This window comes from Alosa alosa, chromosome 19 (genome assembly GCF_017589495.1).
Source record: "Alosa alosa isolate M-15738 ecotype Scorff River chromosome 19, AALO_Geno_1.1, whole genome shotgun sequence".
Taxonomy (NCBI): domain Eukaryota; kingdom Metazoa; phylum Chordata; class Actinopteri; order Clupeiformes; family Clupeidae; genus Alosa; species Alosa alosa.
In genome coordinates this window covers 20,270,611-20,342,699 of record NC_063207.1, presented here as the reverse complement: position 1 = coordinate 20,342,699, position 72,089 = coordinate 20,270,611, and the positions used below count along the sequence as shown (strand labels likewise).

At 40.4% G+C, this 72,089-nt stretch overlaps 1 protein-coding gene across 5 annotated transcripts; it reads right to left on the bottom strand.

Moving 5' to 3' along the window:
- Window positions 1-22,273: 22,273 nt before the first annotated feature.
- Window positions 22,274-30,004, bottom strand: nkx2.2a (NK2 homeobox 2a). Of its 5 annotated transcripts, none has more exons than XM_048227977.1 (3): window positions 29,754-30,004; window positions 24,080-24,338; window positions 22,274-23,483 (listed from the first exon to the last, which is right to left on the bottom strand). In XM_048227977.1, exons 2-3 carry the CDS (start codon window positions 24,333-24,335, stop codon window positions 22,879-22,881), a joined length of 861 nt encoding a protein of 286 aa, XP_048083934.1. In that variant the 5' UTR covers window positions 24,336-24,338; window positions 29,754-30,004; the 3' UTR covers window positions 22,274-22,878. The 5 variants fall into 5 exon arrangements, with proteins under 5 accessions (XP_048083934.1, XP_048083931.1, XP_048083932.1 ...); XM_048227974.1 differs by having other exon boundaries at window positions 24,080-24,385; window positions 29,754-30,003; XM_048227975.1 differs by lacking the exon at window positions 29,754-30,004 and adding an exon at window positions 28,800-28,818 and having other exon boundaries at window positions 24,080-24,385.
- Between the last annotated feature and the right edge of the window lie 42,085 nt (window positions 30,005-72,089).

The following is a 72,089-nucleotide window of genomic DNA, read 5'->3' as shown; positions in this document are numbered from 1 at the left end:
TCTCGGTCAGGGAAAACCACTTCACACAGTGTATCGTGTCGCGCTAGGCAAAGCGATCGAGCTTTCCCGAAGCGCTGCCACACCCCGTCCACCACCTGTGGGTGAAGATGCCACTCCCAATGTCATAGGGTAGCCTGGTCCTACCAAACTCTCGTACATATTTGCTGTATTGTCTGACCTCACCAATATATCACGCCCTGCGATTAGCTGCCGAAAATGCTATGCTATGTTAAAAGTTCCAGCACATTTATGTCCCTCGGACTGCTCGCCCCTCACACACCACTTCCCAACCCATCTTGGCTGCTGCTGCTGCTGCGGGCGATGCCTGCGCCTCTGTCTCTGCTGATGTACCGCCATCGGAGCTAGTGGGGGGGGGATGGGAGATCACCTCCCGCCGGGGCAGGAATGTCTTGTGCGCCATGGCGCTATTCTGTGGCACCTCAAAAAGCTCCCTCGTACTCTCCATCGTCGGCCCGAACAATCCGGAGGGGGAGATAGGTGCATCCAGCAATGAAGTCTTCTCCCTGTCGGGTAGCTAGGACAGCGTGAGCCACAGATGGCGTACCAGCCCCACCAAATGGCCCATTGCACTTCGAGCCCCACAAGGCCAGGTCCAGTGCTCTCCTCCATTCAGGGAGTGGAGTCAGGGCTTTTTGTCATCCTCCACAGCCAGCCTCATGCTCTCCCCGGTGTAGAACTACAGTCCATCAAACGTGTGCCTGCATTTCGTTGAGTGGCAGCCTAAATGATAATCTGCCATTCACATGCCTTTTGTGTGCTCCTGCAAACTAGTCAAATACTGTATGTGTCTATTGCATTTACGTAAGGAGCTTGGAATAAAGTTGGGTTTTCTCTTTTCTCTAGCTAGGCATTTTTCATTCTCAACAAATATCGGGTTCAGCAGTGGTCATGAGAAGGCTATCAATGAACAGAAAACCGACCGTGTTGGCTAACAATTTATTAAATCCTCTTATTGTCATCAATGACATCGTTGTACTGCCTTTTCAGCTCCTTCTGCTTATGATGATTTGGTCTTTTGAATTCCTTTGGCCTTGCGATGCAGTTGTAGGCCTACATCAACGTGTCTCTTGCCGTTCCCTTCATGTATTCTATCACGACGCTGTCTGCCCTCATGTAGCTCCGTGATGTCTTCGTCTTTCCAGGTCAGTTTTTTTCTGGACAGCATTATGCCACTCCATCATGGTCATGACCCTGGCATTTAAGTGCTCCCGCCACATGGACGCACGAAAGAAATGTCATTGACACGTCCTCACGTGGTGTGAGGTGGTGCCCAACCGTTTAACATCTGCAGAACCTCCAGTCTTACACGTATGTCTGAAAGCCCTTAAAGAGTGTTTGCCATTGGCCGTGCCGGCTAATTTATAGCAGAGCCGTTTCGCGCCAATAGAACCTATTAGAGGACTTCAGTGGTGATCGAGGAGTGTATTCCCACTGATTAAAGCTCAGTAGTTTGACTGATAGAGAACCATTAATTTTCATGTGAAGCACCAGGGCCAGTGTTTGTGGCCCTGCCCTGAGGCTTTTTAAGTTTCAGGTTTGACCCTGGTCTGGTCTCAACCCTTCATGGACAAGAAGTTTTGTTCATGCACCAGTTTTGGCCTCACACAAACAAGCATACATTTGTCACTGTCAAACCCAGGCAACAGATGCAGATCAAATAGAAGTGGTCAGACAGTGCTGACAGGACCAGCAATAGCAAAATAAACTTCAAAATCACAAAGCCCAGAAGATGGTTGAGTATAAATTAAAGTCAGAGTCCAATAGCAAAGGAAACCTCAGAGGTTGGCTTTCTTCGAAAAAACGCCATGCCTGATATAAAGCTGAAAATCACCACCTCAGAATGAGATAATATAGGTAAATTATACATTTTCTGAATCCTTAGAGTCATGCCAGTATTGTAGTGTTTGTATTTTGTATCTATGATTCTGCCTGATGCCACAGGATTAAAAGAAAAAAGATGATTTAGGCGGAAATGGTAGGAAAATGTGTGTGATTAAAAGTTTGAAGAGCTCCAGGGTCGGCTGTTTTTGTCCAAAGTGTTCACAAAAGGACTTGAATGAAAGCTCAGATCCGAGATAGCAATTTCCTTTGGGCCGGATCCGCATAAAAGCCTTTAGATCCGCCTGTAGCGGACATACGGTATCTGACTGTGGGCCAGGTCTGCTCCTGATACAGGTTTCAGCTCTGCTAGCAATGCTGTTTTATCACCGGTTTACAGATTTGTCCCAGGTCCAATTTCCGCAACTCAACTGGAAGTCAGGAGATGCGTTTAAAATACAAAACACTGATTTGGCCCAAACCTGTGATACGGATATGAGCCGAAGGACCATTTTTTCACAGCAGACCCAGGTGGAAATGATATTAATTAAGGTGCTGATTCTGCTAAATTGACTGTCCTTTCCCTACTTCATTGTCAACTGGCTGCTAAAGAAAAAAAAGGTATTTTGGAATGGCACACATTTAGAAACCATGGGGGTGCACTATGTTCCCATGGCCACTTCATTTTTACAGTAAGGGTGGAAAAGAAGATATAGTTGGCTCAGTATTGATCAAATGCTTGTTTCATTTTTTTTTTATTACCCAGCAGTGGTAAAAGTAGTCAATTGTTGTTTGTGTCAGATCTAACAGTGCTATGAGACAACCCCATATTTTTGCCACGCATGCAGAAGTCCAAGCAGTAACGTTAATCAAGGATCTTTGGTTTGCTCAATCTTTTGACATGATTTGCCAGCCTGGGTTTGGACTAGGACAGCCCAACTTTTCAAAGTAGGCTATCTGCTTTTTATCTCTGTTGGTTTATTCAGAGACAACAACAAGCAACCGAGCGATTGATAACTTTACTGTAAGGTTATACTATTATTTTCCAGCAATATGGGCTACTAGCTTAGCTTAAGCAAAACAGCCATCACAATAACTATTTTGGAAAAAACAGTGATAACGCTAACAGGAAAAACAAGTGCAATTGTGACTATTTTCAAAAAGGAATAAATGGCTATGTTTATTTTGTGTGGAGATGACGGAGGAAGACAGCCTGAATATCGATGGGAACAGTGGAATTAACACGACTTAAACTTTGTCTGGGATTGCACTTCTACAGCCAGTTTGTTGAATAAAAGATAATAAGACACTTATGTGTAAAGTTTTTTTACCCCCCTCTTGTGTTTGTAGCCTAGCCTATGTTTATCAGTTGAGCTGTTGGGAAAACGTTACGAACTTTAGCCTGGGTGAATAACGAACCTGTTAGCAAATGTGTAGCAAACAGATTTTTCAGGTTAATTAATTACCAATCACATTTCACATGTCAAATAAAGCCAGCTGATGTCTGATAAACGGGTCCGTACCACACACAATAAGCGGACCCGTATTGCATATGATAAGCAGATCTGGAACACGTCAGTAACACAGACTACCATATGGAACTGGGCCAGTCTTAGCCCTTATTGGTACCAGATCCGTCAAAAGGATCCAGACCAATTTTGGACCGATGTGCGTTTGGTCGCCGGATCAGGTCCATTATGCGGATCCGTGCCGGACGTTGTGGTAGGTGTGGCCCAGTTCCGTCCCAGTGTATGTTTGCTATCTGGGATTGTCAGATTAATACCAAACATAATAAAATCAAATATGCAAATATGTCTTTAACAAAGGCAAGATAGGCACCTGCATCAAAAATGTGTTTTTTCAATGGGGGAGAGTAACTTTAACAGCTGATAACACTAATTTAGCTGTGACTCCAGAAGGGTATTACAAGGGTACATACAACTACAGACATGTATCTTTTCAAAAAGTATAAGCAACCTTTGCCATCTTGAGTGGTACCGACATCTCATCTGGCCCATGGACTATGAATGCATTTATTTATGTTGTAAGACATGTGAAAGAAATGAATGACACCGGCACTACGCACAAATTCATTTAAACTTACACCGCATGTGGTGGTTTTCTATGACTTAAAAGATGCATGTATGGTTTTTATAAACTTTAATATTACTGCAGTTATTATGAGACTTCAAGGACTGTACACATCTTGAACAGACCAGACCAGCAGTCAAGCAGTGGGGTGCAGGAGGATACAGTAGACACTAGGCCTTTCATATGATGGCCAGTATCAGAGGATGATGCCCTGCTTACTTACACCCAACTGGATAGAACCAGAAAGACCCAGAACCAGACAGTTTTGCATATATTTTTATGCATGATGGGATAACGGTTTCCACCAATATTCGTAAACCTGGTAGATGCTGATTGGCCAACAGGTGTCTTTCGAGAATGGCGAGAGGAGAGGGCCCAAGGTTAAGGAGTATAAAATATCTCATCGGGGGGGGGCGCCAGCTGATGACGTCTCACCTCACCCTATTGCTTGACACCTGGTCTGGACATTGTTTAGTCTGGACTATCACTGCAATACGGTGAATAAAGATCAACAGTCTTCAGAGATCTCCTGTCTGCATTGTCTCCTTTGGACGCCTTGTTCCAGAGTGCTAATTAGTCAATAGTTAAGTGATTAATTGCTAATTGGATTCAGGAAGTGGACCAGATTTTCCACAACATGCACTTCCCTAATTACTTCTGACTAGCTCTCTCGCGTCAGTCACTGACAGTAGCTAGAATACATCGAGAAAACACTTAGGAAAAAAAACTGTTCACCAAGTAATACATACAGCTGGGGGCGGCCCTGCAGGACTGTGTCCCATGTGTGGGATAGTTGGTAGGCTCCTTCATCCCGGTTTACAGTCTTTGGGGCCCGCTTCCTGATTTCAACTGTCTCTTTGATCCACCGATGGAATTTGTTGCTTTCCGATGACCTTGGCTGCATCCCAGTTCAATAGATGGTTTTCCCTGTATGAAAAACCACCAGACAGCAGAGGAGCCCCTTAATGTTTGTATATGAAACAGTTTGTATGGATTATTATTAAAATTCCCAGTTAATTCCTGTGAATTCCCATTAATTCCCATCATTTCCTTTAATTCCATGAAAGTTTCCAAATTGGAATATTTCCAAAATTCCCCAGCATAACTTCCAATGGTAAGTTTCCGGAAATTTACCGGAAATGTTCCGCCACTTTGCAACCCTAGGTACAATACAATTTACCTTATTGGCCTTTACAGAGAAACAGTGTAAATAGTGATGCAGTGAAGTTGCAAGCATTAGGAGGTCTTTCATGAGATCACTTCAAGAGCTATCCTCTTAGAATTCTGTGCTGAATGTAAGAGAGGTGGCAAGGAGCCATTACTAGTTTCCGTACATGTGCTGGCAACAGGATCTTTCCAGAAGGAACTGGCAGACTGATGTGCCAGTCGTCTTTGAGCCACGCCATGCCAGCTGTATGGAATGGGATCATCCACATGTCAGCCGTGTACATAATATTCCTATACGATGCAGTTGATCAGGCAAGCATTAAAGCCCAGTTTTGCCGTGATGGCCAGTTTTCCTAATATAATAGGAGTGATCGATTACACGCACATTGCTATCAAGGTGTTGTCTTAACGTGCAAACTAGAAATGCAATTCCAAGAAATCACCAATGCATTAAAATGCAAAGACAGTGATATAAAAGATCATGTATAGTCAAAGCAGATAATGCAGAGATGGTTACTAAGATGTTGCTATAGACATGGTGGTTGCATAGTTCAGTGGTTCTCCACTGGTGTGCCGTGGAATTTTGAGGAACCCAATACATTTATGCAGACTCATGAAATAGGCTAGAGGACTATTTTAAATACATAAATGACAGCTTCTTGAATAAAAAGCTCAATCAACATCATGTGAGAATATGCATTGCTGTGGTCTCAGCTCATGGACACACTGTATAGAGAAACATGGGCATGAGAATGAACACTCCTGTTATTGCTAGGTTTTGGGGATGCTGGAGAGACACGTAATGTTCGTAATTTTATGTAATGTCATGTTCATTTTTTGTATTGATTTGTTTAGTTAAATGTATTCTCTTTTTATTTATGTTATTTTTGATAGTTGTCGTGTTATTCTTAGTCCCTTTTACTGCTACCAAGTCGGCTGATGTTAACGTTGGTCCATTGGGAGCTTGCTATGGCTAACTTTTGCCCTGGACTGACATCCTTCCATCCATCCATCCGTGAGCGGTGCTGCACTTCACTGTCTGGTCGAGGGGATTTCTCGGGACAGCTGGACCTAGGTTAGCCTCTGCAAAAGATCTACTGCGGCCGAGCTGCTGCTGACCTGCGAGCTGTCATCTGCCATGCCAACTGCCTGGAGTCTGGACTGAGCAGTCTAATGTTAGAAGCTACCGTTACCATTGAAGAACTCTGCAATCTCTCGGAGCATCAAACTGTCGCTGTCAAAAGTCCACTGAGTTGCTGATCTGCAAGATCGCCCATGACTTCAGACGGTTATGCTTCCAGTGATCTCTAGACTGCAGTCTACAAGTACTACTGTTACTAAGTTACTGAAGGCTTCTACGTTAACGTTATATCCTCCGGGTTGGTCTGAAGACACAGCTGTACGCCATTATTATTGCCATTGGACTGAGTTGGACTAAGTTAACACAGACTTTTCTTTATTTTAATTTCTTATTTATTTATTTTATTACTTGTTAATTTTTGTTTGCTGTCTGTCTTGTATGTCTACCGTTAGGTGTCTCGGGTATGCTGGCGATTACGCCACTCCGTCCGGCATCTTTTGTTATTTTGTAAATTTGTTTGTTTGTCTTGGTGTCGCGGGAACGCTGGCGACTACGCCACTCTGTTCGGCATCTTTTGTCTTATGTGTAAATGTCTAGTGTGTGCTTTTTTTTATTATTGTGTTTACTCTGTAAAGCAACCTTGGGTGCTTTGAAAGGCACTATGTAACAAATAAAATGTATTATTATTATTATTATTGGCTACATAATAATATGTGACATATTTTATAATCAGAAACCATGTGCTAGTGAGTCTAGTGTCTAGTGAGTGAGGCATTTTGGTTTGATCTTTGGTGTGCCTTAGCAAAAGGTTAAGAACCTCTGGCCTAGTTTAATGAGTGTTGATAGTTTAAAAGTAGATAGTTTAAAAGTTGTATGTAAAGTTGTTGATAGACAGATAATGGATGCCCCCTCTGGTGGAACGGAAATAGACCATCTTGCCCCTATAAGGAGATCCAGTATTTTGAGATTTCTCCTATGGTAAAATAACATGGGGATTTTTAATTATTGCACCTGTTAAACTCTTGTGGGGACAAAGAAATCAGAAATGCAAATGTTTTGCTCTATACACTTTTGTCCTCTGCCTTCGAGTGGATACTGTGATCTCCGGTACATTAAGACAGCGGTCTTTGATTTTTGCTACCCCAGAGCTAACTTGCAGTGCAACTTTCCAAAAGTAGTTAGCTTCAATTATCTGATCTCCTTATATGGGCAAAGATGGCAGTTTTGGGTCCTTTTTGTAGGTGAACTTCAGAGGTCTATACACTCTTAAAGCAAATGTGTTGTCCCTATCTGGACATAGAGATGTGTTAAAAACAATGCAAGTTGTGTTGTTTTCAACACATTTGTTTTAAGAGTGTAGTTATTCTAACAGCTGCCACTTGATAGGACCAGGGGAATGCTGTTATACTGCTCTGACAAGGTGTGCCACATTGTGCATGTGGTGTCCTGCACAGGTACGTCATACAACTGCATGAGGTGGTCAGTCCACCGGATGACCCAGACCAATGACCAATGAATGTGCAGTACAATCCAGGTTCCATTAAGCCCCGTAATAGCATGTAATAGCAGCAATCTAAATGGTAAACCGAGACAATTATTTTGACATCAAGATGATTATTTAATGATTGGCTTATGTCTGTGGGTGCGTCAGTGATATTTTTAAGGTGGCTGATAACAATTTGTTCTCTGGACAAACCATGGTATAGCACGCGTCAAGACAGCCAGTCGGAACAGTCCTCAGCACAGGAGGAGCCACTGGAGACGCAATTCAGGAAGGACCGACTCAGAGTTTGTGCCACTGGATTTTCATGCTGCTGCACCTTCTAAATGAAAATAAGATCACAGTAAAGAACACATGCCTATTCATTATAAATGGGGATGCTCCTTTGGCATAATTGCATATAAAAATGTAAAAAAATGTCTGGTGTACGAATTGCATGAAGCTTATAAAGATTAGTATAGGCTAGTAGGTTATAGGAAAGTTATACAAATAAATGGGAATTATTTACCTTCATTGCAATCCTTTCTATTATAAAACCCAAGTGTCCCTCACAGATAATATCTTGCCCTCACACACAGTGAGGAAGATGGTAGAGGCAAAAAACTCAGTAAGAATCACTGTTGGAGTTATAGAATCACTGTTGGAATGTTATAGAAAACAGTATCATCTTGGGGTCACCAGGCCTCCAAAATATTATTAAAAACTGACCTCAGTGCTAATCACTTATTTAGAGTACATGGCAGGTATTAGCCTTTCCTGTCATTTAATTACAAATGTAAATGGCAGGAGTTACTGAATGCTACAGTGATTTGGTCTACAATCTTGGTCTGTTGTCAGATAAAATGAAAATGAGCAAGAAACACTAGAAAGTCTGATGTTGGGGGGCTGTTTTTATTCCAAAGGCTCTGAGAACCTCATTACGGTGCATGCATATCATGAACTCCAAGAAAATATTCAATGAAAATCTGTCATCTCTGCCAAGACAGGTCAGTGAACCAAAACACATGTCCAGATCAAAACAAAAATAGCTTACTAAACACAAAATCAAGCTTGTCATCTCAGTCCGCTAATCTAATCTCCATAGAAAAACAGTGGGGCAACTCAAAGCTTGTCTTTGTATTTGTTAAAAATATGTATTTCTTTATGATATATTTTGTTTCTCAGAATAAACTTCCCTTCAAGGTTGGATTTTTCTTCATTGTTTTTAATGTGAGATTATGATAAATCACCAAAAGATGTTTTTTTATACCTCTTTACCAGGGGTGCCAATCATTGTGGAGATCAATGTACATCAATGACCATTTCCTATCACCGGCCATGTCATTTTCTCTTTACAAAAAAGTGCAGTCAATGTGGGCTGCACTTGGTGAAAGCAAAACCACATGGAAATGTCCAAGAACTATTCTGATGAGCTAGATAGAATGGCAAAAGCATTAAAGACTGAAGTTGACAACAGCTGGACTGAGTGTGACTCTACAAACTACCAGCTGGCTCATAGAAAAATTAACCGACTAAATGACCGAATGCATTGCCCATAGGAAGTGCCCAAAGTGTTGAGAATTCCCTTTTCTATACTTTCCCATGAAATTTTTATATACTGCATGTTTTGGTGCAAAATAGGGACATTTGGCCCTATCTATACATAGATTTGCAATAGATTAAAGATTTAAAAGCCGAAAGATCTGCTAAATTGCAACTTACAGAAGGTGGCAAGCAAGGCCAAAATAAATGCACAGAAGAGAGGGGGGAAAAAAAATCAGTAAAGTTAACCTGTGCTAAAACAAAAAGGCAACACAACCTCAGAAGACCTCTTTTTCTCCCTAATCCTAAACAAATGGTTCCAGAGTTTTCCTACAGCTTCCTTAGCAACAAAAAGACAGTGTGATTTACAAGTATACAGAAAACGTTAACACACCATGAGTGCGTTTTCCAAAACCAAAGTTGCTAACCTATTAGCAAATTAGTTGGTTGGCAATGGGAAATTGCATTGCACCCAACAAAGTTGTGGTTTTGGGAAACGCGCCCCTGCACAGGATTAATAAGGAGCACCAGAGCCGCGGGAGAAGCTAGAGAGGCTACAGAGCAATATTACTTGAAGTTCAAGCACAAAGGCATCTGGGATTGGGAGAGTGCACCCTTGAAAATAGCATTCCTTGCCATGTTGTCCCAGGAAGGTGTAAGTATACCAGCCGTGAAGGCAAATGCCAAGTCCATAACGTGGTGTGGTACCAGTCACAAACTGTCTGATTGGAGAGGGGTGACCGAGCAAAAGAAAATGATGTCATGAACACACACCACATATTCACACAGAGAGGCAGACACCCAGAAATGGCAGTGCTCACTTTGGAGTAATACGCTAGCCTGGAAGTCAGCCCGAAATGTATCCCGCCCACAAAATTTTAGAGCAGGAAATTTGGTCTGGAGTCACTCCATTGAGAAATCTCAAGTTGCCAGAAATGCCAGTTTGTTTGGGCGGCTTTATACAATGATGGTAAGATGACCAACAGAGTACTGTAGCAGTCATCCATCCATCCACAAATGGCAGCCACTGGTGAAGAGAGATGATTAGATTCCTCTATCGCGGCCATTATACAAGATATTGACAGCAAAATAACTTTACAAGACAAAAAGAAAACAGCAATTCACCTGTCGCTAAGCCCCGCCCCCCATTGTTACCGTGTGAAAACTCGGACAAACAAACCAGACTTGATTAGAAATACATTGTGGATAATGACAGCTGACAGTATATGAAAGCTGGCTTTGAGGATGTTTTGATAGATAAGAGGATTTACTTTCCTCCAGAAGCTATCCAAAGAGACTTAATTATGCTATGGACGGGTGTATTCAAAACTTTAGAATACATACAAGGTGACAAGCAGTTGTGGCGAGTAGCCGTGCAACCTGTAAAAACCAGGTTGAGTTAATAAACTCCATAAATAACCATTAATTTGTCATTTTATGCCTGCTCCCTGTTGTTTCCTATGGAGTTGTCCGAGCTGATGTCCGAGTCCCATTGAGGCTGGACTGTCATTGGCTCATCAGCGTTGTAAGGGTGGCGCTTAGCGACAGGTCATTTAAGGCATTTGACATCCTCAAATTATGTGGGCGGGGTAAATTCGGGCTAGCTTTCAGGCTATGTTGAAACTAGCCCCATAATCAAATCCAAATTGTGTGTTACCAGACTCAAATTCTGATGAGAATTTAGTCTGGCCATGCCAGGCTAGAAATATGCCATACATAACAAAAAAAATGCTGCGCACAATCCTGGCCCTGGGAGACAAAGTGGACCAGAACAAAGCTTTGCTTCAGGGGCATTGAAGGGAGGGAAAACTTGATTTGCTATATAGTTGAAATATTTATAAATATATAGTTATATTTAACTATATATAGTTTCATCAGACTGCAGGACTACACCATTAAGCTTCTGAATAATTAATTGGTTGATTGAAATTCTTTATTGACAATGTACAAATGACATATCCAATGTACACTATTGTCAACCGGACAGAACACAATACAGCCCTTAGGGCCTATTCAGACCATAAGCGTGGCGACTGCATGTCAGCTGCGTTACCTGTCCGTTTTCATTTCGGCACCCATGTTAACAGGTTAGAGCATACACACTACCTACGTCTCATGCGCAGATCGAGCCGTGCTGAAAACGCGTGCATGCTAGAAATTGGACCGGCGCCTATTTTTCATGCGACACGCAAGTGTATTGGAAGGGTTTCCATTCAAAAGAGACAGTGAAGAGATGTTATAATAGGCAGACTGGCCGCATCAGACACGTTTCTGTTATGAATGCACATATAAAACTTGACACAGCAGCCATGGAACAAACATGCAATACACATGCCACGTTTGCGGCCCTTAGGCGTATTTTCATTGTGGTCCTTTTGAAGATGTAAGCTGTGGTAAGTCTAGGCCAATCAGTGTTTGAGGATGTATATATGTCTCTGTGTGTGTGTGTGTGTGTGTGTGTGTGTATGTGTATGAGAGAGAGGGGGAATATACAGAATACAACCTATCGATACAATCCAAGCTTGGGCCACTGTAGTTACAATATACATAAATTAGTAATTAAGCCTCAAGCTTTGGTGTGCAACTAGAAGCACAATACAAAAGTAAGCTTTTGTTTTGTTATGTTTTCCATCATACTCACTTCCATGCTGTGATTTTACCAGTGTTTGCAACACAAGACTGTTTTGACCAAAATGTTTCAAATGCCAATTAGAGTTTTCATTTTTTTTTACAGTATTCACTTTTGAAAGTAGCGGAAGAGAATAAATCAAAATTGAATGAGATTGCTACATTGAGAATTTGGACAGGAACTAAACAGAACTGGGTTCAGGATTCTACATAACGAGTCTAACTGTGCTTTGTACAACACCACCACATAGCACCTCATGACTTACACCTAGCATGGATGTTTTTGAGACAACGATGTTTGACAGACTTTGCCCACCCATTTGGCGTAACAGTTCGAAACGGATTAAAAAAAATAATTGTATGTGTGTGTGTAGTGTGGCATGGTCTAACAACTGAAGTCAAATAAAAGGGCTGTGCAACATCTGACCTTGTCCGACCAACAATGTGTGTGATACCACTTGTTGCAGGTAAGCCTATACACCAGCATCCGCTTAAAAGGGGTATTTCAATGGTAAAAGATAGAACTCAAACCCAATTCAAACTCTTTAAGTGCAGTAGTGATTCATAACGAATCTATGACCGGATGATGTGGTGCAAGGTCTGTCTATGGCTGATGACTGTACAGGCTCACCTCAAACCATTAATGCTGTACTGGATGTCTGCATACATTTACCATACAAGAGGCCAATACTAGCAAATACATTAATCATGAGGTTTTTGTGATATTGGAATGCATTGTATTGTGGTATTCATTCTGGATAAGGACAATCATAGGTAATAATAAGTCAATTGCGATTGCAATTGCGTCCTACAGGAGTTACTGCACAACTGTTCAATTGATAGGGCTATGATCTAATATTTGGTCACTAGCACCTTCAGAGGACGGCCAAGGTCATACTGTCAAATGAAGCTCAATACAGTTCATAGCAGGATTTTCTCCTTCTTAGTACATCAGTCACTCATGAATTCTCATGGATACTATTAGTAGAGCGGCTACAGGAAAAATCGTGCAAATTATGATACAAGCGTGGAATTCGGCAGGTATGTGCTCAAGACCAATACAATCAAATCTACCTGATTGGCCACTTGAAATGGCGGCCATTTTCCAAGATGGCCACCAAAAAAGACCCCAGAAATTGATTTATTGCATAGAATTGACCTAGCAAATTATGATACAAGCACAAAACTCAACATGTATGTGCTCAAGAGCAATACAATGAAATCTACCTGATTGGCCACTTGAAATGGTGGCCATTTTCCAAGATGGCCGCCAAAAAAGACCCCAGAAATTGATTTATTGCTCAGAATTGACCAAAGATATTATGATACAAGCATGAAATTAGGCATGTATGTGCTCAAGACCAATACAATAAAATCTGCCTGATTTGCCATTTTTAAATGGTGGACATTTTCCAAAATGGCCACCATGGAAAAACTCTAAAAATTGATTTGTTGTACAGAATTGACAAAGGAAATTATGATACAATCATGAAATTTGGCAGGTATGACCAACACAATACATTCTAAATGATTTTCCAGTTTAAATGACGGCCATTTTCCAAGATGGCCGCCAAAAAATACCATAGAAATGGATTTGTTGCACAGAATTGATCAAGCAAGTTATTATACAAGCATGAATTTTGGCATGAATGTGCTAAAAAAACAATACAATCAAATCTACCTGACTCGCCACTTGAAATGGAAGCCATTTTACAATATGACCGCCAAAAGACTGAATTTAGTCCAGAAGTGAGCAAGAAAATGATGATACAAGTATGTAATTTTGTGTGTTTGTGCTAAAGAGCAATATAATCAAATCCACCTCATTTGCAACTTGACAATGTAATATGGCAGCCATTTTTAAAGATGGCCACCAAATAAGACACTAGAACTTCATTAATTGCAATTTAGCAGATGTGGCCCAAATCAATGTTAACATTCACTACATTTCTGTTTCCTTCTATGATGAAGTCATTGGAAATTCAATCAAGCAAAAATCAAGCAAAAGGCACATAACTGAGATTCAGTGTTTCACAAATGAACTATGTACAAAGACTACAAACCCTGGAAGGGCTAAATTAATCTTAGAAATCTCTGAGGGACAATAGAGAGCGTATGCAACAGCATCAGGACTGACAGAGCCGTGCACCAACTTGCCTATCTAAAATACGACTGTACAACCAGAGCAGGCGATAACAGAGCATGTTTTTTTTTTTTGGTAACTGTAACAAGGCAAAGAACTCGGATGCCAAGAAGAACAATATGGCAGTAAGTATCTCAGCATGGAAAAATAACAGTCCATTTCACAGCAAATGTGAGCAATTTTTCAATTGTGTTTTTAAGAAAACACCATCAACATTTCACCCTTTGGAATTAATTGAGTCACTGTAACAGTGCTCTACATCTACTATTCACATGTGCAACCACATAGTACTGTGCACAAAAGCCCCAAACGGAAGCACTTGCATCTATGGGTGCAACCTTTTTTGAATGAACACTTCCTGACAGCTGGCTGCAATTGGAGGCAAAGTTGTCCAACAAACCTGCCATGTATCATCTCCTTTCATCCAACCCCATTCAGCAGGATTCCCAATATCTGGCCTGGCGATTGTAGTCTGGCCCCAGATGATTCCAGCCTGATAGGCAGCACGTTTCGCATGCTCTCTCAAGGCTGCTCGTGTTGGTGGAATCGAGTTGTATGACCTGTCCTTGCGAGCGAACAGGTCCAATCTCGCCTCGTCCACCGTGCAGGCTGAACTTGATCGGTCATACATCAGGATGACAATTTTTTTCCAGATTTGCCATGTCAGCATCAGTCACAGATGCTGGAACATACTTAGTAGAGCAAAGGTTTCTGCAATCTCTGTAAAAATGTTCCATGTCTCACATGCAGTTCTTTTGCCTTTGCCTCGGAACGACGACACATCACAGCCAGTAAATGGTTACACAGAACACTTATATGCTAGTATGCCTCATATATAATATTCCTGTCTGTTCTTACTGCCCTACTTTGTAGCCTACTCTCTTACTACAAATTATACTGTATATGCCGTTTTACATTTGAGTATATGTACTGTATATCACTCTCGATATCCTTACAATATTTAGACCAAAACTATCTGAATTAAACCAGCCACTGAGGTTATTTGGAATTAATTTTAGCCACTTACAGAGACATTGGACCACTGCTGAATGATTCACTCTGGTCGCCTTGTTTTCTAACTCTGGGGTAATTGTGGGGACAGTCGCAGAGAGCACAAATTATAGTGAGCGGCACATTATTACCATATTATTACCGTTAGTACCATTAGCACGTTATTAGTGTTTTTAAACGCCCATATCGAGAAAATCATAAATTACCGTTATTAGCATATTATTACCACAATGGTATCGCATCACGCACCACCCTCCATTGACATCAAGAATTGTCATTATTAGCATGTTATCACCATGTTATCAGTGTGTTACAAGGGGCTTATTTGTCGTTAATAACTGTTACCGCTGTTATTTGCATGTAAAACCAAAAGCAACCTATGCAACCGGAAAGACGGAAGTCATTATTTGTCTATGGAGGGTCGGCGAATAAAGCGACCAAAGTGAATTCGCCGGGAGCGAACCAATCTGGACGACCAGAGCGATTAAGCGATTTAGCAATTAAAAGTCAGCTAATATGATGGTAATGAGCGGTTCGGCAAAAAACAATTGGAATGCTCTTATCTTCGAATGTCCCAGGCTGACAAGCCAGAGCCGTTATGTGATTAGCTAAATCAAACATGTCAATGTCACGTCCAGAGCGAAAAAAGAGAATTCATGACAAAGCTTCTTTAACGACCTTGGCTACTTGGTAGCTGAGGTTGTTTCTGGTGTACACGCATCTTTTGTTTAACAGCAACATTGAGAAAACCATGAATTGCCGTTATTAGCATATTAGTGTCATTGTATTATTAGCATGTCATAACCATTTTATTTGTTTGGGGGGGTGGGGGGTGGCATTACGCAACGCCCTCCATTGACATTAAGAACTGGCATTATTAGCATGTTATCACCATGCTATTTGTGTGTCATAAGTGGCTTATTTGTCATTGTGGAACATTTTTTAATATCTGTATCACTTCATCATTTATGGAAACATATTTAAGGAGAGTGAACAATTATTTACACCAAATTTGCACATTTGAAATTTGCAAATTTCTCGGGTCTTTTTGGACGCCATCTTGGAAAATGGCCAGCATTTCAAGTAGCAAATCAAGTGGATTTGATTGTATTGGTCTTGATCACATCCATGCCAAATTTCATGCGTCCATCATAATTTGCTTTGACAATTCTGTGCAATAAATCAATTTCTAGGGTCTTTTTTGGCAGCCATCTTGGAAAATGGCCACCATTTCAAGTGGCCAATCAGGTAGATTTCATTGTATTGCTCTTGAGCACATACATGTTGAGTTTTGTGCTTGTATCATAATTTGCTAGGTCAATTCTATGCAATAAATCAATTTCTGGGGTCTTTTTTGGTGGCCATCTTGGAAAATGGCCGCCATTTCAAGTGGTCAGTCAGGTAGATTTGACTGTATTGGTCTTAAGCACATACATGTCGAATTTCATGCTTTAGATGTAGATTTGACTGTATTGGTCTTAAGCACATACATGTCGAATTTCATGCTTGTATCATAATTTGCTAGGTCAATTCTATGCAATAAATCAATTTCTGGAGTCTTTTTTGGTGGCCATCTTGGAAAATGGCCGCCATTTCAAGTGGCCAATCAGGTAGATTTGATTGTATTGGTCATATGCACATACCTACCAAGTTTCATGCTTGTATCATAATTTGCACGATTCTTGCCAAATTGGCCTTGTAGCCTCTCTACTATATACCTATGTATTACTGTAACTGTGTGTTGTTGGCTCTTACCTTGGGATTTAGGGTCCTCCTTGTTTCCTCTGCTCACTGCTGTAAGCCATGGTGCTATAGGGTCATCGTTCTAGTCTTGGGCTGCTAGTGGACCAAATGTATTGAGGTACATTGCTTCTCACTATAGCTACGTTTTAAACAATTTGGTAAATGCAAGATGTATGCATGTATGAGGGAGATAAATAAAGCCTGGGTGAGTGATTTGGTAAACATGAAAATATAACTTTGTTGATGGTTAAGTTTGCTGTACATGAGAAGGGTGTAATCAATTTTATATCATTAGCTTTAGGCATCTTATATTGTGATTTGATGCATGTTGTTTCTCCCAATATATAAATAAATGCAATATAGCAAAGGACAGGCAGTCTCACAAATATTCTAATGTATATGAGTGGAATATTGACATTTGTATGCTGGTCTTTTTGTAACTGTGAGGAGATAAAAGTAATGACAAATGACCCTTTTATAATTAACACATACAATGCACATCATCCATGGTTGTGGTGACTATGGTCTTGTCTTCACTCTGTGAACTGTCCTACTTATGACAGCCTCAGACTCACAAAAAAGAACACCTTCAGTTGTATCCAGTTATACAGAAACATAATGAGCTGATTTCTGTCTGCCAAGTTGCCAATTTTCTGAAGAGTTGTTTTTCCCCTTAAAGTATAGGCCTTACTTGCAGGTTATAGACAGATCTCATGGTTTAATTTTTGTCTCACCCATGCCATTTTCTCCCCCCATAGTTATAAGCATGACTCTTTACTTTCTAATGAGGAAACTTTCATGTACAGTCCAATATGATATTAGATGGACATGGACAGGCATAATGGCTAACACTAAACAATACACAAGACATCTTTGTTAGTTGGAGAGTCTTCGCTGTAGAGTGCCGGAATGACAAAGAAGCTCTGTATCTCACAGGAATGCGCACAGATGCAAGATTCAAGTGCACTTGAAGAAGCACCAGACCTTTACCTTGTTCAGGAAAGACATTTGCTCAAACTAAGGCATAAAAGTCAGTGTACAGAGTATGAAAGGGCACAAGGAATTTCTAATTCAGAAGCTGAACTTATCACCTATACCAGGAGTTCTCAATTTTTTTGGTTCCAAGGACCCCGTGTGGAGGAGAAAACTATTCAGAGGACCACCCTCAGATCAAGAGTGTAACTTGATCTGTCTTTTGTCAACTCTATATTTTGCCTCACTTGACAACATGGTCTGACTCAAACATTTCTCCACGTTCATCAGCTAGCTAGTTGGCAAATAAACCATGGTGGACCAGCAGTAGGAATGGTGCTTTGTTAACTGATTCAAGAGAAATGTTAATGTGGGTGGGAGCAAATAGACACAATTTACTTGTTGTATTGGTGAAAAGGGTTATCATTTATTTTTTAAAATGATAAACACAACTTCATAATTTAAAGCAAATTATTTTGCGGACCCGCAGGGGTCCCAGGACTCCACTTTGCGAACCACTGACCTATACTTTACCAAGACCTGCATGAACGTTTTGCTCATATATATGTTATGTTATTTATTTGTATTGTTTTACTTGAGTATTAACAGTGCATTTAAATACATATGGGCCCAGTCATCTTTATAGAATGACAATTAAACTTAGTAAATGATTGTGTTACTATCAAATTGTTTATTTAGACCAGTTCGCTTAGTGACAAATTCTAATATTTGATAATGGCCTCAAAATGCATCAATGTGTCACCAGACATTTCTCATGTACACTCATTACAGTTTATATTAGTAGCACAGCTTTTGAATTATCATCAGTGCACCATTGTATTCCATCATTACATTCACCACTGCATTTCATCAGTCATGTGCTAATACATCGGTTATGAGGGGACAAATAATTCCAAACCCAGGCGGTGACAAGGTAGGAATTGTTATAGATTTAATTTAAGTCATATTCTCTCATCTTTAATATCACAGTTGTATAAAAAAGTTTTAGTATCCTCAATTGAATAATCAAACAATTACCGGTACAACTATGCAAACACTCTTCAAACTGCAAATGCCAGACCTTGAGAGCCTCTTTTTTTTCTTTATCTTTTTTTATAACTGCCAACTACAACATACACCATTACACTTCTGTCATCTAAACTACATCTTTGTGGAAAAATATGTGCAATTTTTTTAAGACTACCTAGACAGTAGGCTAATGGACAGTAATGGAGGTAAAACAAAGCACATGGCTTCCATTGTAGTGTTCATCTTGAAGAATCTAGGACGTCATCATGATTTCTAGGGTGTGCATCACTAAACCATTCCTGTGCCAAGAGCGCCACCTTGCTTCCAACATTTCCTCTTTTTTTGTAATGCTCCGACTAAATGGCTCTAACGTAAATGATTGCCCTTTCAGTTGGCTACACAGCATTGAAGTATTTTACAATGTAACTACTCAGCCTATAAGAACCATATTTAGGCTACAGTCCTGGCGAATGTTTAATGTATAGTTTGGTATTATGTCCTCAAGACAAAGTCTTTCAAGACCTTAATAAAGTAATCTAGACCTTAATTTCCTTTAAGAATTATAATTACTTACTTTGGTAAACCATGCCTCAAAAATGTGGATTGTTTTAATTGTTGTGTTGTAAAATGAGCAGGCCTACAGGTTGTCATTTAACGTATCCTATCGATTGACTTAATTGATGTAGTCTAGCCTACTCAAGGGAATATGAGCACTAACTCATGTGACACAACACCGCTGACCAAAAGCAAGCAAATTCTGTCCCCTCTGACATGTGCGAGGCCGACAGATTTTTCGTTTGTAAGGCTCTGCCGCCACCTTGTGGAAGGACACTTTAGCTACGTGTGCACAGTCAGTAAATCTCTCTGTTTAATATCTGGGGTCCAGGGACGACGGCGAATCTAATCTGAATCTTACATGAGGCAATAAAAAAACTATATTACTTCCTTTAAATGAAAGCCTCGGTTATTATGGCTTGGAGATCCGTCGTTTACTTGGAGATGTACATGATAAGAAGTGATTTATGTCGAGGTTCAAATGGTCACGATTACTGCGATCTCTGGAGTCCCGAGTGCATATTTCCTGAAATATTACATTTTAAGGCGAGTAATATCATTATCCACGGGGCGAGCTGTATACAGCCAAACCTATTTGTTTGAATAAAGTTGTTTCCCTCTTCAGCTGTACCGCGTTTTATCTAAAATTGGTTCCTGGAACGCTTTTACCCCTGCATTGGCATGAAGGAGCAACATATTTGTTGTGAGAGCAAAAAAAGCCGATTGAATCAGTTGGAAGAGATCACAATAGCCCGTGTGTGCTACAGCGAATAGGCCTAATCCTGAATGCCGTCTTTTAACACATGCAGGTCCCCTTCATTCTCTCACAACGTCACTTACGCATAGGCTAAGACAACAGCTTTGCACTTTTATCTGGGGCCTATAATTACCTTTCTGATACTAAGGCGATAGTAGCCTACTGTAGTCCTACAGCAAAACAAAAATAGGCCTACACATTGAGCAAAAATAATTGGCCATATTCATGTTCTAATTTGAGAAATAAAAATAAATTGTATGTGCATTAATGGGGCAGATGAAAATCCAGGTGTTATTTGCCAGTTTGCTGTCCATGCTAATTTGATCTTTGTGTTATGAAGGAATGCATGTTACCACTGCGGGTTATTTCTCTCAGAAGATGTGGATTTTTAACATGGGCTGTCATAGTAGCAAATAACGCTAATTCATAAACAGTGGTGATTTTCATTATGATAAAATACCAATCAGCGCGACACCAGAAACGCAATCAGAAACTTAAAGTACCCATGCAGAATGAAGCGTTTCGAAATAGTTTTGTGGTTGGCTACTATGGCCACAGACTTTTGAGAGCAGACAATAATCGTTCTCTTTCAGTTGTGTGGAAAGAGGGGAACAAGGGAGGAAAAGAAATGAGAGCGCCGTTGTTAGCATTGCTATATCAAGGAAGAAGGACTCGCTGTTATCGGTGAATGGGGTTGCTTCTTTCCAGAATAGATATAGCGCGAATTTTTAATTCGTTTTTCTTTGAGAGACAACAATGCGGTGTTTGAAAGCTGGACACAATTTGGGTTTTGTGCGGGACCCCTTTCTCCTCTCCCGGGCCCAGCTGTCCATATGGAATACAACATGTACAACAAGGACCACAATGGCCCCAACTGACAGGCTCAACAAAAACCCAAGGATACATCTCCGTGACTCGGGGATGCTCTGGTCGAGATAAAGGAAGTGAATAGCAACAAGGAACCCCCCCACTCACCCCCGTCTCTCTGGCTCTCCGGCCAACACACTTCTCTGCCCCTTGTTAATATGCACGCCTCTAACATCCACAACAACCAGCCCTAATGCTTTGTGTGCTTTCTGTGTTGTATACTGTATATTGTGCAACTATGGACTGCCCAAAAGTGCTCCGTCACGGTGTCGAATATCAGGCCAATAGGGGGAACACTGATGCCTGCCTGGTTTACTTTGACGGCATCCTCGTGCCATTGCCCTCAAGATATGAATTGGTAAACAAATGTCTCTTGACTGTCCAATATATTTCCCTCATCGAATTCCTGAAAGTCCACATCATATAGTTACAAAAACAAATCTACAAAACATATACTGCGTATGCCTATTTATGTAGGCTTCCCAAAAGCAAATTGATGATCTTTAGTATCACTTGTAGCTGCCATATAATATAACAAAAGGTTGAAATAAAAATACCAGGCCTACGCAATATGATGTTTTGAAGGTTCGGGAATTTGACTTTTTAAATGACCAAAATCTTGTCTGCCGAAGAGTTCTGTGAATAATTAGCCACGTATGCCAATTTAGCAGTTTATTCAGTGATAGCAATGGTGCCACTACATCTGTTTAGCACAGCTTTATTTACTCAGAGTGCGGTGGAGATTTTGCAAGGAACACTCATATTTACCTACTACATTAAATCGAATCCGATAATGTTTCAGAGTAGCCTTGTAGGCTAACCTAGAAGTTATTTTCTTTTCGTCAAGAGGCAAACGGAGAGTCTGTTATATGACAACAAAACTAGTTGTGATGTATTAAATTATTCTTTAAATAACTATTTTATAACTACTAAATCAGCATATAGCCTACATTGCATGGCACCCACTGATTATTGTTATTTTTGGTTTGCTTTTTAAATGTGCCATTTGAACACCGTTTTTTCTCGAGCACCCGAGGTCCATGAAAAGGAGAGGCAATGAATGAAAAGCTTCCTGGCTGAAGGAGCCCTCTTACATTGAGTGGATTTTATCCCCAATTCACAAAAGTGACTTTAGCCTTCTTATTTCTGAAGTGTTAGCATATATAAATTTAGAAAATCCAGACTGACTAAAAAGACATAGCCTAGAAAATAAAGACGACGTGGTCGGTTTCTTTTTGGGAAAGCTATGCGTAAGACCTGATATTATGTTTTGTTGTTGTTTAAAAGCATCTTAACTGTAAGGAGTAGGCATGTGAATATATGAGCTATTCGTAATTCCATATGTAACACACGCAAAACAAAGCATACTTTCTAGAACACCATTTTTATTAAAATCCTTATAAAAATGTTCGGTTTCTCGCAATCAACGCGCGTTTTAATTACTATTCACATAATTCGATGGGTCAGTATTGACAGCTTTGACATTTGTCATTAATTTTAACTTTCAATAGTACTTTCAATATTCCATGTCTCCAGCTACACGCCCTGAAACATAACTGTATTGCAAACAATTGCCACAAAAATATTTACAAGGAACAGAAACCAAAGTAATTGGCTAAAAGTTGCCAGTATTTATTCTTGGCCATAAATATTTTCGGTCCATTGTAAAAGCACGAAATAAAATTTTCTGTAATTATAAAGTGGTTTTATACGTGCTGGGGACACGAAGGACAAAACATTTCTACAACACACAAACATACTTTACAAAATTTCACAAGAGCATTGACATTCTTAGATCTAAGGAGAGGCTGGACCCGGTTTGCTGAACGGAAAAATGTAAACATGACGCATACGTCAGCCTCTAAATGAAACGGTTGAAATGGGTCAAGCCGCCAAAAAAAGTCTTTTCCTTTTGTTTTGTTTGTGAAACTCAAATCCCAGTCCCAAAATCAAGCCCATCCATTCAGTCTGATTCACCAAGTCCACTGTTGCGTTTGTACCAAGTGATGTGCCGAAGGGAACTGTGGTGTAGTGGCGGCGCTATAATGGGCGTTATATTGCATGTGCTGGAGGGACTGGGCGCTATATGCGGAGAAGGGTATTCCAGCCGGAAAAGTGGCCGCCAAGTCCTGAGCTTTTAGCGTGTGGCAGGGTTTACCATCCCTGACTAATACAGGGACGGCCACCCGTCGTGGTGAGGGGAGATGGGTCACTTCCATACCTTTCTCAGCGCGAGCCCTCTTCATTTTGTATCGGTGGTTCTGGAACCAAATTTTCACTTGCGTCGGTGTCAGGCGAATCAAGCTAGCGAGATGTTCTCTCTCGGGTGCCGAAAGGTACCTCTGTTGCCTAAAGCGGCGTTCGAGTTCGTAAGTCTGCGCCTTGGAGAACAGCACTCTTCTCTTGCGTTTCTTACCGGAGTCGCTGCCGTTGCTTGAAGTTTCCTTGTCGTTGTCTGGTGATTCATCGGCGGAAGGCTCTGGCGATTTGGCTGATGAGTCTTGTGAGTTAGCGGATAGACCATGCACTGCGTGGGAAAACACAATGAGCATCCTTCTTCTGGCGCCAACATCGGAATCTAAGACAGTATATCTTTTATGTTTCATATTTGCAAATCTGTAGTCCAAACAACCTAACAAGAGGCCAATCACATCACATAAACATGCATTTCTTTCAGTCGAGCTATTTAGAGAAACCTGTTGTTTGAGGTCTAGTAAAAGTGAATAAACTTGTCGATGCATGTTTCTAATGCACGGATTTAAAGATAAGTAGGATACGTAGACAATTAATGTTAATGAATTGGCCAATATTTGACAATGACAAACAATATTACTATGAGTCATGAAATTGATTTCAGAGAATGTTAAACGGTGACCACAGAAATAAATGCAAAATGGCATAAGGTATAGACTATAGGGCTGAAGCTGGGTCACGGCAAAACATCGCCTTAATTCGTATGAGTTCATATTCTTCCCAGCTTACGGCATGATAATCAACTGCACATCAGTAGCCTGAAAGATCACTCGGACAGTCTTACCGACATATTCAGTAATACAAGATTATTTCTTTGGCACAGAGACATACAGTAGCCTACTTGTATTGTTTAGCACAAAATTAAAAGTAAACAGTTCCAAAGATGTCTGAATTAAGTTTCCATTCTTGAACGGTACTTACATGAATACTGGATGCTGTCTGTGGTGGCAAGCCATCTTGTGTAAGGATTGTCACTATTATCATAAAAGGGGTTCTTTAAAGGCAGATTTTGAACACCTTCAAGTGGACTTTGCACCAAAACTCGAGGCGTTTTTGTAGGTTCCGATCCCTCTGTGTCGTCCTCCGCTCCAGTGATAGATCCTTCTTCATCGTTCGTGTCAGGGAGGTCCAAAATGTCCTTTACAGAAAAGCCCGTCTTTGTGTTGGTCAACGACATAGTCTGGAAGAAATTATTCAGGAAACTTTGTGCACCAGTTTGGAAATCCGCTGTTTTAAAACAGAAACAGAAACGCACACAGTCCAAATTTGATAAAAAATGTCAGTGTCGCAGAAACGCTGAGCTACAACAGATACGGCAAATCATGAGGCTCAGTCGATAACCATTGCCTGACAAAGTGATGGTAGCGAAGGAATCAGTTCAGTAAGTCCAGGAAGAATGCCAAAGTGGCTGAAGTGCTATATCTGGTTCATGGATATTGTGCTACCGCTGGGTGCTAGGGCGAAATAAGCCATTACCGGGATGTTCAGTCCATATAAGGTTGGTCTCAACACATGAACCTGCAGTGAAAAAGCATTAAAAACGCAAAAGGTTGGCCACGTGTGGGCGGGTCTTAGGAGTCAAGTGGATGAAGACAGTGTTTGCAGATGTGAAATTGTGGGTTTTGGGGAGATCCGAGCCTCTACCATTGGTGCTTCAGAACATGATGAGTGGTATAACGTGTCAATTAATTACAAAGATGGGGAGGGCCTTTTTTACACCCTATTTACATACAAAGGACCTCCAAGTAGCTTTATACTCAGGATACTTGAAAGCACGTTTTAACAAATTGCTCCAGAGATTACGTTTGCGCTACTGTCTACTACTAAAAAATATTAGTACAGTAATGTCAAAAAATGCATGTTGCTACTTTATTAACTCTAAAATCTTAGTCTGAACATGTGCTTCCGTACATTTCAGATCAATAATTTTCTATTGTTCGAACGGAATGCCAAAGCTTTACAAGGGATTAATTTATGTAAACATTTTGGGTCAATATTTTGGTTTGAGTCTAAGGAACACGGAATGTCGTTGAAAATTAAGACATAGCTCGTAATATTTCGACAGGTGAAATATTCAATTGGCGAACATATAGGTGGAATTATCGACAGTAACAATGATAGTCTATTATTATTGTGTTAATAATTGAAACCGTCATGGCATTTTGTCGACTTTTTCTATTATTTCTCTATTGGCTACATTTCGACAAAGTTTGCTTTCTACTCTGAAGTAAGTTATTATGCTATATAAAAGTGGTGCATTATTCAACCTAAATGTTTGCTTTTCTTCACACATTTGGCAGTGCGTCTGGGCACTATAGCAGCATTATTCTTGATCCTAGTTTTTTTTTCTCATCTTAGCTACATTTTTTTCTTCCTGCTTTCCCTCCCCTCTGCCTTCTATGTCGTATGTGATGTGGGTGACAATGTTGCACGTTTTTGGCCAGTCTTCTGCTCATCCTGGGTGGTCGGACCCGGGCAAACACAAATACAAACCGATTGCTAAGCTGCAGACAATGGGGGAAATGTAGACAAATGTCCGGCTCCTGTTGGAAGCCTTTGTCCGGGTGCAGTTTTTGCATTTATTTCAGGGGCGAAATAATAGATGATTGACGCCTAACTACAATGCGTTCTAACTGTTTGGAATAAATCTGAGGTTGTTCCTAGTTGTCATGGCATTCAACCGCTTTCAATGGACTATCTCTTTATTCATTTCTGAAACCTTCCACAATATTAAGGAAAGTCCTTCATCCCTCTCTGTATCTCTCTCTCTTTCTCCCCCTCTCTCTACCTCCGTCTCTCACTCTCACCCACCCACCCACTCACACACACACAAACACACAGACACATTAATTTGCTCTCTGCCTCTCTTGGGTGCAGGCGAGGACTGTGTCAAACATCTTACCCAGTCCCTTAACGTCCTATTTACCCTTGTTGCTAAACAAATAATGTCCAGCACACTTTGTTCAACTAGTCTTTCGTATGTGACCGTAGTGAAGTGTCATTAAGCCTACCCATCTTGGAAAAAAATAGACGAACAGATTATATGACGAAATTGCCACATAGTTGCATAGTGTTTTCTCATTGTGTGTTATACGCATAGGCTACCTGTACATACGAAGGCTTCTAGATGCATGGCGGCAGTATGATAAGAGGCAGAAATCGGCCCATTTAAACCACTACCATTTAATTTCGCCACATGTATAGGATAATATTGACCTAATATTAAACTTCATAATGCGCATCCATAATTAAAAGCAGCTGCTTTTCCCCACGACTTAATGTTGGCAATGAATTACCTGTAAGTTAAATACTTCACCAGCATAGTATCTGCTAGAAATTAATCATGCAGCAGTCTTAGCTGCAACGACAATGGGTCCATTGAGCTGGCGTGAAAACGCACGCTGACAGAGCTCCACAAGGTTACTGGCTGACCCTCAGTCCCGTGATGACACACAACCAGATATTTTAACGCAAGACCAAAATACGACAACTGTATTTCTGGTAGGCATACTGTTAAACTAAGAAGTCAAAAGACTATTTCTAAGCAGTTTATGGTATCTTATGATGACTTGGCATTAGATCATTTTCGTTTGCAATCTTATCATTGGAATTATGAATCCACGATTAGTGTTATAATATATTAAGCTGCTTGTTAGGCAACTTGGTGTCTTTGTCCAATCATGATGGAAAAGGTTATCGCAGTTTTTGGTTATGCGAAACATGGAGCAAGATTCGTGGTTTGCATACATGTATTTGAACAAGTGAAACTGAGGGTTTACGAAAGGAGAGCTAAATGTGTACTGACTAAGTGGGCGCACTTCACTTGAAGTGCCATCTCCTTATGTTTACCTGTTTACTTTCCCAGGTAGCTCTGAGAGGCAGTGCGCCTATTCACTCGGAGAATAGACCAGGACGTAGTTTGCTATATAGGTTCAATCGTGTTTTCGAGGGGTAAATCACAAAACATGAGTGGAATCGAAGGTATCGTGCACGCAGGGCAAACTGCCTGTCACTTGAGGTAAACTCACTTCCCTGCACAACTGTTCCTTAGATTGGAATACCGCAGCCTATTCTGTATCCTAAATTATAACGAATTGTGCTGATGTCACTATAATTATCATTATTATTATTATTATTATAGTAATAGTAGTAATTAAAAATAATATTATTTCAAAGCAACTTTGTGGTTGGAGTTCGATAAAGTGGAATTGTCTTTGTGTGCGTAATTTTACCGTTTTAAGTATGCTGAAGAGCGACTACCTCTGTATGACCCAAGTGTGGAGCACAAAAATTATGACAAACTTGGTAATGACTGATCATGTAAGCATACAATATTGTCGATATATTGCACTTGTGGTAGCCTAACCAATATTATATTGACAAAATGACTAAATTTAATGGACATAACTAGCCTAAACATAACTATATAGAAATAAATGTTCAAAATTCAATATTCATTATTTTTGCAGGCCTATGGCTTCTTGAAAGAACTTGTCGCTTAACATGTTGACTTTCAAAGTGTTATAAAATATAAACTTCAATAATGTATTGGGGAGATATTCTGTGATCATTATGAGAGCTAAACAGCCGACTGCTGGCACGGAGTAGCCCAAATGGGTGCGTAACTCTCTAGGCTTATCTATTCAAAGGCCAGAGTAAGCTATAAGAAATGGAAATAATAAAGGGGTTTAATGCCACAACATGTTAGGCCTAATTAATTTCGTACGATAACGTCAGAATCCATGGAATTTCAGATTATCCACATTGTGTGTACCCTACCAAATTTAGGAGGAAACTATTTGCCAAAAATGAATAAAATAATTTCTTTTGTATGGTCGATTAAATTAAGTATCCAATTGAATTGAATAAGACCGCTAGGGGAAGATGTCTTCAAGCAGTGATCATTTCCTTTCTGTAATCGCTGAATTACAGTGTCCCATTGCCCGGGGGTGTCGGTTATGTTTGATAAAAATAAACCTTCTTTTCCCCTCAGATGCTCATAACAAATGTATAAACTGACAACTCAGCCTCCCCAGTTAATTCTATGATTAAAAGCCAATGCGTGCAATCCATTGGTTTCAATGGTAAACCTGATTTTTGTGGAGCTAAGCCTTAGCCCGAGGACAGTGCCCTGGAGCGCACACCATTTGTTGCAGTTTGATGCCAGGAACGAAATCCAAGCACCTTTCGCTCCAAGGCAAACGTCGAGCCTTTATTCATCTCCCCGAGTCTAATGATTAAACATGTCACCACGAGATTAGCGCAGCGCTCGTGCCCAGAGGAAATGCCTTCATTTGTTAAACTACCATTTTATTTGCAACGGTAAATTTCACGGCTTGCACTGTGAAATCCGGCGCCTCTCCCCTCCCGTTTTATCATCAGTTCCGAAACAAATTGCTGAAAAGGATTATTATTTTAAATCACTCCTGTTTTCAGTACCTCGGCATCCAACCAAACGGGATGCACACTTCTTTTGCGCCCCCTTCTATTTAATTAACTATACATCATCGTTTAGTTTCTGATCAATCAAAATAAATATTTAAATGGCAAGTTATTTATCAAAGCACTCACGCGCGGCAAAAAGACATAAAGACGGGGTAAATTTCGACGTTCCTTGTTGTTATACATGACATAAACTAACCATGTCCTCATCCAGGGATGCCGCTTCGCTTTAAATGAGTAGCCTAGACTCCGAGAAGGCTACACAGGAGGACCAGTAGAGTTTGATAGAGGCATCCGTAATACTCTAGCGAACTCTGCTGACACAGCTGCGAATCGTCTTGGTAAAAGCACATTGTGGACAAAGGACTATGCATCTTCACTGCTACGTGGTTCGTGACAGGAGTGATGTTTTTTTTTTTAGATCAGAAAAATGAGCCCCAACAATGACCGAATCTTGTGGATACGCTGTGATATTACGTTATGCAAATAATAAGATATTCTATAGGCTACTAACAAAGTTGTGTTGGCCTATTTGCTTTAAAATAAATGGCCTACCGGAATGGGATACCGGTAGTGTGACTCATATAACGTTTAGCATTATGGTGTAATGTTCAATATATTAACTATAGCCCTTTCTGGCTAAATTTAAAAACACAAATGGCTAATTTAGTTTGGGGCTCGCAATGATCAACTCTTGGGTAGGCTATCTGTTTTGTGAAATTATCGTTTTTTGTTACCATGACACGCGATATTTTATGATAACTTAAACATCTTCAAGATAACTAAATTTCTTGAAAACTTTAGTAGCCTACAAGTGAGGAATGACATGTTTAAGCTACTTGCGAAAGTGCTGTACGTGTTAGCCTCTACCGTTAGGAATTGTTTTGAAAGGCCAATTTACCCAAACCAGGCAAGGCAGTATAACAACAGTACCCATTTTTTAGTTATATTGTTTATGTTTAAGGTATAGGCTATTGTCTAACATAGTGAGCAGTGAGCACAACCTTGACATCTTACACTTTACCAGATATACGTTGTAGCCAAATATGCGCGCGCACGTGCGCGCACGGGTACACAGTACACACACACAAAACATAGCGTCCTTACAGAACGCAGTGTGACAAGAGGTTAGATAATATGGCATTCTACTCACCTGGCGACTGACAGAAGGAGCTAAGTGGTGCTGCAGCTCGCGTTAAGAAACCGCTCGGTTAATGAAATATCTCCAAATGGAAGTCAGGAGTGCATGCACCGATAAGCCTTATGCGCTTTATATACCCAGAGAGCAAGTGCTCCTCTTCTGATATTGTCCAAGTGCGTTTGCATAGCTGGCCAAGTGGCTCTGCTCTAGCTGTCTCGCTAACATTACGCCGTGTTTGTTTTCCCCCTGCTATGACGTGTGACAAAATACTGACCATATGTTCATCGGCAATAAATTGGTATGAGAGCAAACATGACCGCCTACAGGCAACGCTTTTAGCTGATTCGAGCTTAGTTTTCATGCAAGCACTACCTGCAAAAAGTGCTATTTCAATCACGTTCTTCCAAATCAATCTTTATAAATATTTTCCCCAATTACTCTTAGTCAATGGCATAGCATATAATACAGTGACAGTCGGTCAAAAAGAGTGTGTGAGGCTTTTAACTTTTAACTTTATTGAACTAATCGTTGAGGTACTGTCCCGCAGAAGTACTTATCTAATAAATCGCTTGGTAACCAGGAGGCTACACAGCTTAGGGACCAGATGTGGCATGTTATTTGAGGCAACATCACCGTTTATTCTAGATACCCCGGTGCAATGGTTGATATCCAAGGTCAATGAAATCCCTCTCGAGCGCAAGTGATCTTCCAGTCTATATATTTACATGCGGTAGGTTTCTTTTGAAAATCAGAGTGGCCTCAGGGATTGACTGCCTAGCGCTGTCTGGTAATAAAACGTTTAGGCGCTTGCAAAGAATGGCTTTTTGCGTGAAATGTCTCAAGATTTCTGCTTATATTTTAAATCCATTTCTGATAGAATTGTGGACTTCATTATGCTTCAAACCAACCTGCCTCTCTCACCTCCGTGCCTGCCAAATAAATGTTGAAGAAAGCGCCCCCCCCAGGTGAATATTTCCCAGGTTTGTAAATCCTGATTCCTGAGATGTTTTTCAATAATTGTCTAACACATACTCAAAACCTTTCCGTTCTCTTGGATACATGGGCGTTTCTACAGTTCTACACAAGATTCTAGTTTTCATCAGATACAGAAATTAGGGTTTTCATTGTAAATCTAACCTAGGAAGGATATACTTTATAAGTGAAGCCTCTTACGTTTTATTGGCATATTTTCAACATGACTGCTCTTTTGAGAAGGCAATAACAATTCATGTGTGGAAACAAACCTAAAGATGTGGGATAGACATTATGCTACTTAAATCATGGGCAAGTCATTTGTTTTATTTATTATTTTGCCATTTATAATTGTAAATGTTCAGATTGGAAAAACTCTGATTGGATTTAGCATGACAGCAACACAGGAATGTTTATTCCCTCTGAGGAAACTTTGCCCTTAGTGAGGCCAATGTGTCCTTTTTGTATAAGTAATTGGTAATGTTAGGTGGAGACAGATCTGACAATGATTGCAGACATCAAAGTAATATGAAACAAATATCTACCCTACTATTATGAAAAAGGGAGGACAGCCTGAATCACTGAATCAAGGCACAGTGATTTTATTCTGGATGGTCTGGAATCCTTGCATGATAATAATGGTGTTGCCAAGTACTTCAGGAGCAGCTAACAATGAGGAATACATTACTGTTGGGGTTTTGTGGCCTACCACTTGCAGATGAAAGACAGAGATTACCCTCATGCTATCGGAGTCTTCAAGTGTATTGCTGATACGCAGTGAATACAAATAAATAAATTGGCCTCATCAGTGCATTAGAATTCCACATTGACTTAAAGTAGTCCGCTTAAGTTTCAGTGTATTCATGGAGCTGTCCTCTGTCAAAGCTCCTAGTTCCACTCATCCTGTTGTGTGAATCCCCTTGGGGAATTGGAGTTTCACGAGGAGGTCTCTGAGGGTCCACTAAAAAGACCTGTTGAACAAGGACAGGGAAGATGGGGCCTGCTGGTCAACCTATTATCAATCTACTGGCCCGCAGCTTGATGACTAAGACCCTTCAAATGTAGTCAGCTCAGGGATAAAAGACACCAATGCACAGCATTCTCAAATCAATCAGTTCAAGTTTTAATATATCAGCCACTTGAAGAGAGCCGCCTGTAGAAAGCTAGAGTGAGCGCGAGAGAGAGAGAAAGAGAGTAAGTGCGAATGAGAGAGCGCTTCTCCACACACAAATGTGGGTGAGAGCCTCACACATTTTTACCTAAGTTGCTCCTTGGACAGAACAAAATACTCAATTAGCATGGAGGTGCACTCATGTATTTTTGTCAGGGAAGAACTCCTGATCCTGTGAGCTGGCTATTACCCTGCGGTGCATCCACAAGCCCTCTCATGAGAGAAAAGGCATATCGATATCCCCCTGCGATACATGCCTTAAGCAATCTCACAATAATGGCGTGCCCTTCAAACCGCCAGGTCAGATGAATGTGACCTCCTCAATGCACTGTATGATGAGAGGCATCACATAAACAGCGAGGCCTATTGTGCCAGACAAAAGTGGCTGGCCGAAAGGATTATACAGCACTCCAAGGTCTCGCAAGGGGATGGTAGATGGCCTTGGTGGGAAAGGCCAGCAAAACTCTGACATGTCTCTCTTCAGTGAGCCATTACAGGCGGACTAACATCAATGGAAGATAAGCTTTTCACTTGAGGTGGATTTAGTTGTCATTGTTGCCTACCAGAGGATCTTCTGTGGAGTTGTCAGGAAATACACATCTGACATTTGGCTCTCCCACATCAGAAATTTTCAGAAGTACATCCTGGTTAAAAGTATCGCTACATACTGCTTAAATTTGCCCCTAACATGGGCAAACATTTTTGTTTACTTCTGCAAAGAGTAGGTAGTTAGTGTGAGAACGTAATATACTGTCCCTTAGTCACCTTGGGCTGCTCCCATAGTAGTCAACAACTAAACAGGCTTACTTATAGACTCTTTAAAGCTCCACTCCTAGCACCTGACCCACAGGTATTGTAAGGCGAGAGCATTTGAAGGCCAAGTGAGATGTGTTTAGTTGAGAACACTGAGAATGCTTTCACAAGCACCCTTCAAGTTAGCAACAAAGAAAGAAAAAAACTATGTTGCTGTCTGCAACTCCCCAGAACAAGGCTCCTCCACTGCTGGACATAGCAAACCTATTCAATTATGATGCGTTCTATAAAAAAAAAGAGAAAATGAAGGCTAGAGCTTCTGAGAAATCAAAATATTTGTTCTGCTTCCAATATTTGTAAGAACCCAAAAGCAACAGACTGCTGGCTAAGAGCCGAAGTCCGATGTCGGTTGAGATGTGTGGCCATTGACTGCAAAACCTTTTATATAGTTAACATTCATTCATGTGATTGTAAGTGCAAAAGAGGGGGTGCATTTCCCCAAAACCATAGTGGCTAACCTGTTAGCAACTTAGTTGGTTGGCAATGGGAAATTGTGTTGGTTGGCAATGGGAAATTGTATTGCCACCAACAAAGTTGTTAACTTATTTAGCAACTATGGTTTTGAGAAATGTGCCCAGATCAGAGCATATTCACCTTAGCTTGGTTGGAAGCATTATGGTGGTCAACACGGTACTGGTGTGAAGTAATAGGCTAAATATACAGCGGGGAAAATAAGTATTGAACACGTCAACATTTTTTTTCAGTAAGGATGAATCCAATGAGGCTATTTGCATGAAATTTTCATCAGACATTAGTATTAACTCAGATAATCCACCCATACTTTTTTCCTGTGTCATTCCACTTTATTATAACTCAATATAACTCAATTTATGGACTTTAATGTTTGGATTTTTTAATATGTGTGGATTACCTAAGTTAATACTAATGTCTGGTGAAAATGTCATGTGAATAGCCTCACTGGAAGTATACTTACTGAAAAAAAATGTTGACGTGTTCAATACTTATTTTCCCCGCTGTATTGTCATCGAGATGCATTTTACTAAGGCCTTCCTCAGCAGTTTTGTTTGACTTCGGGCCCTATTTTAGGGTTCTAAAACGCATGGTCACTAATGAATAGCTAAATTAAATTTAAGGGTTTGTCCAGTCCACATTGGGTGTGGTTTGTTATAAAACGTTGGTGCCTGGCGCGAAAAGGTAGGTCTTATGTTTCTTAATCAGTCATGGGTGTGTTTTGGGTGTAACATCCTTTAAAACCAATGAGAGTGACATCTGTCATTCCCTTTAACAGCAAGCAGCGTGACTTCAAACAACGCATTGGTATTTTGATGGTCACTGGCGCATTTGAAGGAATCTGCCTGCACGCGAGACCATATGGAACAGGTATTCCACTAAGCCATGCTTTACTAAAAACCAGAACACACCTTCTGCCACACCCCTGGGCGCAAAGCTTAATAAAAGTAAAGCACATGGCGAAAAATCCGAGATTAAGATAGGAATAAACTTTGCGTCTGGATAATAATTTGCTTTGCGCCAGGTTTTGCATCGCGAAAATAGGGCCCTATATCTTTACGTAGCATCATTTTGAAAAAGGTTTTTAATCAATTGCAAAGCATGCCAACTGAAAAGGAGGACAGATGCTTGAATACTACTTCAAGGTCAGGTCATTGATTTATTAACCAACATCTTCATCCCTCTTGAGCACCAAAGTGGATAAGGAATTTTTGTCCCAATGAAAGCATTTATTTAGTCTCTCCAACTTATTTCTCATAAACCACTTTCTCCTCTTTTATCTTCATATTCCTTTAAATGTAAGAGGCTTTTCAGACAAAGAATCAAAATTTTGGCTTAGTTGGAAAGCTTTCAGTGAATAGCATCCATATTTCAGTCCCCAGGCCCACTTGACCGTGTGTTGTACGACATATTGAAATGGCACCCTTAAAGCTTTTTACAGACCTGAGGCACTTGAGTTCTAGTTTCTAGTTTCTACTGCATGGTGTTGCCACATGGCAACACTTATTATATCTTAGTGTTTCTAATTGGTAGTAACACAAAATCTATATTTTATTATTTAAAAGTGAAAAAGGGGACTTTAATTTTTTTATGAAAAAATAATTGTTAGGTCACATGACTAGGATATGTTGTTAGTACTTCACATTTCACAGAGACGTAACACTGTGACCACCACCACCTGTCCGCTACCTTTGGATGGCCAAAATTCTGAATTTAGCCATTATTTCTTTGAGAAAAAAATGTAAACACTGTCTGGACTATGTAAACATGAACAATTTATCATTAAAACAAGTTTATATATAATGAGTTGTAAATTGGCAAAATATAATTATTGCCATATGGCCACATCATGCAAATATGGAACTGTTTTATGCCCATTCAACTGAATGACATCATATGATTTCAATAGGATTACATAGCACTGTGATATTTACAACTTTTGATAATATTTTAAAGTTAAAAAAACTTATCTGTGGAATAAGGGCCAGATATTATAGTGACTGGAGCGGTAAGATGTATTTTGTGTTATTGTTCACTATACAGTCAACTAGACATGCTCTTTTCATCATTTCTGTTTGGGATTTTGGGAAAGATAAAAGCACATTGTTGGCTCTTCCACCAATGAAGTGTCAGGATTAGCTATAATGCAGCAGGGAGGAGAACAACATTGCAGCATCTATCCGCAATACGTATCAGTCACCATTCTGGCCCTATGGCTACAGTTTTAGTACTTCACAGGCCCAAATATAAGGGCAAAAGGGGTGACCTTTCTCTCCTCTCACTATAAATGGTGTAAGAAGTGGGCTGGCTTGCTATGGAGCCATCCAATGCATGCCCAGGGTGTGCCTGTAGTATAAACCATACCGGGGACCCCTAGGTTAGGTTGATCCTTGTGTGTGGGACCCCAGATATGGATGAGGCATGAAGTGTGTCAGGGGGATATGGGAAGGATACCTATGTCTCTCTGTGTGTACGGCTTGGATTTGCACACTTTCTGAAGGGGAGGGCTCTGTGACTGTGCGGTCTCAGTGCAGTTGAATATGTCCTCTGACTGTGATATGAATATGGGAAATGAAAGTAAATCATAATGAAACGATGACTTTATTTAACATGAACTTTGGTTTTATTCAAAACAGTTATTATGACCGCCGCTAGCGAATCTAGCAAAGCGGTCATATAGGGATTGTCAAAGTTTTTTTTTTTTTTTTCCCTCATCTATTTCCTGAATTTTTGGTCAACGATACCCGGGAAAAATTTGGTTTGGTCCCCGGGGGCAACTCCCCCCCCCCACCCGCGCTGGGCCCCCCGAAACCCAAAAAATGCAGTTTTTCCTAAATAACTTCCTGAACCGTGGCACCGAGGATGAAGAATTTTTTATGGTATGTTGGTCTCAAGGGCCCACATCAACTTAGCCCATAATCACTCATTTCTGATTTGCAACCCCCCCCCCGGTAAAAAATGAAAATGCAATATCATTCTGCTTTAATCGCCCCTCTCTTCAGTTAAGATGTTCAGAACTGCACCAAATTTGATTAACCTGACATTCTCTGGGGGTATGCCAAGTTTCGTAGAATTTCATCCATGGGTGGGTCTAAAAAAATTAAGTTATGTGTACATTTAGTGACTGTACACTCATTGGCCTGTAGATGGTGGTGCACACATATACACACGCACACACACACACACAGGCACGCACATACCATCAGTATCGGCAATTAGAATGGCCGATACATAATTACAAATTCAGTAGGATTAAAGGAAAACCAAATATCAAATATTCATCATAATAATTTGGCTGCATTTCCAGTATTGGCGTCACGTAGTCGTTTGTCCACCAGATGGCGCATCGTTGCAGTGAGACGTAATTTTGTTGGAAGTTAATCTAAAGTGGGGAAAGACACTACCTTCCTACAAGGACAAGACTGTACTTTATGCAGAGAACGTCTAATAAGGGTAGGATGATTTCTGCATGACATGTAATTCCCATTTCTTCTTGAAGCCGAAATAAATCTAAGAATGTTTATCGGACATGCTTGGTTTTTACTGCAGGTAGGCTATGTTAATCTTAAATTATATCAATAGACGTAGGTAAAATAATGTTACCATTAGCATTGGTTAAGTGATGGAGGCCAATTTGATTATTGATGTATTTGTAGAAAACCATAAATGCGGTTATAGGCTACCAAGCAAATTGATAACAGCACTAATTGTATCTTTCTACTGTCATCTCATTTGCTTATGACCATAACCTAGGCTACTAACAGGAGCTAAGTGAGTTAGCCACAACACGTTCGCTACGTGATGGTTTTGTAATGGAAAATATATTTTATTATATATTATTAGTATATATTATTAACGTTAATATATATTATTAACGTGATGATCTACATCTCCATTTAAACCAAATGTTTTAGAGTGCACGTTGAGAGATGTATCCAGGGCAGGGCTGTACCTACACATATTTGTTGCACGTGCTACAAAAATCATTCTTTGCGATGGATGATTTAGTACCAACGTTACACCGGTCCGATACAGTTTTGCCTATGGCTATACCGTGAGACTGAGACGCTTTTTGTTTGTTCGAAGTGAGTGTTTAGGGTGTGAGAGGGGAGTCGATGTGCGTTGATTCCAGCTTGGTAGTTGTAGTCTATGCGATTAAAAAACACATGCTTTAGCCACAGACCTTGAGCTACTGTACAGTGGGTTGGGTTCCATTTAGAAGTGTCCACTTCATTCGCGCTTTCTGTGATTCACACAGCTGCGTGAAATGTATTACTACTGATTGAAAACTGAAAACTATTTCGCCAAGAGGTGGCAGCTTAAGTCCGCTTGATACTGTAAGCCATTGGTTCCCAAAGGAGATTTTATTTGGGTCGCCAGCATAGCCTAGTGACAATTTATGTTGTGTAATAGGCCTAGCATGGGGCCTACCTTATATAGCTTATAGTTTTAACAGTCACGGTTTTGTCATAACTCCCTCTATGCATTTTTGCATTTAGAATAGCTCTGAAACTGGGGGGCGAACACGTCGCAGGGGGGGCGCCAGTGCGTGGATATCTCAATCGCAAAACTGGCACACCAAAAAAGTGATGAAATTTTTTTTTTTGCATCTTGCTCTATTAGGCTGTAGTATAAAAAATCTGTGATTTTTTTTTTCAAAGGACCCTCCCATTCAATTTCTATGAACCTCTACCAAACGGTTGAAGTGCCTGTTAATGGTAAAAGTCAGTTATCTGACTTTGACATGAGATTATTGTGTTTTACTGAAAGAAAACAGTTTTTCTCCCAAAAGTGGTATTATCTTGTAGCCCTGGTCCCAGAGTTTAAGATAAATCATGTTAACTAGAAATACTCAATCCTGTACCTGCAGACCACTTAAGAAGAGAAAACTGATTCAACTATATAAACCATATATTTTCTGAAAGCTTAGACCCTCAGGATGTGATCTAACATGACATGAGTCATGTCCCCCCCTTCTCATTAGTATGCAGCCCATGCATATCACATTGGGTATTGGTACAGTAAATCGGTATATGGCTGATACCTTTGGGTCTGTGCCATTTAGGAAAAACTGGTTCAACTATATAAACCATATATTTTCTGAAAGCTTAGACCCTCAGGATGTGATCGAACATGATATGAGACATGTCCCACCCTCCTCATTAGTATGCAGCCCATGCATAACACATTGGGTATTGGTAAATCGGGTATATGGCTGATACCTTTGGGTCTGTGCCATTTAGAAAAAACTGGTTCAACTATATAAACCATATATTTTCTGAAAGCTTAGACCCTAAGGATGTGATCTAACATGACATGAGACATGTCCCTCCCTCCTCATTAGTATGCTGCCCATACATTACACATTGGGTATTGGTAAATCGGGTATATGGCTGATACCTTTAGATCTGTGCTATTTAGGTACATGGTACAGACCAAAATGTATTGAATTGCATTGAATTAGCATAGATTAGCTATAGCTGATAAGCCTATTTGATATATTTCATGCGTATGCATGCTTTTTAAACATATATATATGCTGTGTTTACAGTAGTAGTATACATTTGAAAACAGTATATAATGGTTAATATAATTAATTCATGAACTTTGTCATGTTTTCAAGTATTATCTATACGGACCTGACTTTTACCATTGACAGGCACATCAACCGTTTGGTAGAGCATGTTTTCAAACAATTATTCAACTATGAAAATATTTTTTTTCTTAATGTAAGTTAATACAAAGTGTTATTCCACTTCAGTTTAACATAATAATGAAGAAAAGTTTAGCTTTAAAAACTTGGTAGATGTGACTCCACAAAATATGGCCGAAATCGCGTAAATTAATTTCTTAAATCGCGTATGATGAGAAGGTGTGGCCTTCGATATTACAGAGGTACTGAGCAAATATTTTGTGCTTAATATGTAGTACTCAAGTGGTAGATATGGGTCCATATGTTTAAATTTAAAACAGTTTGGTAGAGCACACTTTAAGACACCATATTTTAACAAAAAATCAAACGGTTGAGCAGTCAGTTAAAGGGTTAAACAATATTTCTATCGGGCGCCTACCATGGACTAGGCTGATCTGCCAGCGATTCCTTTTCGATTTCTTAAAAGATTGAGCTTGGTCTGGCGAAAGCCAGACTAACCATGGACCTCATAGTTGCAAAATGCAAGGGAACATTAATCAGCATATTATTTGCACAAACAATAACGGACAGTAGCTCTTCAACTTGGCCCGTTAAAATGTATGAACAGTTTAGCAACGCATTTCATGAAGGGCCTTTTGGACATGTCAGTTATTTACACCACTGGGTAAAACGGCATTTTGTTTTAGACTACTGGTATTCTAGGCTACTGGCTGAATATCATATGAACTAGATGACTAAACTTATGCATATGTAGAAGAAGAAACATTCACAAAAATCCATGACATGACCTCTCTTCTTGATAGCTGTTGAAAATTGCATGGAACTGACAGGGATTGTTTTATTTAATAATAAATAAATAAATAAATAAATATATGCTAAATAAATAAATATATAATAAATAAATAATGCTGCTACCCTCTGCTTTCCCCAAATACAATGTAGCCTACAGGTGTACCTTTCATCAGTCCAATTGCAATGGATGGACTGTGATGAACTGCCCTACTTGTGATTGTTTAGAGATTTTAAAGGTTTTATAACAATGCTACAAATTTTTTGGCAAGTGCTACAAATCTATTCACCTTTGCAGCGCCAGTAGGCTACTTTGTGTGCGGCCCGCAAACACACATTCCAAACAAGCATACACAAAAGTTTCAAGAGTGGGGGATGGAGTAGAAGATGGAGACAAATTCATTAATATGATTTATTTTCGCGGAATGGATGTACAGGACTGAGCGGCGGTCATATTTTGTACCGCTATGCGGTACATCTAGTTTTATGTCCCTACAGGAAGGTTATTTCTCTTCCTACACTATGACAATTTCACCATAATATCATCACTTAAGAGCCAAAAATACAGTTGAATTTGTATTATATTAGGTATAAAACTAGATATATCAGAGCATAACTAAGTCAAGCTTAATTTAGTTCATATTTGAAAAGACTTGTAATTAAATAAAATTAAGTTTTTAAATAGATTTTACAGCATTTTCAACCATTGCACACCATATGGCAACAAATTACCAACTACCCCCTTTAATTTTTTTTTTCAAACTTTCTATTATTTAAACCATTTTAAGTAAGAAAATACATTAAAAACATTTGTTTTAAGTGTAGGTGATTATCTTAATTTATTACACGGCTCTTCAGAGTGCTGCAGAAAGTTCCATTCCGCTGCGCGTCGGGGTTCTGTTCTCCCTGTCGGGACTTATTTTCTGATAATTACCGGCGGACAATACATTATCCCTTACTTAAGACAGGCGGAATGCACACTGTTGCATGTAAATGAACATTCCAGAGAGTTCAACAGAGTGGCCATTAAAGATGTGGTCAAAGGCACAAGGTGGGCAGAGCAAGACAACAATTAATGTATCTGTTACATTTGTTGATACATGTAGCTAGTTAGATATCCTTTAAAATGCCCTTGCCACATCTCTTGGAACAGAATGTTATATTGCTAATCAGGATATGCCATTTTGAGTGTTTGGTCCATCTCTCACATGTTAAACTGCACCAAAATGCGTACCATGACATATTCTGTATAATAATTTGTCTAACACATTTGCAACTTTGGAGCTAGTTACCGAGACAAAAAATGTATATCTTAGGCTACATCTTTGCTGATGATTCCAGACATTCTGGCACTGGCTGTGCTGTAGTGTGACTTGTGGGAGCAGACACCAGACTAATTACTCTTCCCAGACAAGGGTTTAACCCTCTTAACATAAAAAAACAGCCAAAATATATGTTAACTTTTAGGGTATCGGATTGAATCAGATTAATTGCATCAACCTAACACAGGTTTGCTGCTGATTTGTTGCTAATGCAGAAATATATCTGGCATAATGTGCATAATTTTCTAATATATGGAACATTTTTGCAGCAATGATGTCACGACCTCACGACCAATAGCTGCCCATTCCATGATGACACTGTAAAAAACCCGGTCTCTGTAGGCAGAACAGGCTTTGCCCAAACAAAAACAAAACCCTGTGTGGAGTTTCTCTGGGAATACTGAAGGTACTGTAGGGGTGAACTACTCTGGTATGTTTCTTTTGGTCAGTATGGCTACGTCAGGCTAGTGAAATTCCTGACTGCACCTTTAATTTAGGCAGATGCTATTTGTGATCAGTACGAACGATTTGTATTGACACGTTTCGGCACCTCTACGCCGTGGCAAAGCAAACACAAGTTCCTGGGTGTTTTTAGCAAGCAGTGACATGTACAGCCAGGCACACAGATACTGTATATCTTTGACACAGCATCAGAAATCTTGATCTGTGGCACCAAGGACAAAGATGAGACGGTGTTTTCCATGAGGCCAAGCCGAGTCTGTCAGCTAGAAGGCATTACATTGACCACCAAGGACTCACATGAAAGGCCCCATTTCACCACATTTCCCACAACTTTAAATAGTTTATTTGAGGTCTTAATAAAGAATCTTTGTCATACTTTGGTTAAAATACCCGAAAGAAGAACCACCACAGCACCGTATTCAACCCTGTCTGAACAGCCCTGTTCAGAGCACCCTGTTTATGTGTCTGTTCCTTTACAGACATATTGTATAATGGTTTAACTCAGATGTTTTTATAACAGGTCCTGAGCTTACTGAATGAAAGCAAAAGTTCACACTTTTGTTCTTCAGTTATGAGTGGAATCTTGGTCCAGATAAGTAAAATTGTGGTGGTTTTATTCAACATGCTAAACTATTCTACCTCACATTGTGCAAGAAGTTCTTAACAACTCACTGAATCACAAATCCAGACCTAGGCAGCCAATAATAATGAGTGGATTTAGTTATTTCTGAGTTTTTGCATTGGTAGCCATCCCAATACATTTGTAAATCTGGGATCTTAAGAGCCTATGTTGAGTACAAATATGTCTTCTAAAGGCCTAAACAGAGCCCAGCTAAAATCTCCAATAAAATTTTGATCATCTTTGAGGGACAGCTATGACCATGCAAGATCATCCAGACCAAACGTGACGGTTTTGTTACATACTATTCCTATTTATGTACCAGCAAGTAAAAATTGAGCCTCCTACATGGTTTAGTTCTTGTGCTATGGGCTTGTGAACGTTGACAAAAAAAAGGCCAAACAAACACCCCCTCCCCCTGTAAAACTGGCTGTATCTTGGAAAGTATTGATCTTACATAAAAGAGACCTAAGTGCGTTTGCCATGGTTGAATTGAAGTGTAATGACCCTTTCACTATGGATGGCCACTCACACTTGGGTGTCGTAGGGTGATATATTGTAGGCTACGATGCATATCTATTGTGCTTCACAACTGGGGTTTAAAAAAAAAACTGCTTTTGCAGCTTCTTTTGCAGCTTACACACGCAGATATCACACCTACACACATATCTCCATTCCTTGCATGGTGTTAACTACTTGTACCAAAGTATTAAAAAGAAATGTCCCTACTGGAGTTCAATAAAGGCATTTGGCTTTCTAATTCCATGCAAAAGTAATGTTAAGATATTTAACAAATGCGTCCGTTCAGAGTGCATTAAAAACAAACAAATAAAAAAAAAAACACATCAGCTGAGAATCTAAGACTCTTTAGTAATCACCTTCTCTAACCATTGTTGTGCTACCATCTACTTGTTAATACTGTGGGTGCAAATCCTACCTACATCTGTGAAGTTGCAGTAGTCACATCCTCAGAGGTTGACATCACTAAAATGAGTAGAGGACCTCCTCTTGTGATTGTCCTGGCAGTAGCATTGGTCTTTGGCTTAGTAGTTGAACTCTGACATTGCACTTCATTCATTTTAGTTGTTCTGACATAATTCAGCTGTTTGGCTTTATCAGCACTGTGCTCTCTTTTTACTCAACATAGTGGTGAAGGCATTTTGCTCTTAAAGGAGAACTCAAGCAAGTTTTCACATAGATCTCTGTTTCTCGAGGTCACCGTGTACTATAGGTACAAAAAAAAAGGGCGCTACCTAGCTTGAGTAGCTGCAGCCAACGGCTAGAGCAGCCAGGCAGCAAGTGCTACATGATTTTAAACATTTTCCTTTAAGATAATTGTGATTTAATGTATTGGGGCCATTCACAATCCTACCAGAATGTTCCTGTAGCTTAGAGGAAGCCCAAGCAATGCCACTGCCATTCAACCACTGTCTATTAGCCCTTCTGTGTTAAGGTGCGTTGTATCATTCCCTCAACCAAGGAGGTAATGTTTCCAGGACTGCGTTTGTGTGTCTGTCAACACAATTACAGAAACGCAACAAGGCTAATTTTAAATGAAACGTGTGGGAAGGGTGTAGCAGGGGCTTAGAATGAACACGTTGGCACTGATCTGAACCGAGGGGTGGCTCCAGGCTTTTTTCCCTTTAACACTTACTGTAATGTTGCGAGAACAGGCATTTGGCCTTGGTGAAGGCCTGAGATCTCTGAGTGCCCTTCTAGCTGTGTGTGTGTTTGTGTGCATGTGTACGTGTGCCGGCTGTGCAGCAGGCACGGTGTTTGTTTTTTTATTTCTGGAGTGGGGAGAAGGCCCTGATATGCTTCAGGTAGAATGGGCATACAATGGGAGTTGAAAGAGGACTTACCTTGAACTCAACTGCACCCTGTCAAGACAAGTATTACCCATCTGTGCATCTATGGGGCCTTTTAATTAAAAAAAAAAAAACATTGAAAATAAAAGCAGAAAAGGGATGGTGAACACAATTTAAAAAATTCAATGTGGCTTCTGCAGATGAGGATAATTAAACTCTTTAAGCCAGGCCCATAAGGGCAATTAGCATGTTCCGTGGGAAAGTGAAAACTTTTCTCAAAGGCAGTCAAGATGACAATTTAAAAAAAAAAATGAAATCCAATTTAGGGAGAATCAAATTTACGTCCTATTCTTTGGAAACTGAAAGACTGCTTTTTGCTCAAGGAACTCAAGGAACTTCATGAAAGCCTTATTGAGCATCTGTTTGGCATCATATAAACCCATACAAACAGTGAAAACAGAGAAGACTACTCATATTCCTCATTCACTGTATTACTAGGGTGTCTTTGGGTTGCATTAGGCAGAGAAAGTGACAATGTATGTAAGTATATATACACACTCTTTTGATCCCGTGAGTGAAATTTGGTCTCTGCATTGATGAGTACTTTACATAAAGAGCACCTTTATCCTATTCACATGTACAAATATCAGTGTAAAAATAAGTGTGATTGCGTAAGCAAGCACTGTTGGGCAGTGCTTGCTTACGCACTCTCTTTGTGGGTGCCAGATAAACACATTTATGTGACAATGTGACTACATTGTTCTTTTTGTCTCAAAAGGCTGTATCTTTAATAGACCTTAAGAGCTGGTGATGTCCTTAATCAAAGATTAATTTTCAACTTAGTTATACATAGTTATGTAGACAATACCAGTACTTTTGTATTGTGTTTCATTGTCATTTACCAAATATATGATTTATTTCAATGTATGTCAATATTAGTGAAAATGTTGAAAGTGTACTAATGGAATGGTATATCCGGTCAGACAGGTGATCTTTGGTAAGGACAATCACTTTTCAGAATTGCATCCTCCTAGACTAACAACAACAACAACAACAAAAACTTGTTGATGAACTTAAAGTAAGAACAAAATAGTCTTAGTTTGGATTTCCTTCCCATGCCATATGTCACAACATGCTCTTCCTCTTGTCTCAATATCAGTATGTGAGATCTAAATGTCCACCAGCACAGGCTGGTAAAAGTTGTTGACCTGGACCTAGTTTGGACCTAGTTGTTGACCTGGACCTAGTTTACTAATTGCTCTAGCCACAATAATAGTAAACATTCTCTTTTTTATTAATTGTTTTTTATCTTTTTGGAGTCCATCCTGACAGGATGAGAGCTGTGCCTGTGCTGTGCCAGGAGAGGACTGAGCTTGCAGCTGTCATCCCCTCTGTCGCCCCCTAGTGGCTCCAGGCTGCTCCTCCAGCTGACTTAGGAGTTCAGCAAAACTCCAGTATGCACCACCAGCTCTCTCTTCTCAGGTAATTATTTCTTTTATCCTGTGACCAAAAACAGTGAGCGACATTTCCCACTGGGTATCCCCTCCATAGTGCTAATGGGGGGCCATTATTTAAATAAATGGGGGGTAACAGCATCGGGTTGGTGACCCCCTCAAAGCGATGGGCCTCTCCATTTTGGCACACCTGCCGAGACAAGGTAACGTTTATAACTGACACCTTCCTGGGCAGGAAGAGGGGGGGACAAAAAAAAAATCCCAAATCACCGTCAGGGTCAGAGTTGGAGGAGCGCATTGGGTTTATTACATCCCAAATATATCCATTTACTAAAGCGTTGCTCTTGTGGTTGCCAGGTTACCAACTAATAAAGGTAGCGAAGCGCAGCAGCAGGAAAACAGGAGTAAGATGTTGACTTTGAGATAAGTACCTCTTGAAATTAAACAGAGCCATCACAACACGTTCAAAATAACATTTCCAAAGGTGAACTCTAAATACCCCTCCGCTCGGCGTCGGGTGAGAGGATCTTTGTGTTCTTTAATGCTCCAAAAACACGGAATTTGCATAGCAGTTAGCTTAGTTGGGACCAATTAATTACTAATGTTTTAATTGCATCATATGAAGAGGGTAATATCGTACTTTGGAAGGGTCCCCCCCCCTACCGTTCTGCCGTGTGTGTATGTGGATGCGTGATGTCGGCCCAGCACTCGGGTGTGTCCTTATTAAAGTAAACAAAAAGATAATTACACTGTTTCGCAGTCCAAACATTGGTGTTGGAACAGCCTGGGGAATCATTGTAGAACTGGATGTGAGGCCCTTCAATGTGATTGGCCCTCATCATCACAACTGCACGCACCCTGACCGCGCTCAGCCCTCACTCACTCTCTTCTGGAGGTGAGCTGAGGGCCAGGTCAAGGTCGACAAAACTGTTTGGATGGAGCCGATTGCTCCGCTGAACATGTGAGAGACTTACACCAGCCGACCCTGCAGTGCACACTATACACACACACTCTAACGAAAACACGGGGGCTGCTGAGCACATGTTCAAACTGACATTCTATTCTATGCGAGAAGTAGTAGTACTTATTGCTGCCCTAACATGTCCTTGTCCCACTGTACCTTGATTGTTGACGTTGCTTTGGATGAAAGCATCAGCTAAATAACTAAATGTAAATGTAAAATGTTCGGTCATGCCAACAACTAGATGTACCGCATAGCAGTACAAAATATGACCCTACGCTCAGTCCTGTACATCCTTTCGCCGAAAATAAATCGTGCTCGTCAATTTGTCTCCTGCTCCATCCCTTACTCTTGCAACTTTTGTGTATGCTTGTGTGTGTGTGCCTGTGTGCGTGTGTGTGTCCCTGTGGGTGGGTGCGTGCGTGCGTACGTGAACGCGTGTGAGTGTGTCTGTGTGTGTGGATGTGTGTTTGTGCATGTGTGTATGTCAACTTGTCCTCATCTCCTATAAAGCCTGACTGATATGAGATTTTGAAGGCCAATACCGATTTAGATATTTCAGTTTTTCAAAAACTGATAAATTGGCCGAGTCATTTTTAACAAACACAATGCAAAAATGCTCTCCCATAACAAGGTTCTAATCAAGGTGGTGGGGCATTATGTATTTGAATAGCCCAACTATCTAGTTTGCTATTGAAAGGCTCATACAGTAAATCATTTTTTTTAAAGAGAAACTATGCAGTTTTAGCAATAGCAATTTGCTTGCAGGTCTCTCTGCAGAGCTCCCAGCAGAAGTGTCCCAGCCCTGTGCTGTATATCTTCCATCAGCAAACCATCGCAATAGCGAACGTTAGCGTTCTGGCTAACTAACTTAGCTCCTGTCAATATGGTCAGAAAAGAATGGGATGACAGTCAAAAGAGGCAATTACAGTGCTGTTATCAATTTGCTTGGTATAACCGTGTTTATGTTTCACAAATACACCAACGATCAAACTAGCCTCCATCACTCAACCAATGCTAAGGTTAAACAAACCCATATGGAGTTAAATAAACATTCTCAGGTTTATTTCGGCTTCAAGAAGAAATGGGAATTTCATATCATGTGAAAATCATCCTACCATGAATACACAAGCCACAAAGCTCTGAAACTGTAAGCTAAAAATTCCACGAAACTTGGCATACCCCTAGAGGATCTCAGGTTAATCATACACATGACATTTGGTGCAGTTCAGAAAATTGCAACTGAAGATTAAAGCAGTATGATATTGCACACTAATGTTTTTACTGGGGGCAAATCACAAATGAGTGGTTATGGGCTAGGTTAATGTGGGCCCTTGGGACAAACATACCAAAACAATTTTGTGGGGCGGGAGTGGCCCCCGGGGACCAAATGAAATTTTTCCGTAAAAGTCTAGTAGGGCTACATGCCACCAAGTTCCCGGGTGACAATCTTATATAGGTTATATCCCTATATAACCACTATGCTAGCGGTCATAATTATACCTTTAACAGCACACAATGAATCACAAAACACACAAGGATGCCTCCCTCTAATTTCTCTGTCTATTTATCCATCTCTGAATCTCTGTCTCTCTCAGGAAACAGTGGTTTGCTGCAATATAAACAGAAGGGGTCCTGAAGAAATATTATTCTTGTGCTACTTCTTCTTCTTAAAATGCTTCATATTTTCAAACATTACACTCATACATAAAATACTATTATACAATGAAGCATAGCAGGCTCTATATACACCTGACACTTTCCTCACCTGAATTTTTGAGTTTAATGGTATGGACTATTTTAATTGTGGTCTGCAAAATAGTAACTTATTGACCAACTTAAAGTAACTCATGTATAGTGTACCATGGGAACTCTACAGGTCTCCCAATATCCACATAAAAGTATCTCTGCACTGAATGGTAGCATGCTTTTTAATTCCTTATTCTGTGTCTAAGTTTGGCATATCGTTTGTATGCATGCTTCTCTCTCACTCTCTGCTATTGTGTATGTGTGTGTATGTGTCTGTGTGTGTGTGTGTGTGTGTGTGTGTGTGTCTCTTTGTGCATTTGTGTGCGTGTTTGCAGTCGTTTGCACACTAAAGTCTTTCCCACCATCACGTCCTCTCCCACACTGACCCCTCCCATCACCTGGGCCCGACCCTTCAGAAAAGGGCCCCGGAGTGATGTCATCGCCGGGATCTATAGATTGACTGGAAGGCCGTCGAGGGCTGATGCAATTAAGGGCCAGAAAACACACAGAGTAAAAGCTGTGTACATAAAGAGCTGCTGCCATGGGGCTTGAACAAAAGCCGGGGCAGAGCCTCATTTAGCACGGTGGCTCTTAAGGACTGGCCCCCCAGCTCCTTATCAGAGGGCCAAAGACCCTGCCCCAACGGCGGGGGTGGGAGCGGATGACCACGAAGACAGGCAGGCCGCTGGGTGTTGCTAGGATGTTTCTAAGAGGCTCAAGAGAGCTGAACTGTCATTGTGTGGCACAATCAAGGTGTCAGGTAATTACGGGCAATGACATCTTGAGGACTGCTTGAGTAGTGGTGATCAGAGGCAGATTCACACATTTGAAGGCATATACACATGCTCTGTTTTACTCCTTGGTCCAGTTTGAGGCAGATTCACACATTTGAAGGCATATACACATGCTCTGTTTTACTCCTTGGTCCAGTTTGAGGCAGATTCACACATTTGAAGGCATATACACATGCTCTGTTTTACTCCTTGGTCCAGTTTGAGGCAGATTTACACATTTGAAGGCATATACACATGCTCTGTTTTACTCCTTGGTACGGCAGATCCATGTGTATACAGGCACAGGATCTAAATAGGATCTTCTTTTAGTTCAGTGGTCACCATTACACTAACACTCACATTCAAACTCTTCATGCACATTTGTACATTTATGTTTTGAATCAGTGCTTGTTGAATACAGTTTAAGGTCCAAAAACATGACACACATGACAGGATTACCTGTGGTAATTAGGTTTTCATCTAAGTTTGTTTTATTACATTTTACATGATTGTTATATCATGGCATGTTCAGGAATGCATAGGTAATGTTAGCTTTTCACACATGCACACATTTGTTTTCCTTCTTTTAACAATTTGCTTCCTGATTTGCTCTATTACTGTCACACTTTTAACGGTCGTGGAGAGTGTACCGAACACGTTTCCTATTTCACCCAAAACCTGCTCTGTCCCCTTTCTGGATATCAAAAGTCAGCTCTTGTTCTGCATGTTTTTTTCCCTTTTGCAGCACAGCACAGTCTTACATATTCAAACCTCTGTCTCCGGCACTGATTGAACGCAGCCCTGATGTCAGTCTAATCACAGCCAGGTACGCAGGGAGAAGAGCATAGTCAGTCCAGGCTGTTTAGCCGTGCTTTTTCCTACGCCATTTGGCTGCAGAGGTGAAACCAAACAGTCCCTTGTGATTGCAGAGAAACTGTAGCTAGTCAATCTCTGGCCAAATTTATTTGATCCTGGTCTTCTGCAAGGGCCACCAAATGTTTATGTCAATCAGGGGGTGGGTGGGGAGGTGGAGGTCACGGCCATTTGCCCTCATGGGGTTTTCTCCAACCACCTCTCGGGATGTGCAGCACGGGATCTGCACACAATGCCTGCCCCTGCTCATCTGAAGGCCCAGGTGTCACGCTCAGACATGGGTCCCCTTAGCCTCCACCTCACCCCAACCCACCCCCCGGCCCTTGCTTCTTCATGAAAGAGAGTCTTATTAGCATTTTCTCATTAGCACGGCACTTTTATCATTCAAATCTGGGGGAGGGAGGGCGCTATCAGTCGTCCTCTTGTGCGCTCAGGTTGCCCCCGACAACAAAGTGGAGGGAGCTGGCATGATGAAGATGGGGCGCACCCATCTCTCCGAGGCCATGGAATGGAATGATGAGGTGGATCGCCACAATTCACCAAGCCCACTACAGAACCCTTGTGCATCTTCCCTTCCAGCCACTGAATGCCTTCGACGACTTTCGCTAGATCAGGAATGCAGAATGGTTTTGTACCTAATCAACGAAGATTGCTGGGGAGAAATGAACAATTGTGATTGTGGGGTCACCTAAGATAAGAGGTGGTAGAGTCTGCTCGCCAGCGAAGGAAAAAAAAAAAGGTGAAGAATTTGACGTCTTGAGAGCATGTGATTCATTCAGAAAGGCTCCTCTGAGGGATACCACTGCGCATTGACCGTTGCACAACACCGTCTCCTTTTAGGGGAGGGAGGACAACATTGCATGCTTCATGGCCAAAAGATTTCACTTCCCTCAATTAAGGTGATGCTGATATTCAATTACACTGATCCTTAGCTACAAAACAGCAAACACATCCACATACACACAGCTCACCAAACTTAATGCTTAAAACATGACCAGTGCTGCACATAGCAGCAGTAAAACATGAGGAGACACCAAAGACTCTTGAGAAAACACATATGTGCTCAAATGTGTTTCCAACAGGGACAAGAACACCCCTCCAGAGGATGCATCAACAACACAGAACCCCCCACCCGCAGAGCAGGTGCCAGGGCTTGCATGTCTCACCGTCTGATCCTTAATATCCCCGATGTCAATCTCCCAAAATTTATATATATATTTTAATTTGTGCTCTTATATTAACCAGAAATAATCACTTCAGAATGAATAGCACATTATTAAGCCTTCTAGTGGCTCTCACTGTGTTTTATCTGTGGTTTGTATCAGTGTGAAATTCATCTCCAGCCATTCTTCAGTCTGAATACGTTTTATATGAGCCCCCATTTATCATCGCCTGTCAGCTCTTAAATGTAGCATTATTCATTGTAGAGTTATAAATTGGAATCATTAAACAGTTTTTCATTTAATCTGATGCAATAATGGCTCTCCCTTTATTGGCTTGTGAAAAGAAAATAGTAAATACAATTGTCTGTCAAGATGGGCAGAGATAGAGGTCTCTCTATCCCTCTCTCTATCTCTCTCTCACTTTCTCTCGCTCTACCTCCATCTCCCGCTTTCTTTCTCTCCCCCGCTTGCGCACCGATGAAATGAAACGAGTCCAGCGGAGGCGGCGGGATCAATGTCAGGAGATTTGTTCCGACTTTCAAAGTGAAGGGGAGCGGGTTGAGCGGAGATGGCGTCGTCGTGAAAAGTACTGTGAAGCCTCTCATGAATGAGCTCACCTTTGGGCGCCTGTTTGCTTTTTTTTTGTTTCTTTCCCTCTCCATCCTCTGAGTCACATCAATCAGAGGATTCCTTTTCAACTCCCAGACACAGATTTCCAAGCGCACGTTTACAACTGAGACACACAACCTGACACCGACGAACTCAATTCGATTTTCAACTAAATGTTTTTTTGTAGCATTTCCTGATTCAGGGACCTCCATTCACTTGACAGCTGACATCTGCCAGATAGCCAGTGTTTAGATTGCTAGCGCCTTCCAGAAAGGGAAAATATGAGTTCAGATGTGGTAGGCCTCTATATTTTTCTAGGGACCTATAGCTTATGAGACATAAAGTACTGTGACTGAATTTTAACTTTAGGTTTATGCATCTGTTAGGAAATGTATCAGACTGTTAAAGTGGTTTAGATTTATATACACAGCAAGCTACTTTATAAGGTATGTCCATATCATTTTTTCAACATTTTTTTTACTTTGAATCTCGGACATTATTGTAGCATAGGCCCAACCAGTTGATTTGATGGGTACATCACTGACAGCTTGTTAGATTGGTCATTTATTATTAAGGTAAATACGATCTTAAATGTAGGTACTCAGTGTTATTTAACAAATTACACACTGAATTCTAAATGATCAATGAATTGCACATGCTGTGATGCTTTAAAGGCAATCCAATGTTGTCATCCAAGGAGTAATTTGGAAAAACATTTACATTTATTCATTTAGCAGACACTTTTATCCAAAGCGACTTACATAAGAATAGAACATTCAAGCTACAGTGCAGAGGAGACCTTAGCTAGGAATTACTACTGCATTTGTCAATACTATTACTTTTTTTTTTTTTTTTTTTTTTTTTTTAAAAGACCTTAAGAAAACATAGAAAGAGGATCAGTTGTTGATGGTCTTATAGACTGACCATAGTGAGGAGGGGAGCAACATTTCACATCAGTGCAAGCTCCTCGGAGGAGTGTGGGCAAAGACTGCCCCCCTTTTGTGAGATAACGGGAACTGTGTAGTTCTTCCAGTGTGGGGAGAGGGCAGCCGACGACCTTTTGAGCTGCCAGGCTTATATTGACATTGTGCAGGTGCTTATGGCATTCTCACCACTGTATAGCATTCGATAAAAGATAAAGGACTCTATGACCTTGAAGTGTGACCTTGCTAACCTGAATACTTCCTCTCATCTATATTGTATTGTTCCCTCACTCTGCCTCGGGTACAGAATAAATGTGTTTAGGTTTTAGTACTAGATCTATAGAACGAGCAAGGCTACCATCTCACTGTTCGCTCACAGTTCAGACAGAGACAGCACATAGAATAGCTCGTCCTGTGTATGACAGGTCCCAGACCAGCGGCTGAACCGAGTTCTGTGACTTCTCATGAGAAAGGAAGTATAATTACCATTTATTGGATTGAGGAAATATTTGAGTGAAATAAATGACGTTTTGACAATGCACTACAATGTAGAGTAATGTGCAATGTTTTCATGCATACTACAATAGATGCCACATTATTTAGGGCATTACACATAAATACATAAATTATATTCTTACGCTGTTGAAAATGAACGTCCTGTATTTAGCTAAACTGAATTTGTTAAGATATTATGTATTACATTGTTTGCCCTGAAAGGAGAAGGGGTGTTGGGCTGAATGCACCACCTCTAGAATGTCATGAGTCTCTTTAGCCAATGCTGCCATCTACTGGCTCATTTACCTACATGGCCATAATGAGAAAGTTCTCAGAGAGGGTCTGGAGTCACTATTATTTATCAGGATCTGCTCAACATTAATCATTCAAGAATATAACTAGTTTATTTATTTTTTCCTAGACCAAAACATAACTCAAAACACTGTTTTACACAGAATGATTCCCTTCTAAATGGAATCAGAGAATATCTGAGACAGTTTGTTACTTAACAGTCTAATCCTCTGTTACTAATAAAAAACATCAGGGATACATGGTGCCCAAGACACTTGTATGGTGTGGTTGTGACGAACACTGTTCTATTGCACTTTCACCGTCATAGGGCACACCAACAACAGGCAAAGATTTCAGATTAATAGACTACGTGCATGAAAGGCTTTTCCTGTACGCTCATGTATTTCCGGTGGAGCGTTAACTGTGTTGTATAGACATCTTCTGTTATCTTCACTCCGACCCTGAATATCTTAACATACCGGTAAATCCTTCTTTATTATAACATGCTGATTCCCAGGTGAAAAACCCAACCGGGTCCGTGTAGACACTAATTACATAAAAAATAGCAGAAGGTTCAAACACACCTGGCTCTACTGGAAACAAACCAGCGCACAGAGAGCATTTTGTGCACATACTCTATTAAGAAACTGCCCCATAGACAAATGAAACATATTTATTCTCTTAACCCATGAGAATAAAAATATGAATCAATGTTTGTGTCTGAGCCAGTAATTGCATTGCATTAACCTTTATTCATCTTTTGGAGATACTGTTCAGTCTTAGCATTATCAAACAGCAACTCATGCAGGTAATGGATCCATTAAGTGTTGATCCTTGATTTATTTATTTTTTTGCAAAGAAGTTCCACTTTTGTCCAGAGGGTGGCACAATGGGTACAGATTATGTGGCACTACCATTGCTGTAGAGTGAACATCTGCACTTCAATCTGAACAGTTTGGAACATTCCCGTATCAATTAATTACATGGGTCACTGACAAAGAAAGAAAAAGTCTCTGATATGAAGGCGATTAGTAAGTATGAGAAGATGGAGATAATTCTGTTCACTCAGAACAAAGAAAAAAAAGTTTATTCCAACAGTCAAGCCTGTCTTCTCATCTTGATCCTTTTAATATGCATTTATTTTTTACCAGTAACTTTTTGCACCTTGCCTGGAGGCACTGGTCAAGTCCAAATGTGTCCTGAAAATTCCACTGTTATTGAATTGACAAAGGTTTATTTATTTTCCTCTACGGGCCCGTATTTCCACCTGCATGTTTAAAGTGTTTACAGGTAAACATTGAGGTGTGTATCTGTCTCCCTCTGTGTATGTATATATTCTGTGTTTGTACATGTTCGTGTGTGTGTGTGCTTGTGTGTGTGTGTGTGTTGAGTGGTAAGGAGAGAAGGTGAGTGTTGGTAGATTGATGAGAGAACATGGTGCAGTGAAGCAATAGATGGAATGCTCCGGCAAATGACAACAGAACTTCAAAGCACAATTCTCTGAATTCTCAGTGAACTGGAGGTTTAATATAGACATTTGGTTCTGTGTTAAAAGTCTGATCTGGTGAAACGTTTCCCACACATGCCAATTCAACCAGCCCATTGCAAACAGTCGATTAAAAGATACTTGATCACAAAGCACAGCTTTATCTCTATGTGAGTGTGTGGGGTCCAGGAAAACACATTCTGTCAAACTGATATCATAATCCACAATGATCGTTCACAGCAAAAGGTTTTTATGATGGCACCAAGCTGATGCTGAACAATATATCACAGTTCTTTGCATGGGAAGTTGAAGTCAATGAACTGGTCTGTAGATCCATTTAAATCTACAGTAAAAAGTATTTTGAAAGAAATCACACACATAGTAGTTTTAAAACTGTAAAGTCAAATTTATTTAGCTATTTAGTTTTAACTTCATGTCCTTCAACACAAAGATTATACACTGTAGCTTGTTTTAAAATGTCAGTAATGCATGCCAGTGCAGAAGAAACTATTTCACCATTGACTGATAGCTAACAGCAACCTACTGGGTATAAGCACTTGCAGTTGACTAAGAATGCATCTTGTGCAGCAATTAGTCATTTCCCAGTTGGCAGAATGAAGAGAATAATCTGCTTCATCATGATTTGGTGGGTGTTGCCAGATCAACTTGGACAGTCACTGTAGGTTGCTTAAATAAATAGCGTGCTTGTACCTGATATCATTTATCTTGCCAGGCTGGTCTTTATCAATTATGAGGGCAGTGCCAAAAAAACAACCCCAAAGAAAAAAAAAAAAAATAAAACATGGCAGGAAGCCACAAGCCTGTCACTGGCAGGTCAAGAAGGACGGGCGCTGAAATATTAAAAAAATCATCAACACAACCCTCCATCAGGTATGAACAAGCCGGCCCACAGCTCTGCGCCTGGTGCACGGAGGGAGGGAGACGCCAGGTGACCTTTGGTGAAAGACGTGTGCTCACTCACCCGTGCCCTCGCGGAACGCTGCTGCGAGCTGATTCTGCAATCGTGTCATCACTTCGCACGCCCTTATCAACGGCATCTCGGCAATCTAGATTCCCCTCCCGAGAACTCGATATGACCTAAAGAGCTGGGAGGGAGGGAGGCGCTGAGACGAGAGAGTGAGAGGGAGGAAGAGGAGGAGGAGGAGGAAGGAGGAGGTGCGTGAAAGGGAGAGGGGAGTCCGAGGGAGGCCGTGCGTTTTTTGTTGTGCGCCACCTGAGAGCGGGAGGCCCAGTTCAAAGGCCCCGGCAGGTCCACGCAGAGCACCTAACCTTAGCTGTGCCCAGCCCCATAAAAAGAAAGGAACCGCTGGGATTTTAATGGTGTCTCCACTCCTTAAACCTGTAGCACACACTGCCTGTTAAAAGCCTGTCCTTGATGTGTAAGAACAAGCCAAATGAAGCCTCACTACTTGGAATTCCAAGCTCTAGCATTGTGTTTCCACAAAATACTTGAGATATGATGCTCACATTATCTCCACCACGTTTTTAGTGGGTAGTTTGTTTTGCTGTTTGTTTGTCTGTCTGCCTGTCAACAGGATTATGCAAAAACTACCAGGATGATTTAGGCCTTTTCTAGTACATTATTTATATTCATTTACACAGGGACATACAATAAAGTGTAACTTTTTTGTGCTTATCCGGAGTGAGAACTCGAATAAATAGGAGGGGGAAAAAACAATTAAATTGAACCAATCTGATGCTCACCTCCAGGGCCTGTCAGCGCTTGCTCTGGCTAGGTTTCAACACAAAAGATGGGGGGGCAAAAAAAAAATCTGATTGAATGAATCATCCCCCAGCCAAGGAGACAGTGACAAATCCGTTTCTAGCTTCACCTCAAACATCTTAGCGTTAGAATGCTAATAATGTCACGGTTGATTTAGTCGTAGGGGCCTCCAGAGACAGTATGTATCACTTACAACCGGCTCTGCCAGTTTGTATAAGCATCCAGACGTTTGCTCTGATTCTCAAAGACAAACTAGACAAACACTGGTGAACCAACGCACACAGTAAATGATTTAAATGATTCATTAAAGAATATAATGAATTTGTTATGGAACAAAAGGAAAAATATACTGTATATCTGGAAACACAGCCTTTATCTACGTACAGATAGCAGCCACTGACTACTGGTTAGACCAGCTTCTGTTCTCTAAAACACGACAGGCTTACGGGCATAAGCCAAAAATCACAGTCGTTACAAGTTGTCAAATAAGAACATCGAACTAAAGCAAGCAGAAAGACAAATTTCCATGCTATTATGATGGCTAGCAGCGGTCCAACACCACATGACATTCCCCTAATGGAAGATTACAAACTCTCTTTCAAAAGGTAAACATGCCTGAGAGAGGGGAGATGACCTGCACACACTGACACTGTTCACAATTTTAGAGCGTCTGTTTGAGAACCACTGACAGAAGCACTTTTGCATTAACTTTGCTTCTGCACTTTGGCAGTGCCTTTGTTTTTATAGCAGTAACATTGTGGATGCCAAAGAGAGATATAAATAGTTGAATAGAAAGTCCCTGCTGAAGTGGAAGAAACCTGGCCTCATTTGATTGCATGTCTTCGTCTTCACTTGTGATGTGTCCTCCTAGTAAAGGTGCAATTATCGCTGCGACCCTGTACTATGTGATGGTAATACACCAGTGTGGGGAACAATAGCACTCTGTGCTACAGCTGTTATGAATGTTCCCTGGGTATTACTCTTTGTATCATTTTAGCACTGAGGTTTAAAAACATCAGCTCTCTGCTGTGTCTCCATTCACATGTGTGTTGATTTCATACAATCGTTGTAACTATGATTCCTATTTATGTTCTGTTGTGTCACTATGACATAAATCTTCCCAATCAACATATCGATTTGCTTGCTTTTGTTCAGCTACAAAGTTTAAAGTTAGAGGAAAGTAACTTTCATGTACCATTTTCAGAACCACAAACCCAACATGAAACCAAAACAAGAAAAGACTCTTGCAGTTATCAAAATAATGAACATTTGAATGAAAATGTTTAATTTTTAAGAGGATACAATATGCCTGAAATTTAACAAATCACAATAAATGAAACATATGCCACAAAGATTAAATTGTGTTAAAAAGTAACTACAAGGTTATTAGCCAGTTTAAATTAGAATGAGAAGATACTTTGAGTTGACACGCTGTATAGAATATCAGTTTAAATGAATGAACTGACCTTCACCTTTGTCATCAAATGTCTCCATGAATCATAACCTGAATTAAAGACTACCTAGGACTACCGTCAAGCCATAATTTGTTTTATTTTTCAGTTGCATTTCACGAACATGGTGTTTCTCAGGATACTGTGATAACAGAACTGGCCTCTCTTGCTAATCGTACGTTAGCTAGATAGGTCAGCTTTGGTTTACTGGCCCATTTCTGGGTCATGTGTTGGTAGCGGGAAGCCTTGGCACTAGTAGCACTGTGATTCTCATGTGCCATCTCCTATCTGTCATCGACACAGATGACCGTCAAATGGCAATCGAGCATTAAAATGGAGATTTCAGAGCCAGAGCCAGCTCAGACATAGAAGAGAAGTGCTAAATTATCAAGCATGCACAAAAAGTAAAAATAGTACAGTGACAAACATTTCAGAGTAGAACATGAATAGTTATTGCAAAGTATAACAATTATGCTAATCACAACCTTTTAATCAAATCAGCCATACATTGTCTCAACAGATCATATCAGTATATCTGAAATGTAAAAATGTGAAGATTTGGGATCTAGGTCAACACAGAAACCTCACAGACTGAGTTGAATTTGGATTATAAAACAAATCTGATTTGGTACTCTCCTTTCTCCCACCCTCTGTGTGTGTGTGTGTGTGTGTATATATATATATATATATATATATATATATATATATATATATATATATATATATATATATATATATATATATGTGTGTGTGTGTGTGTGTGTGTGTGTGTGTGTGTGTGTGTGTAAGAAAGATAAATAGAGAGAGAAGAGAGAAAGAGAGAGACTGAGGAGAAAGGCCTGGCAGGCTGTGTTCTGAGGAGAAGCTTGTCTCCATAGGGAGTCTGTGGTTACTCAGGTCTGGCACAGCAATTCTACTTCACCTTTTAGAGAGACATGGCATATCCTTGTACCCTTTCCAAAGTCAGCTTCAAACTAGTGCCTTCTTTTTCACCATTTCCTGATAAATCTTTGAAAAGATGTTTTAGTATCTTGTGAAATTGTCAGGATGTGTTTCAGACATTTTGCTCCCCAAACCTTTTAATGCAGAATGGATTTCCTAAAGGCTGTCTCTGTGATTTATCTTAGATTATGTGTATGTCTGATGAATCAACACTTGCTAGCTTAGTAAAAAAAGGTCAAAGCAATTGCTGGTTGCATGGCCTAACATCCTCAGAACAGGGCACACAACTTTTGCAAGTGGACTTTATAAACAGCTGCAGCTGAATTCCATTGACCATTTCTTCCACTGTTTTATGTGATTAAATGTAGAAAAGGGGTTTCATCTCATCTTGTATGCCTGGTCCTCTCAGTGAAACAGTGACCAAAACTTCCAATAACAAAACATAAGACATATAGTGCATGTCTCATATGTTAATACTTGACAGAGATGTAAACCTTCCCTCATTATTTTGGATTAAGATAATTTCTCTCAGGTAATCCTTTCGGAACATCATGACTTGAGTAACACTTTTCTGTAAAGAGCCTTCCCATCAACCCTTTCATTATGAAGCTGATGTCATAAGAAAAAAAACAATGCCTTCTTGGTCTTTGGCAAGCGAAGCTACCTTGTGTTTTCTTTTCTTTTTTCCACAGAAGTGGTTGGAATGCTTCTGGCTGTCTGAAGCACTGCTAGGCCAAGTTTGCAATGTTCTAATGGCCCAAACACAATAAAGTAAAATTACACCACAACTGACAAGAAACGTGCGCATTTCATTAAAAATTGTCAGTTTCAAAGATTATGGCTCCATCACAACCAACCAGAGAGCAAATGCACTTGCTGTTGACCCCTGATCCTTTTTGTTTTTGACAGGATTCTTGGCAGTGCTGTCAGCACCACTACAACAAGTAAAATCCAATGACAGAGATATTCCAATAGACCAGTTTACTTCAACTCATTTTGCAGTGTAGTACCATGATACCTCATACCCAACTGTCTAGCTAATAGCAAAATCCATTCGTAACAGGCACTATCAAAACACCTGAAGAAGTCCCCTCTTATTCAAGGTCTCACATATTCTGGCCAAAAACTTGAAAAAAAAAAACTAAACCAATTTAACTAACCCATATGAAGCAGCTACACTTCAAGAATGGAACACATTTGAATGCTAAGAACACAGAATCGGTCATATTTTGAATGTCTGCGCTGTTACACCACTAGTAACTGCCTCGGACGGAAATCAGAAGAGACTCACAAATTCAGGCGGCTCGACGCTGACCGGGAGCACAGAGGAGCAGCGGAGCAAAGGTGTGCAGGGGGGTCCGAGAGGAACGTCCTGGAGCCGCAGCCCGAGGGGAAAACAGGTGTGTGATCCCCGAGACCCCCACACAGGCTGCCACGTACAACCAGGCCTGACCTCACCTCACCTCACCGCAGCCCTCCCCCACCTCTCCACCCATCACTGCACGTTCCATTCCCTCGGCCAGTGAGAGGAGGGCCACACAGTGATGCATAGTTGCCTTTCATTCCTAGCGGAGTAACCACGAGCACTGTCAACACTGCCTGACATCAGCCACCTCATTGTTTGAAAGGGGAATATGATGGGGGTCCTGTTAAGGGAAAGTGAGGGTGAGAGTCTGTCTGTCAGATGTGTGTGTGTGTGTGTGTGTGTGTGTGTATGTGTGTTTGTGTGTGTAGTGAGACAATGAAAGACATTATTGTTTTACCTAATATCAAGTGTTGAGAGAGCAAAATGTCTGGCCAAAATGGTAGCAGCTTGATTAATTTCTCAAACATTCAACCATGCATTTTCAAAGTTATTAATATAACCTTTAGCTGGTTGAAGCAAAGTTCTAATTTTTACTGCCTACCACTTAGGTCATTTTCAGATTTCTCACAATGTGCTTGATGTCTCTACAGAAAAAAAAAATAAATCTAAAAATCTGCCAGGCCATGTAATGGAGCATAATGATCATGGTTTATGCACTGACACATCTATAGAGTAGTGGAGGTTCGCTCGCCCACTCAGGCTGCCTCGCTCGCTCACTCACTCACTCGCTCGTCCCATTGCACTGGTCCTGCAGTGTGCTTTGCGTGCCGTCTCTTCCTGACCACCCATACAGTGTATTCGGCACATGTTAAATTTAAACCCAAGCCAGCGAGTCCAGCCTGGCGCGTTGCCATGTCAGACTGGACTCGGGTCGGACATTCTCAAGTTCTGCTACCAGCAGGCAGCAGCTCTTTCACTTAATTCTGAGGTAAAGACACGGTCATTTGTTTAAAATGAAACGGTAGCCGAAAGAAAAACAACTAGCAGGCATACTATGAGTTACATCTCACAACAGATGTGAATGAATGCTGCAAATGAAATAATCCGAACTATGATGCAAATTAAATTATCTGTTTAATTCATGCGTAAATAAAAATTAAGTCTATTTTGGAATGCAGCACTTCTGTAAACAAACATTACCCTCCTAGAAAAACACATTTCAGTTAATCTTTTAATCATATGCTAAAGCGCCATAAACCAAAATGATCTCCCCCAGGCCTGAAGGGCCTTTTCAGTAAATTAAAATGTATTTGGACATTAAGTTTTTGTATTTGTAAGTTGTTTGAAATATTTGTGAACTAGACACAGTTTTCACCCATCCATCTAGCGGTAGCCTTTCTGTAAATTGTAAATGAAATTAAATAAGAGCTTGTGCAAAAGGAAAACAGAAATATTGTGTTATAAAATGGGTACTTTCTTTGGCCAATTTAATATTTTCCCAAAATATGATTTTGCATTTCGTCGATATGGCCGTTGATGGGGGCAAAGTTTGATGAATCCATGTGTGACTCCACAAACAAGCTCCCATTATGTGAACACGCGGCTTAACTTATGCAGCTTTCAACAAATCGTTGAAATGACAGACGACTAACAGCAAGAGCTCGTGTGTGTTTCAGGAAGTCAGTGGCCCTCTTATGTACCAGGTGAACCTGAAGCTCTTGCTGAAATACGCGGAGAACACCCAACACAAACCCACTTCTTAGCACTACTGGCATCCACACAAGGGCAGAAATAAGGGATCGTATTTATGGATGCCTGGCAGAAGGTTGAAAGCTGGAGAAGAAGGTTGTACCTACATTACGTCCTGATCAGGCCACATTTCGCCTTCAAACACTCCTGAGTTCTTCCAGATTTTTATATGCCGTTTGGTGTTAATTTTTTTACATGGACATTTGTGCTTTAAACTTTGCTTATTGTTTTAGCTATGTTTTTTTGCCACTTTGGGCAATTGAAAATTAAACAGCACATGTTCCATCAAATCATATGCTCTGCAAAATACCTTTGCAATGTTAAATATTCAACATACTGTCATTGAACTTTGGCTATGTCATTTTGTCACATTATTTGCCATGTTTCAACAATAAATCATCCTGAGAATCAGAGTATTTTTTTATTTTGCAAGTTATTGTGGCAACAACAGTACTTTTTCAATTCTATTGACCAAGCAAGTGATGCTCCACAGTTTCACTCATGTCATCTCTCCGTGGTGTGCATTTGGAGATGAAACCCCTTTCAGAGAACTAGCATTTTTCTTCTAATCATCAATATTGTAAGTTCAGGCTTTGTCAGAGAAGGGTCAAATTTTGGAAAAAGCTGTGGCCACATTTTCCACAACCACTAATGTCTAAACGATTCCAAGATGGCTGCCACACACACACACACACACACACAGCGAGGACAAAAGGGGGGAGCGGGAGGGAGTGAAAGACACAAACTGTCTGCTGTTGTGACATCAATACTCACTCTGTCTTTTGGATTCCAATGTCTGCATTGTGCTTCTATGCTGGTAACACTGACGGATATAGGGTCTGGATCTTGGCGGAAGACACAAGGTTTTCATAAACCCATTAATCTTGAAAGGAGCAACTGTCAAAAACATACACTGCCCCTATTCCTGACATAGAAAAGGCATGTCCAAGGCCTTGATTTTTGGTTTAGCGGAAAACAAGATCACACTGCCTCTCGATAGCAGGCCTTGGGATTTCCCAGAGCAGTGTTCTCACAGCTAGTCCGCGCCACTCTGAGAGTCCAAGGACAACATCTCTATGCACTTTGGAAGATACAACTGAAAATGAACAAGGTCTGTCACCTGTCATATTGGCCTTAATAACAAGCAGAGCTTTTATATGAAATATTTGGCCAATACTTTGTCCTGTTTCAATACACAATTTAAAACAATGGCAGTTTAAATACAGAATTAAATTCCCCATGATTAACTCCATATACACCATCTCATGTACTCATGCATGCTCTTATGTACTGTTTATAACTGTGTTATACAGAGCTTATGAAGATGTTATATGACGACTGTTTATAGAACACATGCATCACTCATTTTTCACTCAAGTATCAGTTTAGACATGTCTACATTTTCCTTTTTATATATTTAGCCACAACTTTAAACTGCATTAAAGATGTAGTGTGAATCATAAAGGCATCTGATTGTTTGTCCAGTCTACTAGGAGTGAGATGAAAAGTGACCAGAAGCCAGCAGACATGGTTGCAATTCAAAGACTGGGCAAATTCCCGACATAATTAAGGCTCCTTGAATTAATCCAAAGCAGCTGGGGAGTCTAACTTTACAAAACAGTAGTCCCATACTGCTAGGAGGAATTTAAAAGCCTATTTCAGTTTAGCTGACCTAAAACATCATGAAGTATAGGATCCTCATTTAAGAAATAGATATACTCTGCTCTGAAGATGATTTGATGGAGAAATGTCTTGATTCTTTGATGTTTCATACGTAGTGTGTGGCAACATATATGTGTACACTTTAATGTTGAAGGACAATTAAATGCTATATCTTGCTCTAACAACAATCTTAGTTTAAATAACTCAAAAATGAAGAATTTAGAAACAACACGTTTAACATAAACACCTACTGTATAATGTTGCCTGATTTTGCTAGCCAGCTAGCCTGCCAGCCCCAGCGCGTCTTCTCTCATACCGCTTTGTACCTCAAGAGGCACAGTGGCCACAACAGCAAAGGCAAGAGGACCAACATGGGCATAATGGTGCATTCACTTGGATCACACAAATAAGGACTAATTACAGTGTATGGGGTAGCGTTAGGGTCAAAAGTAGGCAAATCGGCTACTATATGGAAAATCCTTTGAGGTGCGCTTTGAGTTGGATCTGCTCCAAAAATAAATGGGTTTCCCTTAGTCTGTGCTACAACTTTCCACCAAGTTTTGTGAAAAACTTACCGCTTTTTGTGATATGGTTGACAGACGTAGCCTACCGCACCGCAGTAGCCTATGGTGCAGTAAATGGAAGCTCTGATAGCGCATGCCACTAACGTCTCAGAAAACAATATGTTTATGGACTAAAACTGTCCTAATAACATCTGATTAGTTTTGCTGTTTATTGTTAAACTGCGATGATGTGAACGCCAGTCAGCGGAGGACACTTACCATGCAACCAGGACAATATTGTGCGCCTGCCTTAACTCTAAATCAGTGACCGCAATCATTTTGGGGAAACACTGCACAGACTCACACACAGACACACACACACACACACACACACATACAGACACACATACAGACACAGACACAGACAATTCTTGAGGCCTACTTTCAGCTCCATATAAACAATCTGAACTAGTCTGGTTAGCACCAGACCTTATCTCAATTTCAATTAAGATTGGGTCTGGACAAGGTTCATTCACCTCCCATTTTCAAGGGGCGTCACCTACAGACACCGATCAAAATGCCTCTGGACGGAATTGGATAGACCTAAAACTAATCAGAGCAATGAAGGAGATGACATATGCAGAGCAACGGAAAAAAACACCTCAACAAATGAGCATTTTTCAAAAACTGCTTCCATGTCATCATGGTATACCCGCCTCAAGAGTTGTGATTGGTGTCCGGGTTTTAGGAACATTGGAAATGGGAGTGAATGGCCTCTTTGCCAGACGGACTTGCAGAGCATTCAAATTTGCCGAAGGTTCATCTGGGTTCTCCCAGGCTAAATCTACCCAGGTAAAAAATCTTGATATTGTAATGTTCTTAGTCCATAGGTGTCCCTGTGCACAAACCTTCAGCTGAACAGGTGCAGGTGAGGCAGGTAAGTATAATCCAAGAGTGAAAGATCAAGAATCACCGCACACTGATCACTATTGGTACAAAGCGAACCTGATGAAGCGCTAGGCGAAACGCGTTGTTCGTTCAAAAAATAAATATTAAGTTAATAGTGATCAGTGTACGGTGATTCTTGATCTTTCACCATTGTAATGTTCTTGTTGGTGTTGACAGCATCTCTTAAGTCTGATGCACATGTCTGTCCCAAAGCCCTTAGTTCAGAATTAGGCATGTTTCTCTCTCCTCCCTATATGGGCTGCCAAAACCCAATTCTGCAATTTGATGCTTCCCCAACAGATTGTTGTGCTTTTGATTGATTGGATGATACAACTTCCACACGTTACAGAAAGTAGGAGAATGCTGCCTGTGTTGTACTGTATATTCACATATATACTGTGTTGCATTCTTCCTTAATAATAATGACCTGATCCAACTGAAGAGGAACTAGATCTATTGTATAGAGAGGTACTATCTGTTACCCAGCAGGTGGTACAAGGTGTGAGAATTGTCCAGTTCACACAGTGAGCACTGTGTGCAGTAGTGGACAGAAATATGACCTTGATTTCTGGTTATTGCAGTGTTTGTTTATATTTGATAACCACTGTCATCCAACACCCAACTTGAATTCATCACCATGCAGGGCAAATGGTTTCAGTCTTTATAGATGGGAAGCGGAGGATAACAGTAGATCAAGTACATATGGTCTCAGTGGGGAAACATACTGAGTCTTAATAGACAAAGACCAAGCTGAAAAGACTAATAGTGAACGATGTCAGTATCTTACGATGACATATTCTTGGATCATAGCACTCAAAGGAGAAATGGCTGCTCTTTGTAGAGAGCTGAAAATGTTCCTAAATATCCTTCCCCAGATAATGAAAACCAGATAAGTCGCCAGTATTTGGCAAAACATTTATAAATTTCAAGGACAGCCAACATTGCAATGGTTGCAATGTGTGCAGGTACGTCATACATTGAGCACAGCCAGGTCAGGAAACTCAGTAGATCAGTGAAAAAGACCATTTATTTTCTTGGTTGAGTTTCATCTACATAACACACTGCCTACCTACACTTGGGAGTGTGGCTACTCAGAACGATCTCTTCATTCAGTGATTTGATTAATGTGTTTTAGCTCCTTCGCTCTGTGTGAATCTGTATGTGTCTGTGTGTGCTGCAGTAATTTTCCTAGACACTCTATCTGGAATTATGTTCACATTATTTTAATATTTATTCAGCATTTTATCATTAATTTATCATTTATAGTTTTGTGATTTTCAAAAAATGATTAATGTTTACCAATGTCAAACCAATTAGGCTAGTTCTCTTGGCAGACTCAGGGTTTGTATGTATTTACGGTTGTTGCTATAGTGACGATTAGCTATTGTTATTATTCTGTTCAAATGAATTAGTCTATTACTATTATTAGTATTCTTTAGGTGGGCTTTGAGACTACTTTGAACTGTTAATTTTTGATCATGATGTTTAATGCTATTGTTGAACATGCTTGGGTCTGCCAAGAACCATAACATTATTATTCAAAATGTGTGTGTGTGTGTGTGTGTGTGTGTGTGTGTGTGTGTGTGTGTGTATTTCATTCACAGCTATTATTACAAATACTAGACATAGCAAATAAATACCCATGCCAATAAAATTTGGATATTGACTGCAATAAGAAAATGGGATTTGGGATTTTATGGGAGGGTGCAATCTGATACTCTTCTTAGTAGTCTTAGGTAATGCCTGGCTACTTCCAAGGAAATGTCACATGTGACAATCCATTCACTTCTGAAGAGTTTAGAGGCATTCTCACCAGGCTAGCTTGGCCTTATTCTGTTGGAACCTGCATGTTATGATAGACACATCTACCTTACACTGACATTGTTTTTCCTGTGTAATCAGACTTGATAGAGGTGATGTAATGTGACATATCATGCAAAATCAATCACTGACGTTGCAATGTTTGTGTTTATGTAGTCGCATATCTGTGCGTGTGTGTGTGGACATAATATGTCAGTACCTCAGACTCTAAAGAGTTAATGACAAATTCCATTTCCGCACACAAACCGTCACATAAACATTATCAGTATGCTATACTACAACTAATGATTGATGAATTATTTTTTTTAAAGTCAATTAACATCTAACGAAATTACAACAACATTTAGTCATTGACAGGAAAATGTTCACAGTGAGTGATTTGTCCTGTCTGGAGTAGTAAAGCACCATTTATACGGCATGCTGGGACTGCTAACTGCTGTCTGTGGGGGATTCCACTGTTGTACCCTTTATCTGGAAATCAGACACTTCCCACTCAGGCCACGTTTAGCTAGGGTCATGCAGCCCAACACTGGCATGGCGCAGATTTGGTTTTGCAGTCTCATTAGTCCCTCTCTACTGCACACTTAGAGGCTTCAAACCATAAAACCTTGCCATTCCCAGGCCTCAGATTTCTCTATTACCCGTCTAATGCCAGCTAAAGGCTACCAAAGTGCTGTCTGCCATTACTAATAGGTTATTAAAAAAAACTTTTTTATTAGGTCAAGGTGCTGATTCACCGTTATCACAAAACTCCACATACTGACGAATATGTAGCCCAACCAGTAGTATGAATCAAAGCAGGAATAGGCCTACACCATGTCCCATTAGCGTGAATAGAGGTCTCAACTTAGACACTGGTTTGGGGATGAAGCAATTAACATGTGGTTTCTGAGGGCAATGGAGCGACAGGTCCAATCATTCATGTCCCACATACTTTCATGCATAACCAGTAAGGATGTGCCATCTGGGCCCGTCCTCTCAGTGGTTTTAGAAACCATTCCATTCATTGCCATTTCACACTGAGATTCTCTATGAACACATCTGGTAAAACAAAACTGGTAATTGTGCCATTTCTAAATGGCAACTTCATACTTCTCAACGGTGTCACCAAGTGCTGAATAGCAAAGGGTTTACATCTGACGCAAATGAAGTTGCAACTGTCTGCTCATGCCAAGCCAAGTGTCATGGAAATGGGCGGGGTCTCAACATCACAATACGGACATGCTAAGTCGAATGAAGTTTAAGGATCTCTGAGCGCTGTCGATGGTAAAACGTAAAACCTATTTCAGCACACTCGTTTTATTCGCCCTACCCCATGTTGATCCTAGTCTGCTTAATGCACGCAACTCTGGCTCTGTCTAATAATTTCCATACAGAGCAATGAGATCACAAAACTCACAAACACTAAATCAAAACCGGAGGCACAACGGGTCTTCAATAAAACACCATGGCCTATCCAGTCGAAGAAGGAAAAAGAAAAGAAAATTGAAACCATATCAGATGCAATATGCATCGAGTCGAACTACATCGGTTATTTAAACGTAAAACAGAGACATGGTGAATTTGTCATTAATATAATGTATATGCTATAATGAGGTGAAAATGATTCCTCTTAAATATGCAATGGCTGCATCAGTATAAGAGCTGTGATGTTTCGAGTAATGACAAATACCGACATCATAAGGATGAGTGGTCTATGGCCTCGTGGCTACGACCTACAGATAGACTAAGTAAATCAGTGAAGCTTGGGAAAGGATTTGCCGCCATAAACCAAGGCCCAAGTCAGGGAGTAATAGTCTCTCGTTTGCATTAACTCACCTTACGCAGTAGGCAACTTCGATTTTATTGTAATAGAGACTATGTACGTGGCGATAAATGCAAGTAGGCCCTATGAGACGCAAAGTCAGTGGGTGGGTGCGTGCGTGCGTGCGAGCGAGCGCGTGTGAGGGCTGGCCTGAATGTCAAGGTCATTCTTAAGAAATCTTCACAGCTCGATGTTTCACAAATAAACAAACATAAAATACATATTCAAGTGGGCGTCATGTGTAGTCTATCTATGCCGTCTCTGGAGCCGAATTGTGTCATGAAGTGGCGTCAGAAAATTAAATCTGAAAGTGATTGCACAAGCCACACATTGAACTGCGAATTTATTAAAAGGCCGGGACATGAAAGGCAGACGAATCAAACGCAGCAACAAAGATGAAGAAACGACTTTATCAAGGACATTTGGACCATGATGCTCTAACCCAAACCATACATGCCCCCTTATTATTAGACCATTCTGTAACTTTAGTGGAAATCAACACTGCTACATGAACACACACAAACGAACATTCAGTTACATTCAAGTTACGTTAGCCTATGACATTTTCTAACTCACCAAAGATGAAACGATTACCGCAATTAGTATACCCTAATATTCTGTATAAGTTGCTTTGGATAAAAGCGTCTGCTAAATTCCATAACTATAACCATGATAGGCATGCACGATAGGAACACATATAATAGCCTATATGCACTTTTACAGCGTCATTGCAGTTGAACTGTTTAGATTGGCTTTACCTGATTAAAATGGTAGGGCCCGTTTGATGGAATGGTGCATATAACAGGGTCCTTAATCGAAAGCGGAGTTTATTGGTCACATAACGTGTCGAGATTCACATTGTAGTCGTACCTGCTGCTCACATATCAAATACTCTATATTTACATGCAAATACAGGGTTGCAGCTATTTTAACACTGGATTAAATCAATGCAGTTTGTTTTCGTTGGAAAATATAGATTTGTAGAAACAATGTAACGACTTGGAGGCCTCAGAGAGCCACTGATGTGCGCCAAGGGATTGCTCCCGCTAATGGAATCCACTTTTGAAAATTAAGATGGACAGACCCTTCGGTAAAAAAAAAAAAAAAAAAAAAACAGTGGTGTGGGTAGGCTATAGGCAATGCGAGCCCTATGACAGTAAAGAATTATAGGCTGATGAATTTGAAATAATGTAGGGTTCATTTGACAGATCAGATGCGTCTCTGACATCTTTCCAAATAATATACTCAAAAGGCTAACTGACAGGGATCGCCCTTTTCCGCATGGAATTTCGATCAGCCTAATTTGAGATCTACATTTTTATATTCGTTTGTAAGGCCAACTGAATACACTGAAATTCAGAAATTATTTTTAGGCCACAACATTATTTTATTCAGGAAAAAAATGGCATAAACAAAAGACATCGTTTGAAAAAAACAAACATAATGATGCATTTGTTTTCTTGTCTTTTAACACGATATAGCATATTCACAGCAGGTTAAAATTTAAATAAAAAGGTGTTACACCTTCTTAACAAATCGCGCAGCATTAGGCCTAATCAATTATGAGAGGGCTGGCGAACCGAACTCAACTGTACAATGACGATGACTGAATTACAATGACTGAATGAGCACCCTTTTTTCAAGAGAGAGTTTTAACTCACTGCATAGCCTGTGATATTATGGCATAACCTTGGGATTGTTATGTGTAATTTTGTATTACAAATAAATACACAGAGGGAGGACACATCTATTTTACATTTGTTAATGTAACTGCAGTTTCCCTGCTGTCATTGTGCACAACTACTGCAACGTTTCAGTTTGTCATTAAAACAATAAAAAAAAGAAACATTTGAACTGAATTTCGCAAGTGATAGCATAAGTTTGCATTCATGATTGCATCGAGGAAAACGTCAGTTGGTTTTAAGGAGTTGGAAATGTGTGCTATAATGGGACCATGACGAATTTCACCTGAAGGACTGTTGAAAAACATTCAAATGTAGGCCTACAAGTACTTCCAGAACGCTCTATTTCAACTTTTGTCCGAGGCCGTTTTGTTGGGGGTTAAGGCAATTTTTAAAAACGGTGTGGAAAAATATCTGTAGTCATGATAAACGGTGAGTTAAAAGACATATTCAGACGCATTCAATCCTTCATTCAAAACTCGCTTTTTATTTAGAGTGGTCTACAACTTCAACTTCTGAATGTTTTCCCTTTTATATTTCCACCGAAGAAACACAAACACACTGTAAATGACCATCCCTGCACATCTAAGCTATAAACGAATGATGCTTTCATCAACTCTGTTTACACTAAAGTAACTGCATTTCATCCAAAGCACCAACTGCGAGCATTTCATTTGACTCAACTGCGACTGTCACACACTAGACTGACACCACATGCATATGTTTCAACGTGCTGTAATGACGCGCAGCTCTTTCTGTAGGTTGCGGGCTCTCAATGCTAGATTACACCGTTAAAATATCCATGCAATGTTCCATACCTTATCTGCTTGAATTTGTTCCGATTGCCACGTTCATTACAAACGTTTACATTCAAGAAAATGGGATTTTTCTCCGGTGATACTATGTCATATGTTTCTACTTCGGTAGAGGACAAAGTAGTGAAACTTTACACTACCTCATTTTTCCAGAAGAGGGCAACACTTTACCCACGACCACAACTGAATGTGTGTTTCTTGAATGAAATGTGGGGCGTGTGCGTGTTGGGGGGGGGTCACCCTGTCGGCAAATGCACATCCAATGACAAAATGGAAAAAAAAAATTCAGATAACATGATTAAGTGTAGCTTATCCATAGAACTGCATTGACTGAAAGGGGATTCGTAGCCTATCATAATAATAAGTATATATACTCTTTTGATCCCGTGAGGGAAATTTGGTCTCTGTATTTATCCCAATCCGTGAATTAGTGAAACACACAGCACACAGTGAACACATACTAATCCCGGCGCAGTGAGCTGCCTGCATCAACAGCGGCGCTCGGGGAGCAGTGAGGGGTCAGGTGCCTTGCTCAAGCCATGCCCAGCCATGCCTACTGGTCGGGGTTCGAACCGGCAACCCTCCGGTAACAGGTCCGAAGCGCTAACCAGTAGGCCACGGCTGCCCCAATAATAATAATAATTATTATTATCTAATAAGGTAGATTATGGTACCATGTCTCAGCCTATTTCCTCTCCAATGTCAGGATCAGAACCTAAATGTCTGATGACCGCGTCCCTGAAGAAAGACAACATTACTTCCCTTTACTGGGGTAATCCATGTTTGATTTTTTAATCAGGCCTATGTCGCTATAAGTGCGACCTGAAGTGATGTTTTCCATGTGTGTCTCGCCTGCATACCTGTGAACTGGTCTCGTCAGAGAAGACAGTGACACTGCTCCTTGTTACTGTCGGGTCGACTGTTAAGTTTTACAAGCGACATTTTGCGAGCCAGTAAACGATACCTTCTTTACTTACACAGGAAACACCGAAAACATGCTGTGATAAAGCCAGCCTTTGGAATTCAGTCAATACCCTATATAGTAACGGGTGTACTTCAACCAA

Excerpts from the sequence above, each read along its gene's own strand:
- nkx2.2a (XM_048227977.1), bottom strand. The coding sequence starts at position 24,335 with ATGTCGTTGACCAACACAAAGACGGGCTTTTCTGTAAAGGACATTTTG. Across the intron at positions 23,484-24,079 it reads AGACAGCATCCAGTATTCAT|ATTCCGATGTTGGCGCCAGA; the intron begins GTAAGTACCGTT and ends ATACTGTCTTAG.